Source organism: Meles meles, chromosome X, assembly GCF_922984935.1.
Source record: "Meles meles chromosome X, mMelMel3.1 paternal haplotype, whole genome shotgun sequence".
Lineage (NCBI taxonomy): Eukaryota > Metazoa > Chordata > Mammalia > Carnivora > Mustelidae > Meles > Meles meles.
Window position 1 is genome coordinate 12580788 of NC_060087.1, and position 71802 is coordinate 12652589.

At 44.5% G+C, this 71802-nt stretch overlaps 2 protein-coding genes across 2 annotated transcripts; both read left to right on the forward strand.

The window, feature by feature from the left end:
- The first annotated feature begins 17439 nt into the window (after positions 1-17439).
- Positions 17440-48673, forward strand: GRPR (gastrin releasing peptide receptor). The gene is made up of 3 exons (XM_045995855.1): positions 17440-18201; positions 46171-46522; positions 48077-48673. Exons 1-3 carry the CDS (start codon positions 17789-17791, stop codon positions 48464-48466), a joined length of 1155 nt encoding a protein of 384 aa, XP_045851811.1. The 5' UTR covers positions 17440-17788; the 3' UTR covers positions 48467-48673.
- A 13654-nt stretch (positions 48674-62327) lies between these two features.
- MAGEB17 (MAGE family member B17) lies at positions 62328-63386 on the forward strand. The gene has a single exon (XM_045995971.1). It carries the CDS (start codon positions 62349-62351, stop codon positions 63384-63386), a length of 1038 nt encoding a protein of 345 aa, XP_045851927.1. The 5' UTR covers positions 62328-62348.
- The last annotated feature ends 8416 nt before the right edge of the window (positions 63387-71802 follow it).

Consider the following 71802-nt stretch of genomic DNA (forward strand, 5'->3'; position numbering starts at 1 on the left):
TCCTGTTTCTCCAGAGAGTTCAGACATGAGTATACAGAGCCAGACCAGGGACCTGTGTTCAAAGGACCATTTTTGACTCTTCCCTAAGGTGACACAGAGCAACTTTCCCTTCATTCAGCCAAGGGCGTTTATGCAAATCAGTTTATAGATATAAATTCACCAGACATATCTGAATCACAGTTAAGGCCCAAACTCAGATTGTTTTCACATATTTTGTTCGAAGAATGAGTCCACAGATTAGCATAGAAAAATTGTTGCCCAAAATGGAATTCAGCAAAGGCGTGAGTCCATCATTTCCATTAGGAAACGGAAATTAATGATAAATAGCTGGTTTTAGTGACTCGCTTTGTAATTCTCTTATTTTTTTCTCCCCTAGAGATTATTACTTGACATTTTTAAATGGTTTCTAAAATGCAATTTATAGAAAACTTCTTAGTTTCATGGGGCATAGCTAAGTTGAATTGGAACATGGCAAACCCATTTAATTTTGCTGTGAATGCATTTAGAAACTGAGTCTGTTAAATGCTTGTAAACATTCCCAAAGGTCATTTTTTTTTCTTTGTTGAGATAATCTCTCAACATGGCCCTAAAGATGTAGATGAAATGGGGATTTAAATCTCAGCTTTCGTTTCAGTTGAGAGATCTGAGCCTTCTTTCCCTTTTTCTAGAAAAAACAAAATGGAAAGCGCACATTAGTAAATGCTTTCCTCCTTCAGTACCACTTTGTCATGAGGGATCTGGTTTAGCCCTTCTCAAACATTTTAAACCAAAAAACACTTTTGAGACTCATCTGTCTCAATGGTGTACTTTTATGCTGAACTCTTGAAAATTACTATGTTCTCTATATATTCACCAAAGAGATAAAAGAAAAAAAATTGTTTTTATTTTCTAAATATAAAATCATCTATTAAATATGACTTTACAAACTGTACATGCCTCCCAGGTATTCTGATTTGCCCATGTGGAAAAGTACGTAAGTCCTGTCCCAGACTACCAGTGAAGCAGTTACTGTCTATACCTCACCCATATCTACCTGGGTCTTAACCATTTTAGTGGACAGGTCTGATTTCTAGCTGACAAAATCTCATCTCTTTCCCTGAGAATTGTCTCTGGCCACTGAAGCCCTCTCTGACAATTCACAAGGCAGGCCAAGAAATTAACACCCCCTAACTCCCCTAGTAGTCTGAATTGGTGTGTAAATACCCCAGCTCCCTTGCCCCTCCAGTAAGATCATTCTGAGCTATGTGTTCTACACTGGGTCCCAGACTTCCCAGTGTGTTTGGTATTGTACGCTTTATTTCTTCTTTCCCTTCCCTGACACACCTCCCCACTTATCTGCCGGAACTTCCTTAATTATCTCACAAATAAATTATTTGCCCTAAAATTCATGTCTCCGGGCCTGCTTCTGGGGAAATGAAACCAATCAGATAAGACCAAGAAACACATTACTGCCTGATAACAGCATCAGGTAGAATACTGTGGACACTGGGAATACAAATATATGTAGGATATAGTCCCTATTAGAGTCAGTTTGGGTGAAGATGGGTTGAAGCATGTAAGCACAGTGTCCTCTGATATGTATTAATAGAGATGCTACATAGGATTAATGGGCAGTTTCATCACTTTTCAGCTCTGGACCTCAGTTTCACCATCTTAAAAATGGGGCATTGTGAGGACTAAATGAAACAGTGTATATAAAATGCGTAGGACAGCACCTGGCAATTAAATATTGAATTCCTAAGTCATGCACTGAGGTACTTTGGAGCACTGCAGGAAATTCACTATGAGTGCAGCAGGCTATTCTGTTTATGTGTTTGTCTGTTTGTTTCCAACTTTATTGAGGATTAATTGCCAAATGTAATTGTATATATTTAAAGTGTACAGTGTGATGATTTGATATACATATACATTGTAGAATGATTACAGAGATCAGAGATCATCACCTCACGTAGTTAACTCTTTCCTGTATGTTTGTGTGTGAGTGGTGAGAATATCTATTCTCCACAACTTTCAAGTCTACAGTACCATTTATTAACTATAGTCATCAGGCTGTATATTTGATCCTCCAAACCTACTCGTAACTGGAAGTTTGTACCCTTTGACCAACATCCCTCCATTTCCCCCATCCCAAGGCCCCTGGCAACTACCTTTCTATTCTCTGTTTCTATGAAATTAGCTTCTCTCTCTCTCTTTTTCTTTTGTTCTACATATAAATGGTACCATATAGTATTTGTCTTTCACTACCTGGCTTATTTCACTTAGCAGAATAGCTCCCAGTTTCATTTTGTCCCAACTAGCAGGCTTTCCCTCTGTTTTACGGCCAAGTCATATTTTGTTGTATGTATGTGTATGTGTGTTGGTGTGCATATGTAGTGTGTATATACATTATATATAATCACATTTTCTTTATCCATTTTCCTGTGAAAGGACTTCTAGATTGTTTCCATAGCTTCATTCTTGTGAATAATGCTGCAGTAAACATGGCAGTGCAGATATCTCTTTGAAATACTGACTTCTTTTCCTTTGGATACAAACCCAAGAGTGAGATTAACAGGATATTTTACATTTTTGAGGGAAACTCGGGGCTATACAACATCTTTTGGACACTATGCAAATGACAAGCTTGAGGTTAGATCTGGTGACATTACTTTTGATAACATGATGTCTTTGCAAACCTGGTGTTCAGCAGTTGTTGTGGTAAAAACCAAATACCAAGTGAAAATCAATGCAGAACAGAAAATGGGGGAGGTGGTAGCTGATCTGATTCCAAGGTCTGAGAAATTGTACAGTGCCCAGTAGGTGGACACATCCCGCCGTGGTTATTGAATAACTGTGGTTATTGAAGAATGAAATTTTTTTAAAAATATTTTATTGATTTATTTAACAGAGAGAGACAGAGAGATCACAAGTAGGCAGAGAGGCAGGCAGAGACGGGGGAGGGGGGAGCAGGCTCCCCACTGAGCAGAGAGCCCGATGTGGGGCTCGATACCAGGACCCTGAGATCATGACCTGAGCTGAAGGCAGAGGTTCAACCCACTGAGCCACCCAGATGCCCCAAAGACTGAAATTTTTTGAAAATTATTTATATGCATTTTTTTTTCCAAATGCCTGCTAAATTGTTAGGATATAAATATTCAATAAGTTACTTGGACTTAGTTACTTAACAAATGGGATTGTTAGATATTTCTTTTGGCCTAGAAATCCCATGAAAGAAACTACAGAGACACAGAGTACTGTGAACTGAGGAAGTTTTGGAATCTCCAGTTTATTATATTTTAGCTACTTACATAGCTACTTGAAAATTGAAATTAATTTAAAAATATTTGGCACATGCAACTTTGACTATATGAGTCTACTACTTAAAAATCTCTGTGTCCTTACGTGGTTACTAAGAAAATACGAAATTTCTCAGACCTTTATTGTAGACCTTCCATGTTCCCCACCCACCCACCCAACATGCCTTTCAGGTTTAATCTTCTATCACTATCATCTGGCTAAAGCAACATATTCACCATTCCCGGAGTTATGACTTGCTCTCTCTACCACCTTCTTGGCCCAAGATGCACTCTCTTTTCTCTTTATGGTATCCTACGAATTCTTCAAGAATCTTCAAAACCCAAAATAAATTCTACCTTTTCCCTTGAAGAAATTTGTCTTTCTCCTCTGTCAGATGTCATTTCTCCTGCTTGAAACATCCACAGACTTATCATACAACTTTTGTGAACGTTTATCTCATTTATTCCCCCCTCCTTTCTTTTCCCTCTATTAAATGGGAAGTTCTCATATGGTAAGGACCGTTTCTTACACGGGCCTCTATGCACTGCAGTCTTAACTACCTTGAATGGATTATTCGAATGGGTTGGTGAACGGAAGCAGGGATGCATGGGTAGATGAATGGCTAGATAACAAGCTGATGGATGGGTAAAAATATCAATGCATTGGATGGAGGACAGGTAACTAATGGATGGGTAGATGAAGAGGTACGTGGATGAGTGAGTGGATATGTGAATAAATGTTACAGCAGTTTGAAAACCCATTTTTCCTGATATTTTAGTCCCTCATAGTCATAAATTACTGCAGGGTTACCTCCAATTAACAGTCCTTTTACCATTCCATGCCTTATTAGGACTCTTACATCCCTTCTCATCTTATCATGAATTAGAACAAAATCTCCTACTAACCAATAAGATCTGTTTCTCCCAGTCAGTTTTATACATCAAATCATTCTCCCTATCAAATCATTTGATTTGTCTGTCAAAAAAAATAAGTATATTGATTATGACATCTAATTTTTATTATATATAATGTATTTTGTATTCTATAGTCACATAAAGGCAGTGTACTTATAGCAAAAAATCAAGTATCCCCAAAAAATGTGGGAATTGGCTAATTTTATACAAATACGGCTCAAGAGACTATAATGGAGTGGACTATGAAGATCAAACTCAAAATTTGACAGTGATCCTGAGAAAGAGAACTACTGTTCATTGAGCACTGCTATGTGTCATTTAATTTTCACAACTACTTTCTGAATTAGAGATTATCATTCCTATTTTCTAAACGACAAAATAGAAATATACAGAAGTTGTGAATCTAGCCCAAGGTGGCACATTTCATATACAGGGGAAACAGTACTGAGAGTTGCCCAGTTGTTACCAATTTAACACGGCTCAGACCCACACTTTCTGCTCTCGCCACATCGGGCTGCATACGTGGACGCACAGCAGTGAGAGCTAGGAAGAAAGCTTTCGACAGAGAAAAATTGGCCTAGGTTTGTCCTCCACTCCCCAATCTGCAGATCCTAATAACATCAACTGCTTGAACCCAGGAGCCATAACAATTACAGTTGTCTACTTCACATTTCAGAGAATCAAGGAGTAAAAAGGAGAGGAAACTCAGGAGAGAGGAACATAAAGGCAATGGAAGACAAGAGGGCCCTGGGAAATCTGCAGAATTAACTTTATCAATGGCAGAAGCAAAGACTCTTTCCCTGTCTCTCTTCCCCCCACCAGGCCTGTTGAGCATCGGGATCAGACTCCGTTCCATGGCCCTGGCTCAGAAATTAAAGTGGGTCTTGAAGGCGCTTAACTGCTGGAGGTTCTCCGCTAACCGTACTCCTTGTAGCCGAGCAACACATTTTGTCTGGAAGGAAGACCTGAGAAGTGTTTCTCCATGGCTACCATACTTCTTCCGATGAAATGTCTCCTAGGAGAACACCGTGGACGGGAGATGGAAGAAGAGAAACAGGTAAGCTCGCAGCAGACCTGATTTCTGACTGACCCCCACTCAACCATCTCTTAACCTCTCTGGGTCTCAGTTTCCTCAGCTAAAAAAGGGAGAGGGGGTTCTATTTGAAATCTAAGGAATATTTGATTCTAGATAGCATGAATTCTTATCTAGAAATCCCATGGAACTAACATGGTATTAAGAGCATGGACTGGGGCGCCTTGGTGGCTCAATCTTAAAGCGTCTGCCTTCGGCTCAGATCATGATCCCTGGGTGCTGGGATCCAGTCCCACATTGGGATCCCTGATCCCTGCTCCCTGCTTGGCAGGAAGCCCGATTCTTCTCCCTCTCCCACTCCCCCTGCTTGTGTTCCCTCTCTCGCTGTCTCTCTCTCGTCAGACAAATAAATAAAATCTTGAAAATGAAAAAAAAATTAAGAAATAAAAATCTCTCTGGACTTTGGTTCCATCCTCTTTAAGATGGGACTAATAATGGTAATACCTACCTAATGCGGGTGAAAATCAAAAGAGAAGGAGACATTTATTCACACAGTGAATAGTCAGCAGATGCTAGTAATAACTCCCGTCCCCTCACTGCACATCTCCCCACCTACAAATACTCTTGAAAGGACCCCAAGCTTAGAGTGAGCATTTCAGGGGCAAATGGTCCAGGTTAGGCTGGGCTGCAGCTGTGTCTGCAAACGTTAGCCCTGCTTTTTGAATATCCTCATTTTTGAGAAAGGGTAGAAAGCATTTTTCTTCCCAGAGTACAGTGTGTGTTATTTCTGGGTTGCCTCTTCTCATTCATTCTCTGATCTGATTGTTTGCACCTCAATGATTTTTTAATTGAAGGTCTTTAAAAATTGTTAATTGAATTCTGCTCCTCTGACCATTTGAAGTCACTGAGTCTCAAACACTGAGTCTCTTGTGGGTTTTAGAAGCCCATAAACATCATCATGTGCTACAACCTGCTCAGAGCTATTAACTTTCTATTCTTTTATTTTTTGGATGCTTGACAACCAGGCTTCCTTTGCTATGGCCTTAATGAGGCATCACCCGGAAGGCAGCCTCACAGCAGGGGTGGGGGTGGGAGGTGGGGGTCTGGCCAATCTCTTTTTAAAGGCAAGATTCCCATATTTTCAAAATTGATTCCAATGATGATACAGACTCCAAAGAGAAAGACTGTTGTCAATCATAATCATCAAATGTGGAGCTTCCAAGTGAACGAAGAGGATTATATGTTTGGATGATTGGAATGAGGTCTTTCTCATCACAGTAGAACAGCAGGGCTATTCCTTTTGAAAGGACATCCTCACTGTTGGCAAAAGGATGCAGAAGTGGAATTAGGGCAGGGATGAGGGTATGTGAGGGGGAAATAAAAAACAACACATCAAGGCTTGCTCTGATCCTACAAGGAGCCTCTTTGCCATGGGATCAGAAATGGCAAATGTTCCTGGTTGTTAAGAGTCAACCAAGGGCCGCCTGGCTGCCTCAGTCAGTAGAGCATGTGACTCTTGATCTCAGGGTTGTAAGTCTGAGCCCCATGTTGAGTCTAGAATTTACTTAAAAATAAAATCTTGAAAAAAATAGGCATCTGGATGCATAGCAGTGCCTTCAGAAAAATGGTGCATAATTTGCTTTATGTTTCCATAAAGATGTTTCATTTCATTTACTGAAAGAGGGAGCACAGTTGAGGGCCTTGCACGACTGGGAACCAGTGAGCAGAATCCCTTCTCTCTACTCTACATATTAAATTACTTTGATATTAAAGAAATGTGCCTGAAGTCATGAGACAGGAACTGAGCATCCTGTTTATGTCCCTAGAGGCAAAACAAAACAAAACAAAAAGAAAAGAAAAACAGGAAAACAAAAAATACAGGACGCCATTGCTGAGGAAGAAATAGAAACCGCAGCTGCTGGACTCTGTGTTTTTTCCCATTTGTTTTTCAGCTCCCTAATTTGTTTTTCAGCTCCCTAATTTTTTATCCCTAGTTTCTACTCACTTGTATTTCAGCAGACTTTTTCCTTCTTCCTATCTGTCCATTTCACCTCCCAGGAGAACCTTGAAGTCTCTTCAGTTCTACCCTTTGTCCCCTGAGAGGCATGCTTAAGTACCCAGTTATCAGTACACACTTCCTAGCCCCATGTAAGTTCAGGCAAATTGCTTCCCCTCCTCTTAGCTTGTGTCCTCATCTGTAAAAAGCATCCGAATCACTGTTAGCTCTATTACATATCCTCTGTCCTCACTCCTTCCCATAAATCCAGGATCACTCATTAACTAGCAACTTAAGGAATTTAAGGATTCTTATTAATTATTATTAATTTAGCAAAGTAAGGAAAACTGGCTAAAAGAAACAGAAAGGTGAATGCTGGTATAGTAGCTTTCAAGTTGGGAGGGGAATGGAGTGTTAGCCGTCACTGAAGTATGAGAAGGCACTCTCTAGAATTTTTGCATAAGGGTCTAGAATAATCATTTGAGCTCCTATAATTCATATAGGAAAATAGGGATGTAGGCAAAGCCATATCTAGTTTCTCTGACCCCATGATAGAGAGCCCCTTTATTATATCTACTTGGAAAAGAATTTGGACTAAAAATGGATCGCACTCTTTCAGCTTCTGTAGGACTGTAGAAGCAGAATTTAAAATGCATTAATACAGCTGTGGGGAGGAATGGGAAAGGATGACAGAGAGAGAAGGTAGTAAAAAAAAGCAAATCAGTCCCTTTCCCCACTGCACTGAAGAGGTGTTTTCCTAGGCTGACCATCCGCTGGCCAATCTGAAGTCAGTTCCATCCCAAATCATGGGCGCTCCATGGCACTTCAATCTTGGGTCCCCAGATTGATGTAGACCAAAAGAAAGGCATATCTGAATGGTCAGAATGATGCTGCCAACCTTCTGAAAAGCTCCAATGTGTGCCTCAAGCCAAGGCCTCAAAGACATGTGCAGAGTTACTTGGTTGGCATTATTAATCCTGTCAATCCTAGATTATGTTTTAGACATTGTACAAGCTTTTAACAGTGGAGGATTTAAAACCTAAAGAAAACAGACACATGCATAACACGAGCTGCCCTGTACCCTTCATCTACCGTTATCATCTTGGGGCTGGTCCTGTTTCATTTTTACCCCAAACCAGTTCTCCACTTCCCATATGATTTTGAAGAAAATCCAGGCTATCATACCATTTCATCCCTAAGTATTTGAGTAAGTTTCTTTGAAACAGAAGTTCACAAACTCTGGCCCATGGATCAACTTCCTGTTTTATCAATGAGGTTTACTGGGATGCAGTCATGCCCATTCATTTACCTCTTGTCCTTGCCATTTCCCAGAGACCCTATGGGACATAAAGCCCAAAATATTTACTATTTGCCCTCTAAGAAAAAGTTTGATAAGCTGCCCCATCCCTGCTCTAAAAGATATGGACTTTAAAAAACCATAACTAGAATACTATTATCACACCTCGAAAATTACCAGTAATTTACTATGCAGTAACTTGAAATTGTTTAGGAATTTATACCTTACTAAGTGCCTTCCTATTTGTTACTTCATTTGAATCCGCAACAACTCTCTGAGATAAAGCTGGAAAACTTTAATGCCATCTAAATCCCTTTTCTATATGAAGAAACATGGAAGCATCGAGAATTTAAAAGTGATCTCATCAAAGCCAGGCAGCTAATAAGCAGTTTGAATAAGCCTCTGCCTCTGATACATCGTGGTAGGTCAAGGGGAAGTTTGAATTCTGCAGTATGTGACTGATAAACTCCCGTGTACTTCTCAATTCTATTTCATGAGTATGTGACTTGAAGAACCTGGGGTGGCATATATATTTCAGACATGACTTGGAGTTAATTTAAGGCGAACTTCCTTCAAGCAGTAAAAAATAACCAAGTTTTTATACTGGGTGGTGAGTTTCCATTGAACCAGTCTGCGTTTGAAGAGCTACAGTGGCGTCTGGAGAAAAATCTATGGGTAATCCTGTTTCCTCGCATCTTCCTTAGAGAAGAACATGGTGTATCATTTAACAGGCCAGAGAAAAAGGGTGAAATGTGAGGGGTGGAAATTCACTTTAGTTATGCGAGTACCCAGAGTCTGGGGGTGCATCCCAACTTTTTCTGTCCCATAAAGCTGGCTGGAAACATAATAAAAACCAGCCTTTCTCATGAGAAACCTGATGGCATTTTTATTGGTTTGCCTTTGAGATAATACTCCACCTTCGGGAAGAAAATCCATGGGAGCTTGTAATAGTGGGAAATAGTCACAGAAAGTCCAACTGTATTTCAGAAACAATAAGGAAATTAGTTACCATTTTCATATGACCTGAAACTCTCTATAATCAAAGGTCATCACCCAAGCAGTGTCCAGATTATTTAAAATGAAAGCTTGTTTATATTTACAAATTAGCTTTCTTTAAGAAATTGAAAGTGTTGTCCTCATTAGGCAGTTGGCTCCCTGAGAGTAGGGACCATTGCAGGGCCTAGAACTGGGTCTGGTGGGGTAGGGCGCTTCATGTAAGTGGTGTTGAATGGCTACATGGTATCAACATCATTACTTCAGATCTGAGCACAGTCATACTTCTGGTCACCAAAAGGAACCTTTCCCCCCAAATAATAACTCTACAGTGGAGAATCCTGATAGGTACCACCTTAACTAAGTGATCAAGGTTAACATCACCGCTGATAAGTCATGTAGATATCACATAGCCTGTGGTCGGCTGAATAATGGCCCCCGATGATATCCAATTTCTGATCCCTGGATCCTGTGACTGTGTTATATGGCAAAACTTATGTGACAAAAGGGACTTTGCAGTTGCAGTTGGGATGGGGAAATTATCCTGGATTATCTGGGTGAGCCCAATGTAATCTTAAGAGTCCTTATAGGGGCACTAGGTGGCTCAGTTGGTTAAGTGTCTGCCTTTGGCTCAGATCATGATCCTGGGATCCTGGGATCAACTCCTGCATTGGGCTCCCTGCTCCCTGGGAGTCTGCTTCTCCTCTCCCTCTGTCTGCCGCTCCCCCTGCTTACCTTATAAGAGGGAGGCAGAGAGAGATCTGACTATGGAAGAAGAGAACACAACGTGATGACAGAAGTAGAGACTGGAGTGCTGTACCACTCCACTCCACGGCCAAAGAATGCTGGGAGCCTCTAGAGGCTGGCAGAAACAAGGAACAACTCTCCCTGGAGCCTTCCAAAGGAAGCAGGCCTGCCAACATTGATTTTAGCCCTGTAAGACTCATTTCAGACTTCTGGCCTTCAGAATGATAAGAGGATAAATTTCTGTCACTTTTAGCCACTAAATTCATGGTAATTTGTTACAGCAGCAACAAAGACATACTCTCAGATATAATGTGATGAGAAGAGCACCTACTCTCTGTGGTTTCTCTTTCCTGTCTTATAATGAAAAGACATCAGACAAATCCAAATGGAGGCATGCTCTACACAATACCCGACTAGTGAGTGCTCTTCAAAAGTGTCAAGGTCATGAGAAACAAGAAAGCTGGAGGAAGTGTCACAGAAAAGAGGAAACTAAAGAATCATAAGGACTGAATAGAGTGTGGCATCTTGAACTGGATACTGGAACAGAGAATGACAGTGATAGACTGGTGCAATCTGAGTAAAGTCTGTAGTTCAGATAGCCTTACTGTACCCATGCTAATTTCTTAGTTTTGTAGACATCGACAATAGAGGAAACTGGGGGAAGGGTATATGGGAACTCTTCGTACCGTTATTGCAAATTTCTGTAAACCTAAAGTTATTTCAAAATAAAATGTTTACAAAGGAATCCCTCCCAGTAATGTTTATCTCATCAGATCTGTTATGGGGGTGGGGTGGGGATAATACAGGGATGTGTTTTAGGGATTTGGGGGCTATACTGATTGGATTCTCCTGGAAGAAAGGAAGAAATAGCTGGAAAGAGAGATGACTGAGGGTAGAAGGAAGCTGCCACTGAAGGAAGCTGTCACTCTCCACTGCATTGGGTGCCACTGGGTGGTATTAATACCTCAGGCGATCCTGGAGTTATAGGTAAGGGGAAAATGCCCCTGTATCTAACAGAGGGAGAATTAATGGCACAGAACAGTTCAGTGGCAAATCATGTTCATTGAATTAATTTGATTTGCCCAAGCTCACTGAGAAAAGAGGGGAATAGAATATAAGTTGTCTAATTTCCAGGTATATGGTGGCTAGATTAGAAAGATCAGCTCATTCACAATATTTTAAAAATCCATCTATTTCATCCAGAAAAGAAGTTTTGGTGTTACTGAATAACAAGTGGATTTTAGTCTCTATAACTTTCCTAGATTCAATCGTATTTTTCCCCCCTCATACTCTGCCTTACCACTCAAGGTTCAATTCAGGTTTCTAGCACTTGCCTTTTCTGGTATTTCTTTTCTGTTTTGTTTTGTTTCGTCTTTTTGGTGTTTTTCTTTTCTCACCTTCTTCCTCCATTCTACTTGCCAGGTATTACCTATTGCTGCATAACAAATTACTGTAACACAGTGGAGTAAAAGGAAAAACATTTATTAACTCACAGTTTCATGGGTCAGGAGTTTGGCTGTAGCTTGACTGGGTGGTTCTGGCTCCAAGCATCTCTGGAGGTTGTAGTCAAGATGGCAGCCAGGACTGCAGTCATCTGAAGGCTCGACTGGGGCTGGAGGATCCAATTCCAAGACTCACATAGCCGTAGACAGGAGGCCTCAGTTCATCACCCAGTGCACCTATCCATAGGGCCATTTGACCGTCCTCATGACACAGTGGCTGACTTCCTTCAGAGCAAGTGATTCAGAGAGCGTGCACAGAGGAAGCAGCAACATCCTTTGTCATCTAATTTTGGAAGGGACACACTATCATTGCTGCCTCATTCTGTTTGTTAGAGGCCAGTCCCTAAGTGCAGCTCACACTCATGGGGAAGGAAATTAATCTTCACCTCTTGAGGGAAAAAGTACCAAGAACTGATAGATATATTTTCAAACTACCGTATCAGGTGCCCTCTTAGACGTGACTCTGACTGGAAGTTTGATTTTCTACCTTAGGCTTTCTCTGGGAAACCACATTTCCTCCCACAGTTTCACGTGGCTCAAAGTGAAACTTGGCTTTCTTTCAGAAGACTGCCCCCATTGCTCTTCCAAGTTTCCAAGCCCCATGAAAAGTCACAGAATGCTAAGAAAAGAGAAGGGAACTTGAAACGATCCCAAGCTTTCAGGATCTGGATATAGTCACCCGTCTCTTTTGTTCTTGCTGCCGCACTAAAATGTGACATCTCTGATTCTTCTCAAGCAAGGGTTGCTGCAACTTTCAGCAGCTTCTCCGTGGTGCTGCCACTGAATGACATTGAAGTTATGTTCAGTACCCACTGACTTTCACCACATGACCTTGTCCTTGAACCCTGACTTTACTTGATTCTTGGCAAGTCCTTTTCTATACATTTGTACTCTTTGATATTCAGTGTGCTAGTTCTCAGGAAGTCCTCTTAATTATTTACCTCTTTGACTTCAGTTCTCATTTCTGTTGACTTCCTTACTTTCCCTTGTTCAGCTAGTGAACTCAGTATACCTGAAACCAGATTTAGCATTTTTCTCCACGTAGCTTCTTCCTTGCCCTTGCTCTTTATTCTATGAGTCATGAGCCTATGGAGAAAAATTCACCGCCTTTGGCTTCTTGGTTGCCTATTTTCCCTATATTTGTAATGACCTTCTTACCCCTGTATTGTGTCAAAAAGAGCTCATCTGCTGCTCAGTCTGGGACGGTTCCCAGCCACTATCAGGGATATCAAAAAGCCTCAGTTCCGTAGCTCTTCATTAGCTTCAGATTGGTCCAATTGCTGGCTCCGTTCTGAATTTGAGATTCCAGTTTCCTATCTGCCTGGTTTCTTAACGCTTTCTGCCATATCTGCCTAACATTTAGATCATCACTTCTCAGACTATTACAATGTCCACATGAAAACCTGAGGATCTTGTTAAAATGCAGATTATGATCCAGGAGGGCTGGCGTGGTGCCCGAGATTCTGTATTTCTAACAAGCTCCTGGGTAACACCAATGCTGCTGGCTCCAGGGCCACACTCAGTAGCAAGGGCTCATAGCAACCCTCTCCTAAATGTGCTTCCTCACTCAACTTCTTCCTCCACAAAGGGGAAAACACAAGTGCTGTCCAATTGCCAGGCTTTCTGGATCTCACACCACCAGCATCATTGGTCTCCAGCATAGGACAGTGCTCAAATCCTCTGCAGAGGTCATGAAAAATACTGATTCTTGTGTTTCACCTCTAGAGATTCTGACTCAGTAGGTCTTGGGTAGGGTCTTAGAATCTATATTTTTAAGAAGCACCCCAGGCAGTCTTAATGATTTTTTAAGAACCAGTGTCTTACAGACTAAAGTCCAAACTGAAGTCTTAAATACAGTCTTCCCCAACGGATCCAATCTCCTTTATTTTTCATTAATTAGCCCCCTCCAAACCTTTGTTCTAGGCAGGCTATCTCTTAAAAAGACCCAAAGCATTCCCTCCTCTTTACTCCGGCTCCACCTGTAAATTCTACCCACTCTAGAATTAGTCTGTCTTATCTGTGTATGTTCATTGTCATTCCACCAAGAATGCCAACTACTGGAAGACAAACTGGTACGTGCACAGCTGGTAGGAAGAGACTGTCTCCACTCTCTTTAGCCCTGTCAAGTCCAATCGTCCTCCCAAATTCTACCAAGTCACTGCCTCCACCCCCATATTCAAGTCCCATGGGAAACACACTTTTCTGGAAGAATGGAAAATGTGACTCTCTTGACTGAAATAGAAGTGACACCCTGTCCTGACACATAAGAAAGGATGCTGAGTCACACTTCAGTCCTATCTGGAAACAAGTCCCTGGGGACAGGGACTTTGTCTTATATTTGTTCTGTGTTATTTTCATAAATCAAAAGCATCTCATGTTCACCATTAAATGAAATGCTAAGCAAATATCTGAGTATGTCTGGTGATCTGCCAGAAGGTGACACATAATGGTAGGGATGGAGAGAGTCATTACAGCTAATTAGTTGAAATGACATCAAAATTTTCTAATTAGCTTTTGTAAACATCCTTGTGCCAGGAAAACATGAGGTGTTGTACCTCAGTATATCTTTACTCCTAAAATATGATTAGAACAGCCTCCAGTGCCACGGAACACGTAAGGCTAACACCAGCTGTGAGAAATCAGAATCTACCAGCATCCACTTAACTTACTTGGGAAGAAACACTTCTGGCTCAGTTGGAATTAAGAAATAAGGAAGAAAAAAAAAAAAAAGAAATAAGGACGACTCAGCATCCTGGGATGTCTAAAGACAGAGAAACAACATCCAGGAGTCTTCTTTTTTTTTTTTTTTTTTTTTTAAGATTTTATTTATTTATTTATTTGACACAGAGAGATACAGCTAGAGAGCACACAGAGAGGGCACGGCAGGCAGGGGGAGAGAGAGGAGCGGACTTTCCATGGAGCAGGGATCCTGGTGCGGGGCTTGATTCCAGGAGTGCAGGATCATGACTTAAGCGGAAGGCAGATGCTTAACCGACTGAGCCACCCAGGCGCCCCTCCAGGAGTCCTCTTTCTAAACCAAAACTATGCTCTCTGGACCAAGCCTAACAAGAATACATGATCTATCATGACGTCACCCAAACCTGCCTCTAGCTAGTTCCCCAACCCCTCTCTTCCAGTCCAGGTGACTTTCCTGGACCTAAAGCTGTCCCCTGCCCACTGCCATGCTCTTTCTCCTATGCCTCTGTTCTAGGCACATACTATTTTCTTTGTTCAAGAGGCCCTGCCACACAGTCACTCAACCTTTAAGATCAAATGTCACCTCTGGAGAAAAGGTAGTGGCTTCATTCTGGGAAGGGAATGGGTTCTGAATTGCTGCCACTTTTTTTTTTAAGATGGAGTTTATTTCTGTTAAAACAATACTCAAGGAATTTTTCAGAAGATCAAAAGGCCCAGAGATAGCTGGTTTAATATAATATTATAGCCAGGTGCCAGTTTTGAAATCTTCAGGATTACCCTGGGTGGTCTGACATCTCACTAATTCTCCCAGTCCACAAGTGGCGAATTCCTCTGAGTTTTGGCATAATTCACACGAGGCTATCCCTCCAGTAATGATGACCAAAAACAAATGCTAGAAGCAGTCATTGTCATTGAGAGGAAGAAAGGTAAATGACCAGAGAAGAAAGCCACCATAGCAATTTCAAGAAGCAAAGTTATTAATTCAGTATAAAACAAACAGAAGCATTTGCAAAATCTGCATGAAAACCCTTCTTGCATTATTCTTTGAAACCAGGTCCTGTGACTATGAGCTAGAGTAGCTGGGATCATGATAGATCTTATAAGAACATGTATCTTAATATTCTCTCTCTCAGGCTCTTGCATGGTACCTGAAAACTGGCAGACGTGGGATCGATGTCTTTCACATAAATGGAGAAGCTGCTGACTCACCTGTATGAGTAGGCCCTTCTGCCAATTAATGCAAGGTCGATCGATCCCTCTTCTGACTTTATTGGGCTTTTCCAGAGTAAAACCACAACACTAATCTCTCTCAATCACAACAAGAACAACAGTTTTATAGTAAGAGCAGCTAATATTAATTGAGCACTTCCTATGTGCCAAACGCTGTGAAATCTTCACATGGATATTTTCAGTTAACTTCACAAATTATCCCCTCTTTTCAGATTAGGAGCTTGAAGTTGAAGACACCAAGTCATTTAATTTGCCTACGTCGTTTGCCAGGGCAGTAGGTGAAGAAGGCCAGATCGAAGCCCAGAAGCCATCTAGAGCATGATGAAGGTTTAGTGCTAGCAAGTAATCAACACTACCAGGCTCGTGGTTATTGACTCATTACTGGTGATACTGATCTCCCCTGAGCAGCTCTTCCCACTCCAGGCATGCGCAGTCAGATTCTCTACGGCTGGCGGAGGGGAGCACAGGCCCTTTGGATTTGTGGAAGAGCGTGGCGGCCATCTCAGTGTTGTCACTGGCCCGGCTGTTGGAAATTACCATGACAACAAGCTTGGAGGCTTTTTGGGTGGCCTCTGGCCTGGTGATAAGTGTTCTTTACTCCTTATGGATCCCAAAAAGCCAAACCTTCAATGGCAGAACCTGTCAGTAACTGGCTTCCTGTGATATTCCTGGGAGATCAGGCTTCTCCGAAGTCTTGAAGATAAACCCTGGTCACATCTGTGTGAGTTGTTGGCTAAAGGTCCAAACTCAAAACTCGTTACCTCCTCTGCAGAGCCTTTTCTCGCCCCCAGGCAACTCTGAGGTATATCTTACCAGTCCCCCCATTCCTTGGTATTCTACCTGTAAGCCCTTTTCAGTTCATTTCCCACTCAGGGCTTAAGAGGAAAGTTGCTACAAAACATGGCAGGCAGTCGATAAAAATTTGCAAGTAACTGCATCAAAATGCCAGTTGATGTAATTTTTAGGTCCAGTGAGAAAAATCCCATTTTTCTAGAAAAGACTACTGATCTTTGAGATTTGAGAATGCAGCCAGCTCCCGATTTTATTTCTCCCTGGTAAAGGGAACAATAATGGCCTGGCAAATCTATGGGGAAAAGCGTGTGTGCGTGCGTGTGTGTGTGTGTGTGTGTGTGTGTGTGTGTGTGTTCTGCTTCGGCCCTCCCAGACGTCAGTTACTGAAGGTTTAAGGCACAAACCCCATGCCCATTTTTTTCCCTCAGTGACCGCCCGCCTTCAAAGAGCCCTGGGGAAGGCTGGTGGGACAGCTCCCACATGGGCATTCCGGGTGCGTCCGTGTGCATTTAATTCAGATACAGACCGCATTTTATAGCAACTTGAACATGCCATTCTAACGTACTGGAAGAGATGAGAAATGGGGCTATGAGTTCTATCTGGATTCATGGGTTCAGCATGAGCAAGGTTTGCGGTGCCTTTCAGAGGGTGCCACATCCGAAATGAGAGGCCCAGGACATCTGCGGGATGGAGTCTGCGGGCCGGTTCCCATCCGGGAAGAGCCGGCTGCCGGGCAGTGATGGAAGTGTCCAGCAGGGGGCTGGCATTCTCTGTCTATAAGTAGCCCTGGTTCCCCCCGCAGAGCCCCGGTTCAGCGCCGCTGCTGTTTGCTGGTGAAGTCAGTGACGTGCACAGCATCCTGCCTAGAGGATTGGAGGGCTTCTCAGTGCAGTTTTTTTTCTACCCACTTTAAACCTTCAGGTTCGAAATATCAGGAAGGATAGGACATGCCGTATGAAAAGAGCCGGCCAAAAGTTCCTAGTAAACTGCAGCCAGAGAGACTCAGCCTAGAATGGAGGTAGAAGGAGTTGACACAGAGTGGGTTTAATTCCGGCTGACTTTTGTTGTCGTTTGGTTGTAACTTACTGAATTTAGACATGTATTCCGTTGGCCATGTGAGGACAGAGCAGGACCAGCATCAAAATAGCACCAGACCCTTCTGAATGCCACAGTGCATGTGTCCTCAGAGTATCTGTGTCAAGGAAGATAAAGAGCCCAACCTAGATTTTAGCCTCATCTTCGCCCAACTACAAAATCAGAGTTAAGCAACAGCATCTGAGAGCCCTTTTCAGGTGGGAAAGAACCTAGAGGATGGCTCTGAATGATTGCTTGCTTTTGAACTTGGAAGTGGAGCACTTCTCGTACTGCAACATCTCCAATCACAGTGCAGATCTACCCGTGAACGACGACTGGTTCCACCCAGGGGTCTTCTATGTCATCCCTGCCATCTATGGGGTCATCATTCTGATAGGCCTCATCGGCAACGTCACCCTGATCAAGATCTTCTGTACGGTCAAGGCCATGCGGAATGTGCCCAACCTGTTCATCTCCAGTCTGGCCTTGGGAGACCTGCTCCTCCTGGTAACGTGTGCTCCCGTGGACGCCAGCAGGTACCTGGCCGACAGATGGCTGTTTGGCAGGATTGGCTGCAAACTGATCCCATTCATACAGCTCACCTCGGTGGGGGTGTCTGTCTTCACGCTCACGGCTCTCTCGGCGGACAGGTGAGTTCTGGAGGAAAGTCACCTTCTCTTTGGGGGTAGCAGATGCCTTGGGAAATGAGCCACCCGCTTGGGGCAGGCAGAGCTGTTTGCACAAAGGAAGTTTCACTCAAACTCAGTTTCCCTTCCAGGCACGTTGTTCTGGGGATTACTTCTTGAGTTTGACATGTCAGCTTAAGAAAGAAAAGTGAGGGGGTTGTGGGACAAAAGGGGACAAATGAAAAAAAAAAATCTCTGAGCGTAAGATTGACATGTATTTTCTGGAGACAAATCGGTTTAGCATTGCTTTTTCCTACATTCTCCCTCCCTGCAAAATTAATTGGTGAGGAAAAAAAAAATCACACCTAATAGAGTTTACATCCCAGGCAAACATTTCTTAGAAGTAATTCAAAGGCTTCAGAGAATAGAAAAGTCCCACTGAATTTCTTCCTCAAAATATTCTTTTTTTTTTTTTTTAAGATTTTATTTATTTATTTGACAGAAATCACAAGTAGGGAGAGAGGCAGGCAGAGACAGAGAGAAGAGGAAGCAGGCTCCCTGCCAAGCAGAGAGCCCGATGCGGGGCTCGATCCCAGGACCCCGGGATCATGACCTGAGCGAAAGGCAGAGGCTTTAACCCACTGAGCCACCCAGGCGCCCCTCTTCCTCAAAATATTCTTTCAGAAATAAACAAGAGGAGAAAATAGCAGCATTTCTTTGAAATTTAGTTTCCTCAGACCATTTAACTTTTCTCATAGCTGATTTTGTATTTGGCTCTCTGTAACCAGAAAGCTGATTTTTGTAAGTGTCCCTTCAGTGAAATCAAGCATTATGTGGATTTTTTCCCCCTTGAGAAAGTTCCATTCAAGTTTGATTTTGAATTTTACTATCTTTATTGATGTACTTACACATACAGTGCCTTTGGGGAGAGGGGTCGGTAGGGGAGGGAGTCCAGCATTTCTTTCTGGGCAACACTCTATCTGTGAACTGCATTTCTTGTGTGAACGTGTTGGTTAAAAATTCACATTTATTCATTCTTAAAGATTCATATTCATTCCTCGAACATGTACCACGCGTCTATTTTGTAAAAAACACTTGCTTGAGTGAACCAGTCGGGAAATATCTGCAGGTTGTTTGCACACATTGGTGCCTAGATCTAACATGCTTCTGAGCTCTAGAAACTGGACCCAGTAATGTATAGACTCCAGAAACATCACGGAGCATACGGTCAAATTAAGAAAAACTGGAACAATGAACCAGAGACTCTTAAGCTTTGATTCGAAAATGCTCTGTATGTGATGCTGTTAAAGACGTATGAGGATCTGAGCATGTACCAGGAAAGGCATAGAAGCAGCTCTCGAAAGTTTATGCTCTGAAAGAAAACTCCCACATTTTAACACAGACGGTAGTGGATTTTCATTTTATAGGGGAGCAAACAGTCCCCCGGTGATCTGGCTTTGTCAAGTAACGGACGAATAAAGATAGTGTTATCAGTATTTATAGACACATGTTTATACTTAGCTGCCTGAAGTACACTGTTCATTTTCAAAGCTGGAAAAATGAGAGCCCTGAGGCAAGGTTTGCACATCGTACGGGCCAGAGGGGCTTCCTCCATTCCCATTCTCCACTGCCCCCCCCAAGCTGGCTGTCCCCCGAACTTTGGCCCACCAGGTACTCGTGGCCACAGGCAGCCTCACCGGTTGTCCTGGGCCAGCCAGACTCAAGCAGGCAGAAGGTCCGTGGCTCATTCCACAGATGCTAAGGGCATCTCGGGATAGTGGCAAATTTTCCTGATGGGAGGGTAAGATTCTGGACTCCGGGCTGGTGGGTACAGTGGTATAGAAGGTGTTTACCAGCTTCTTGGGCCAGGGTCGGGGGACAGAGAGGAAGGCGAGGCTTCGGAATGTAAAGAGGCCGCTGCCGGGGACCCCTTCCCGAGTTGCCGAGCAGACCGAGTTCCCGGCGGGCAGAAAGGCTCTTTCCAAAGCCTGGTTGCAGCCTTTGCCAGCTCCCGTGTGTTCTCAGCAAGTTTAGAGTCTGCGTGTCCTTCCCCTACTAGAAGCTTCCCTGTACCTTTCTGTGCTTTGCTGAGGTTTTAAAAAGCTGATGAGTCCCGTGAATCACAGGTAGTGCGTGTAATCAATTTCGACAAGAGTAAGTACTGAGCTAGTTAAATCAGGTAAGCCTGGGACACCTGAGTGGCTCAGTTGGTTAAGCGGCTGCCTTCGGCTCAGGTCATGATCCCAGCGTTCTGGGATCAAGTCCCATATCGGGCTCCTTGCTCGGCAGGGAGCCTGCCTCTCCCTCTGCCTACTTGTGATCTTTTTCTCTCTCTGTCTCTCTCTCTCTGACAAATAAATAAATAAAATCTTAAAAAAAAATCATGTAAACTTGTACTTATCCATTGAATCTCATTTTTACAAGCTATCAGGGTCTTATAATAACCTCATGAGGATGGCAGGGCAATCAGAGACACACATACTCCTTTTTTCTCAACAAGTTACTATCTATATACAGTAACGTGAACAAGTGTATAGCTCAATGGGGTTTTTACTTATGTCTTCGTAACCACATAACCGCCACCCAGATGGAGATACAGTCCACTTCCAGCCCCCCAGGAGTTTCTTCTGCGCCTTGTTCCAGTGAATGCCCACCCCCAGAGAGGAGCAGTCACTCTTCGGAGTTCAGTTAACACAGATTATTTTTGCCCGTTCTTTAACTGCATATAAAGGGCATCATGGTTCTTAGGCTTATCATGTCTGAGAGAGTCACCTGTGTGGGTGCGCACCGCAATGGTTTCTTCTTAACTCTTGTGTGGCATTCCGCTGTAGGAATATGCCTCCGTTTCTGTATCCATCCGAATACTGATGGACATTGGGTTGTTTCCATAATAACCCACTCTCGGTGTTCTTATTCATGACTTTTGGGGAACATACGTGTTTATTTCTCTTGGGCTTGAGCCAGGGAATGGACCTGCTGGATCATAGGGGACACATATTTGTTTAGTAAGCATTGTCAAAGAGTTTTCTAAAGTGCTAGTCTGTGTTTGACGGCGAGGTAGAAGGATGAACCAGCAGACCCTCCAAATGGGATGATCAGCCCCCACCCTCAATCTACAGCCTCGGGGGGTGCCGAGGTGGGAAAGTCAGTGGAGTCAGGCCTCCCTGCCCCTGTAGGTTCGCCTGCAGCGCTGGGACTCATCCCCACCTCCCTGCTGCAGTCCTCCCTCCCCCCAGACCAACTTGAATCTTTGTTACTCTGAAGGGAATAACAGTTTTCTGGAAAAGTCTGTGCTCCTGCCACCGTGTCAGAGGGAGACTTCAAGGCAGTCCCAGAAACCAGAATCTGGGGTTCACACAGTTAGCCAATTGCAGATTTACATTCAACCCCTTCACTTCTGGTCCCTGCCTTCCCTCTCCTTCCATGCTTTCTTCCCCTAGACTCGCACCGATGTCCTCATACCTCAGACTGAATTCCTGGCTTTGGTTCCTTTGCGGATGCTGTGTCGCGCCCACTCTCCAGAACGCTTTCTCCTTCCCTGCATAGAAGACGCTACTCCCCATGTGACCTACGGGCTTGGAATGGGCATCAATGGTCCTGCATTTTAGGCTATTTGCTGCCATTATTCCTCACTGAAAGGAGTCGGATTGAGTCACTTAGCTCTCTGACCTTAAGTTGAATCACCTGTAAAGAGAGTTGAGCTAGCTTATTTCTAAGGTCCCTCCAAATTTTTTCTTATCTATCATCTTGCCCATCATTCAGAATATGGTTCAATCTTCCTCCTTAAAACCCTAAATTGGACCATTCTAGCCCCGAGTTCCTAGCACTCCCCCAAACATAAAGCTTATTATCTGAGACATGAATTACCTTATGACTTCTTTCCTTTTGCTCTTTGGAAGTATTTCACTCATTTGTCTCTTTTTAGCCTTTCATATATTCACTGCATTAACTTTTCAAGTAGGTTATTAATGCTGAGGGCAGGGGCGCCTGGGTGGCTCAGTGGGTTAAGCTTCCGCCTCCAGCTCAGGTCATGATTCCAGGGTCCTGAGATCAAGCGCCACATCAAGCTACCTCTTCAGTGGGGGGCCTGCTTCTCTCTCTCCCTCTGCCTGCTGCTCCCCCTGCTTGTGTGCACCCACTCTTTCTCTGGCAAATAAAATCTTAAAAAAAAAAGGATGCTGAGGGTGGAAATTTTTTTATATATTCTTCTATCTTCCACAGCGCCTCACATGATTCCTTGGCTCCAAATGGGTGATCAGTAAACACTGATTAATTACTTTTAATCATACTTTCTTCTTCTCATTCCATAACCATACTTTCTTCTTCTCATTCTCAAACCATACTTTTCTTCTCATTCTTCTCCTTTTTCAGAATTCATCGGAAAGCATATTCTTTAAAATATCTCATACAGTCACCAGTTTATCTCTTCCTCTCTATAAAGCTCTCCCTGTTTGAGTCAATGTGAGAAAAACCTTTCTGTGAATGCATTCAGGGGATGACGATGTGTGGATGGACGGACAGATGAAAAGACAGGTGGATGGATGAGTGGACGGGTAGAAGGATGGACAATGATCGGATGGATGGATATACTTTTTACATACTGGTCTTTCCTATTAGATGCCCATTTCCGTACTAGGTGCCTCCGTGTTATGTAAATGGAGTTTAAGACCAAAATTGGGCCCTCGACTGGAGAAGGGTTGGGAGAATTTGTGTTTTCTTTTCCAATAAATGTAAAGTTTAAAACTAGATGTAATGTTGACAGCATATAATGCCCAAGTTATATTGTGCCTGCTTCAGATTCTGCTGGAATGGAACTGGCCAAATGAATCTTAAAGGTAGATGGATAGAGGAATTACACTGTAATTGTGATCCTTCCTTGATTTCATGGAAAAGACCATTCATACATCTTCCCCTGCCTTGTGATTGGCAATGTATAAAGAAACAGGAAAGAGTTGCATTTATGTAAACTTCTTGAAGTATAGATTCTTTGAATTAATTGCAAGGAATTTATGAGCTAATGGACTTTCGGCCTTTCCTGCCATCTCAGGCTTCATGGTCCAGCATCTTAGCCCCTAACCAAGTAAAACTAAAAATTCTGTTCTCCAGTCACACCAGTCATGTGTCAACGGCTCAGTAACCACATGTGACTCTACTGGACAGTGCAGATACAGGACATTTCCATCACGGCAGAGAGTTCTGTTGGGCAGAACTAGTTGAACTAGCTGCACGGGCTATTCCTGTCTGTCAAATATCTTCTCTTAGAAGACGCCAAAAAGGAAGAGCGGAGAAACCAGGCAGCCTAATACAATCCCAGTCACAGACTCGGGGGGTTGGGGCATCCCACTGATGAGGGTTTGAGACCTTCTGAAGAATACATGTGTGGTTCGACTTCCAGGTCCGCTTTACGAACTTCTCTCTGATCCCTCCATTTTCTGCCATCTGCCAGTCTGTCTTTCTATCTTCCTATCCCAAGGCTTGTCAAAACAAACACTGTTGTAGCTAAACTCCTTTTAAAAAAATTTTTAGAGAGAGAGAGACAGAGAAAGAACAGGTGAGCAATCAGGGTGGGTTGGGGGGCAGTGAGGAGGGGCAGAGGGAAAAGGAGAGAGAATCTTAAGCAGGCTCCATACCCAGCATGGAGCCCAACAATAGGGGGCTTGATCGCACAAACCTGAGATCATGACCTGAGCAGAAATCCAGGGTTGGACACTTAACCGACTGAACCACTCAGGTGCCCCTCTAGCTAAACTCTTCTCATTGCTTCCTCATGTGCCTTCTGACTGCTCCCCTCTCTGGCTTTATTTCCCTCTCCTGCAGAGCTGCCTTCCATTGCCTCCCTCTATCCAAATCCTATGAATCGTTCAAGGCACAGTTCAGGTCACTTCCCCTTTATGAAGCATTCCCTGATCTTTTGCTTTCACTGATTTTTCCCATTCTCAAGAGGTTTTTGCCTGTACTATGAAATACCAAATCTGCCCCACATTGTATTACTGGGTCCTTTGTGTAGATGTGTTTTCTACGTCCTTAATCATGTGGGAAGCTCCTTGGGGTCTGTGCCTTCTATGACACCCGGGCCTACCGTACATTTAGTAAGAGGATGATACCACAGCTTGGTTGATGTTTGAGCAGTGACAAGTAGAAGTCATCTTAAAATTCAAACCCTTGTTTGACAGAGACCAAAAGATGGAATTTGGCCTTGTCACGGCAGATTCAGAGTACAGTCAGACTGTAATCCTGCTCTCCTCATTTTAAGTCCTAGTGCGTTCAGGGGAACTGGAAGCTTTTCTTTATGCACCATCAAAACACAGAGTCTGATTCCATTTCCCTTCCCTGGAAGTGAGAGCTTCTGATTCCAAACCCTACTGTTCTGAGGGAGGATAACCTGAGTAGCCCCAAAGTGGTGCCCTCCTAAGGGGGTCACCCCAGTGATGCCGGAGGCTCCTGTAATGTTCTAGAAGCCCAGCTTCACTGATTTCAAGGAGATGGGAACTTTTGCACAAGAGAGGACAATTTAATTTCTTGTAAAGCATCTTTTCCAGCAAGTCCCTCTGTTGGAGGGGCTTACATGAGTCACCAGTTCGTCACTTCTCGATAGTATGACTGTTCTGAGGCATACTGCCTCTCTGGAAGGAAACTCATCTTGTGTTTCCTCGGGGTGATGGATCTGCCACGGCTCTGCTGGCACACTCCGGGGTGCCCAGAGGGCAGGTGCAGCGGAAGTGGGGTTTCCCAGCAAGGCTCTTTCAACTGGAGTGCTGTGGACAGAAAGGCAGAAAAGGATTTTGACCTTGTCTCTCACACATTATCTTCGAAAGTGTTAAACTTCCGTGTGATTAAGTATCATTTCTGGCAACTTAAGATGCATGGAGGCAGAGAGGGAAAAAAGCACAAACTTGGTCGTGAAACATACTGAACAGCCTGAAATGGCTTCCTGGTGAGGTTTTTTGAACTGTGCTTGTCAATAACATCCTTTGAAAAATAGACTAAATTAGCATTTTTGCACTTGTAAATCCTCCTGGTGTGTAGGGTTTGCATAAATTCTCTCTTAATTAAAACACATGTTTTGCAGAATAAAAGAAAAAATTTCTCCATTCCTCTTTCTACCTCCCAGTCATGGAACAAGGGATTTTGTCTCTTACAGTCATCTTTGAAATTCTGCTAATTAGTATCTGATATTTGCTGCTTCCTGAAATGATCTGATTTGTCTAGGAACCTCTAAGAGGCTGCTAGTTCATTTTACACGTTAAATATCACTTTCTATAGGGGTGTCTGGATGGCTGACTCAGTTAAGCGCCCAACTCTTGATTTCGGCTCAGGTCATGATCTCAAGGTCGTGAGATTGAGCCCGAAGTTGGGCTCTGTGCGGGCATGGAGTCTGCTTGGGATTCTCTCTCTCTCTCTTCCCCTGCCCCTCTGCCCCCTCTAAATAAATAAATAAATAAATATCACTTTCTAAGGAAGGTCTTTGTTGGCCATTCAGTCTAAAGGAATGACCAACGCTATTCCATCATCCAGTTTCTTTTTTCAGGTTGACTGAGGTGTAATTTATATACAGTAAACTTTTAGGTGTACATTTCTCTGAATTTTGACAAACTTATGTAGTAGGTAACCACCACCACTAGAGTCCAGATGCAGAACATCCATCACCCCAGATGCTATCATGTCCTTGTGTGGTCTGTCCCCTTCCTTCGCCTTCAGCTCCCAAAAACCACTGATCCTTTCCAAAATAGCGTATGAATGACATTATACAGTGTATAGTTGTTTAAGTCTGGCTTCTTTCAGCTTCCATTGTTGTGTGTATCAGGAGCGCATTCCTACTTATTGCTGGGTAGTGTTCCACTGCGTGGGTAGACCAGTTGGTTTCTCTCTCCTTCAGTCAGCAGGCCTTAGGGTTGTTTTTGAGTTTGGGCGATTATGAATAAAGTTGTCATCAATGTTCACATAGGGTTTTGTATGGATGAATGTCTTCATTTTTCTTAGGTAAATATCATCCAGCATTATTTTCTTGAGAATTATTTTGTTCATTTATTTGCTCACTTGTTTATTTTCTGTCTTCTACCACTAGAAATAGAACCCTCCCCAAAATGGGAGGCTATCTCATTCAGTAGTGTATTCTCTGATACTAAAACCATCCCTAACCTGCAGTAGAGGCTTGGTAGGTGTTGAATACATGAGTGGATGGAAACATGAAGGAAGGAGTAAAGAAATGAATGAATTCTGGTAGGTCCTACTGAGAGAACCTGAAAGGCTGGATTATGGTTTGTGAATCATGTTCATCTCCCTTTTTTTTTTTTTTGAAGATTTTATTTATTTGTTTGACAGACAGCAGGAGAGCACAGGCAAGGGGAGCAGCAGTCAGAGGGAGAGGGAGAAGCAGGCTCACCACTGAGCAGGGAGGCTGATGCAGGGCTTGATCCCAGGACTCTGGGATCATGACCTGAGCCAAAGACAGTTGTTTAATCCACTGAGCCACCCAGGCGCCCCTATATTCATCTCCTTTGATGGTTAACAGAATGACAGCAGCAGAACAGTCATTCTAACTCTAGATGAAAAGACCTTATCCAGGTTTTATGGGAACTATTTGGAGGATGCCTTTTTTTTTTTCCCCAAGAGAGCCAACTCGGGGAGGGGGTGGGCAGAGGGAGAAGCAGACTCCCCGCTGAGCAGGGACCCTGATGTGGGGCTCAATCCCAGGACCCTGAGATCATGACCTGAGCCGAAGGCAGACGCTGAATAACTGAGCCACACAGGTGCCCCAGAGGATGCTTTTTAAGAAAAAACGAGTAAAATTATGAATGAAAGTTAGGTAGAAATGTGGCTGTTTTAAAAGATTTAGAAAAATATTAGATTTAGAAATCACGGTGTTGAAAATGTAAATAAATTGATGAACTCTACAAACATCACAAAATCCAGAAAAATAACATAATATCTATTATTCATTGCCTGACACATGACCATATCGCTTGTTTTCTTAAGTATTTTGGCTTCATCCTCATTTGTCTCCTCTTAAAATGGCAATGGTTTGGTGATATCCTTTTCTACAGAGAAATTAGAAAGACAAGTCAGACTTGTAGCATGGTTGATTAAAATGGGCTTATTATTAAGAAGTTAGAAAAGTTTCTTTCAGCTCCATAAGTCATTACTGGTTATGTCATATATGTTTAGTATTATTTGGGATTATTGTATAATGATTAAGATTATTTGAGAAATCCACTATCAAATTTCTTTCCTATGTGGGCTATACACTTTCACAGTATTTTAAAATTCTGTGCCTTGAGTAATCTTAAGGGCTCGTTTATTTAATATCCATTAATCTGTTTGCTATGAATACCATTGCATTATAAGTTTTAAGTTTTCGTCATCAATGTTGGTATTTTGAGAATATGCATAACATGAGTCACTTCACACAAATGTCTTTGCTCTTTGTAACTTGGCTACAGGTTTCTGTCCTATAAACAGAGACACTCTAGTAAATTCGACTTTGCTGATACATTTGGATTTAAATCTACCATGTTATATTATCTGATTGTTATTGGTCTCACTTGTCTCATTATCCTTTCTCCCTTTCTTCTTGCCTTCTTTTAAATTAGTGAAATATTTTAATTATTCTACACCTCCCCACGAATTTAATTATATATTCTCTTCTTAGTATTCTTTCAGGAGCTACCCTAGAGTTTACAAACATGTATCCTTCACCTATTAGAATTTGCCATAAATTAGTACTTTCCCACTTCCAGGGCAATTCAAAGATGGCAATGCAAGGACACTTTAATTTCAATTCCCTCCTGCCTTTTGTGGGAGGTAGGGTAGAGGGAGCTATGGTTATTTCATATTTCAATTCTCTTTGTATTTTAAAACCCACAACTCATTATGTTTATTGTTTTCACATACTTTACATTTACTCACATATTTACCTTTAGATTTAAATTTATTCCTGTATTTACCTTTCCTGCTGTTCTCTATTTCTTCCTGCAAATCAGACTTCACCTGAGATCATTTTACTTCGGCCCAAAGAATGCCCTTCAGTATTTTACCGAGTGTAAATCTGATGGGGATACATCTTCTGGTTTGGTGTGTATGAAAATGCCTTTCTTTGATGTCAGTTGGGGAGGAGATTTTCACTGGGCATAGAATTCTAGGCCAGTAGTTCTGATCCTTCACACTTTGACGCCGCATTTATTGTATGTGGACTTCCACTGTGATGACAGATGGCAGTTTTGTTGGTGCTTCTTTAGAATTATTGACTTGCCGCTCGTTGAATGATTTTTTTTTTAAAGATTTTATTTATTTATTTGACAGAGAGAGATCACAAGTAGACAGAGAGGCAGGCAGAGAGAGAGAGAAGGAAGCAGGCTCGCTGCTGAGCAGAGAGCCCGATGCGGGACTCGATCCCAGGACCCTGAGATCATGACCTGAGCCGAAGGCAGCAGCTTAACCCACTGAGCCACCCAGGCGCCCCTCGTTGAATGATTTTAAGATTTTTTTTTATCTTTGGTTTTCAGCAGCATTACTATGATGCACTTAAGCTGTGGTTTTCTTTGCATTTTTCCTGCTTGAGAGTCATAGCGTTTCTTAAATCTGTGATTTGCAGATTTTAGCCAGTATTGTCAAGTTCTCAACCATTACAACTTCAAATATTGCTTCCGTCACATTCTCTTTTTCCTCTCCTTTTTTATGCTGTCTACATATCAACAGACTACTACAGGTGAACTTGAAGCTTTTCAAATTTTCTTCCTCCTTTGCCTGTTTTTTGCTTTTACTGAGGCAGAAAATGTCATCCTAGGGTCAGGCCTCTGTTTCTAGAAACTGTTTTAAACACAATCTCCTTTACCATGTCCCATAAATTTCCTATGTTTTACTGCGTTTTCCTTTTTTCTTTTCTCATTGTACTTCACTGTGGCCATTTTCACTCCCGAATACTCTCTTTAGCTGTGTCTAGTCTTTCCATTTGGTTCCATCTTGTCATCTAATTTCTTGAACTAGTCCCAATATATTTTAAAATCCCTCTCTGGTTAATCCTAACATGCAGAGAAGCTCTATAAGCCGGTTTCTACTACAAATTTTCTTCTCTTGTTTTTTGGCCATTTTATTTTGCCTCCTGGTATACGAGGCAGTTTTGTCTGACTACCTGATTTTTGTAGATGAAGAACTGTAAATAATTTGAGGCTCTGGATATTATCATCTTCCAGAAAAGATTAGCTTTTGCTTCTTGCAGATAATCAGAGGTGGCAGTATATCTGACCCAATCAGGGACTGAGCAGATTGGAGGCCGGGCTTCGATCTTTGCAAGAATTAGTTTACCCCTCCTACTACGCTGTCCCCCTTTGGGAATCCGAACTGAGAGCTTGGAGCGTTTACCTGGCCTCCTCTCCTTGGCAGGCCTTGAACTCCATTGACTGTCCTCCTTCCTCCTAAAAATGCCAGAAGCTCTGCTCAACTTCCTTTCTCTGCTGCTGTTTGAAACTTGGTAAATGCCTTATAGGGAACATGGTACTAATAGCTTCATCTCTTTTTGCTTCCTTTCTTTCCAGGACTTTGGCCCCTCACATCCTTACTGCCCTGGTATTTCTCTGATGTTTTCAAAGAGATCTTCTAACTTTTCATTTTAGGAGAGTTACTCAGCAACAAGCTGCTTTGCCATTATCAGAAGTGGAAAATCCCATCCCACCTCTCTTAAAGACCTGATCTGCTGCCCTTGAAGCTATTCATATCCCAGTTCCTCTAAAGAAGAGTGCAGAACTCCCCAGTCGGGCCTGTGGGACCAGCATCCACAGCCTCACATTGTCTTAGCAGTTTAGATTCGGAGAAGTGAGCTCTGGCTAACTTCAAAGTGAGTAAGTCGGGACTCTCGGTTGAGGCCCGCCGCAGTGGACACTGCCAAGTGGTGGAGGTACCCCAAAGCCTCTGGGACCTTTCAACTAAGCCAGGATTCTTAGGCCCAATAAGCAAGGGCTAGAGCCAACGCTGAGTTATGCAGTGATTGATAACAGCTAACATTTCATGGCAAGGAAAGAGCCAAAATGTTCCTGAGGTACGTTTCTTTAAACTTCACTTCTTTATTACTTTTTTTTTTTTTTTTTGTATTGTACTCAGACCAATTGGCCAGTGGGAATAGCTAAAGGTACATAGGAAAGAAGCAGGAAGAAAATGTGAAGTGCAACACAGAAAGAAATTTATTTCCAGTGTGAGAAGAACGTATTGTGACAATAGTAATATGTCCATGTGACTCGCTTATTTCTTTATGCTGTCTATATATAAGTAGAATGACTACAGGTCGACTTCAAGCTTTTCAAGGTTTCTTTTTTTCCCCCTTTGGTGATGTTTTTTGTTTGTTTTGTTTTGTTTAATTATCAGACAGTTTCATCATACCAGGGTTGGGCCTCTGAGAAATATGTTAGACACAATTAAAAAACAATACAAAATTATGTAAGAACAAAACTACAGTAGTTTCTCCTTGAGAGCCTATGGGAAATGCTTATTTCTTTCTTTTTTTTTTTTTTTTAAGATTTATTTATTTGACAGATAGAGATCACAAGTAGGCAGAGAGGCAGGCAGAGAGAGAGGAGGAAGCAGGCTCCCAGCCAAGCAGAGAGCCCAATGTGGGGCTCGATCCCAGGACCCTGGGATCATGACCCGAGCCGAAGGCAGAGGCTTTAACCCGCTGAGCCACCCAGGCGCCCCAATGCTTATTTCTTTTTAAATAAATGACAATCAAAACAGATTTTTAAGAATTTCATTATTATTTATTCTTTCTCCCTTCTACTTTATTTTTTTTTAAAGATTTATTTAGGGGTGCCTGGGTGGTTCAGTGGGTTAAGCCTCTGCCTTCGGCTTAGATCATGATCTCAGGGTCCTGGGATCGAGCCCTGCATCGGGCTGTCAGCTCAGCAGGGAGCCTGCTCCCCCCCCCCCCACCTACCTCTCTGCCTACTTGTGATCTGTCAAATAAATAAATAAAATAAAATAAAAAGATTTATTTATTTATTGGAGAAAGAGAGAGAGCACGTGTGTGTGTGCATGTGTGGTCAAGCCAGGAGAAGGGCAGCAGGGGAGAGAGAGAGGCAGACGCCCTGTCGAGTGTGGAGCCGGATGTGGGACTTGATCCCATGACCCTTAGATCATGACCTGAGTTGAAATCAAGAGTCGGATGCTCAACTGACTGAGCCCTGCAGGCACCCCTCCCCTTCTACTTTAAATGATCAGAAACACCACAGAAGAATAGAAAAATCAGACTTTGACATCTTTTCTTTCCTAGGTTTTTCAGCAAAGGTGAAATTGAAGGTTAAAATGATGGTTTGAGGGAAACAAGCACCACAGGATGAAGTATAAAATAAAATATAAATAAATAAATTAATTAAATAAATATTTAAAGTATTCTTTACTGGTGCTTTAAAAAGACCTGAGACTGAAGAGCTATAGTCAAATATAACTAACTAGGGGATCCAGAGTCGTAGGTTCAAGTCTTGGTTCTCAGCTAACCAACTGTGGGACCTCTGTGGGCACTAGTTTCCTCTTCTGTAATATGAAGGGAATGGGACTTAATGACTCGTAAGTTTTAAATTCCATAATTATACAGAAAACAGGTTTGTCATTAAACACGTACCCACATATCTGCACCATGGTAAAAGCACTTGGCAGACTGACCCCGCATCGTCTCCTTTAAGAGCGCCTCACGAAGGGGAATGTAGTATGTTGAGTATCATTCTGTTCTTTCAGGGCTTTACCTGGGCCTAGCTTGCTTCCCCAGATTTTAAGTCCTTCGTGGTCAAGGATTTTTATGTCCATAGTGCCAAGGAGAGCCCGAGGTACTAAATTAGCACTTACCTGTGCCAATAAATTGAGCGTTTAGCACTGGAAGACCAATGGCAAAGGTCAGTGGCCTGTTGTCTTATTATCACAAACTAATAAGCCTAACAGGCAGAGCGCTGTGTAAAATGAAGACAGACTCTCTCCTCCATTAAAGAAGGAAACAGCAATTTGGGTATAAACAGGCAGAGAACATTAGAAATGCTAGCCGTGTTCACGCATTCAGTGCACACAGGCTGGGACCAGTAAATATTTTTTGTCAAGGGGCCCTATAATATTTTCAGCTTTGTGGGCCATAAGATCTCTGTTGCAACCACTCGACACTGCCATTATACCATGAAAGCAGCTCTAGATGTTATGTGAGAAAATGGGCATAGCTGGGTTGCTGTGAAACCTTACCAACTGATCCTGAAGTTTGAATTTCATGTACTTTTCACATGTCACAAAATGTGATTCTTCTTTTGATCATTTCCCAACCATTTAAAATATGAAAACTAGTCTTAGCCTGGGGTACCTGGGTGGCTCAGTCGTTAAGCATATGCCTTCGGCTCAGGTCATGATCCCGAGGTCCTGGGGTCAAGCCCCACGATGGGCTCCCTGCTCAGCTCATTGGGCTCTCCCTCTCCCACTCCCCCTGCTTGTGTTCCCTCTCTCGCTGTGTCTATCTCTGTCAAATAAATAAATAAAATCTTTAAAACAAAAACAGAAACTACTCTTAGCTCGTGGGCCATACGAAAATGGGCAGAGGGACAGTGTTGGCCCATAGATCCTTGGTTTGCTCTCCTGATGTAGAAGTGTGTGCGTGCTTGCTGACGTGGTCATGAAGCAGTGAGTCTTTACTATATGTTTTCTGAGTAGAGCTGACACACAATGTTACATTAGTTTCAGGCATACAGCTTCGTGATTTGACATGTTTCTACATTATGCTATGTTCACCACAAGGACAGCTACCTACCTGTCCCATTACATCACTATTACAATGTCAAAGTAGAACCTAGGGGACTCCACGACCCCTGTCCAGTTAGCCAGGATGGACTATCCTAGGGGATCTGAAAAAAACAATACGAGATGAATCACACAGCTCTGTGGTGCTTTCAAGTATGAGGCTCCGTCAAGTCATGCGTATTTGCTTTCGAATCAAGAACTTGAGAGTGTTCGGGGCACCTGGGAGGCTCAGTGGGTTAAAGCCTCTGCCTTCGGCTCAGGTCATGATCCCAGGGTCCTGGGATCGAGCCCCGCATCGGGCTCTCTGCTCTGCATGGAGCCTGCTTCCTCCTCACTCTCTGCCTGCCTCTCTGTCTAGTTGTGATTTCTCTCCGTCAAATAAATAAAAAAATATTAAAAACAAAACAAAACAAAAAGCAAAACTTGAGAGTGTTTAAGTCTTTAAGATACGTGTCTTCTCCAGCATGCCCGGGGTCCACTGTGATACTAACAGTTGTCTAAATGAAGAAAAGTAGAGAGGTTTTTTAAGTAGAGAGTTTTAACTCCAGGCTTACCCAGATCCCAGCTCGCTTGGTTGGTGGGCATAGCGGGGGGGTGGGGTGGGCAGCACCAGAGGGTTCCTGTTGCTCCTGGCAGATGTGAAGATGTGACCAGATGCTGCACTTCTCCCAACCTCCTCCAGATGCTTTCACCATCATGCACAGTGATGCCTCCTCTAAATTCTTCTCTTGCAAGCAAGGCCCTTTAAAACTATGTAAAAAGGGAATTGTTCTCAGGGAGAATCATTTCCTCAGTACATCCAGGGATGTGTCTGGGCTTGAAATGGTTAGAGAAATAGGAAGTGTTTGGGTCATGGCAGATGTCTTGGGAGAAGGCTGTTAGCACTTTTATACTAAAATTTTTAACTGATAAAAGTCATTCAGATGCACTGTCTAGACCATTTTCTTTGATGATAGCTTTGCTGACTCAAAGCAAACTTTTTCAGTTGGTTCTTAATTAACATGCCCCCGAAGCTGCCTGGTGACAAACTTCTAAATTTTCTTCCCTCCCTCCTTCCCTCCCCTCCTCCTTCCTTCCTTCCTAAGTGTATTGTAAAATATACATAACATAAAACTGACTACTTTGATCATTTTTAAGTGCTCAGTTCTGTGGCATTCCGTGGTACATTCACATGGTTGTACAACCATCACCACCATGCACCCCCAGGACTTTTTTCATCTTCCCAATCTGAAATTCCCTGTTAAATAATCACTGTCTGTCCTTTCTTTCATTGTATTTTTTTTCTTTGTTCTTTCTTTTATTGTTAATTTTTAGAGGTCACATTTAGTGTAGCACTATTCATAGTGAGGACAAGTTCAAGAGCACTAAATTTGAAATGATGTCTGAGTTGGGAGTCCTGGCTCTTCTCATTGTCAACTGTGTGACTTTGGGTAAATCACTCTACAGGTCTCGGTTTTCGGATCTTAAAATGGAGACAAGGATATTTACTTTTACTATATCACAGGACTCTTATAATTTTGATAATGATGAAATGAGGTAATGTATTGACTTCTTTACGAAGTGTTAGAATTCCTAGTCAAAAAAGTGAGTGTACCATTAGCATGATTGTTATTTCTGTTCATAAAGGAGCTGAGAGGATGTTGTTGAAATCTTAACCAGGTGTTCCGGGGATAGTCATTTCTTTTCATGGAATGCGATAGCCTTTTATTTAAATCGTGCTTCCTAGTTTCCAAAGTGCTTTTGAAACACCTCATTTAGCTCCTTGTTATAGCAAGTAAGGTTGGCATCATTAGTTAGGAAATGCAGATCTGAAAGTCTCATGGTTTAAGATCTGGACCCAGGACCTCGGTTGAAACCTGCGCTCTGCCACCTGCTGGCTGTGTGAGCTGGGGCGACCTATTTCATCTCCTCGTGCAGCAGATTGTTCATCTGTAAGAAGACCATGACCACAGTAGTACCTACTTCCTTGCATCATTATAAGGGATTCAGAAAGTTAATTCCTGAAAAGTGTTAAGAGCTATATCAGGCACATAGTCTAATACAAGTTTTTGTTAAATAAATAGTATAAAATAAAATGAAGGAAACTGAGACAGCATGCTTATGCAAAAATAGCGAATTATGGAAGTGGGTGTAGAAGCCAGGGCTCCTAGTCTCCGTCCGGTCCCTCCGTCTCACTCTCTTGGGCCCCTTCATCACCCAGTGGTACCTCGCTAACATCGTCAGGATCAACCTTCTGGGCCAGAGGACCCAAAAAGCTATAAAGTTAGATCAACATTTCACCCTGTATGAAGCCTCTCATAAAAGGTTATTTAAATATAGTGCCATGAAATTTTTATACTTAGATACAATGACTCATATCCCATGATGCTATTTTTGAGCTTTAATAATAATTCCTAGTTTGAAAAAAAAAACAATGTATTTTATTGAGATAATTTAGAAATTCTCTTTTTATCCCCAATAATTTGAAATCTATTAAAAACCCAACATTCTCCCCGATATTTCATTTTCTGTGTATGCATTCGGTAAGCTGATGGGACCGGGAGAAGAATTTGCGTCGTGGTTGCTGTTGGTGGCCCACCCATATTCCTCCTGGAAGTCCCTTACAGACCTGGACTTACTGTTCTTCTCGGACCAAGAGCGATGCCTGGCCATGGGGGGTTTGAAGCAGGTGGGAGTGCTCCAGAATGAACAATGGAGAGCCATTCTCAACCAAAGAGGGATGGGAGTCTGTGAGAAACACCTCAGCCTCCTCATGCCTTGGTGGCACAGTTCTGGAATGTGCTTGCCAGTCTCTCAGGGTGTCCCCAGCAGGCCTGTGCTCCAGCTGCCCAGAATGGCACCATTCATTGGCTTCTAGTCCCTCCCTGTGCTTCCTGGGATCCCCCCTCAAACAAACTACTTCCCCCTAAATCCTTGTCCTGGGGCCTTCTAGGCCGTGAATGACCATTTTTGAAGACAGTTTATCACCCCGAGTCTATTTTACCTTCCGCCCTAGAGCACGGGTGGTTTTTCTCTGTGAGTTCTCCGTGTTCTCTAGCTTCTCTGTTACTCAGTTGAGCTAATGCAGGCCATGTCTAACTACAACTCGCAAGTGGGATTTATAAACGTTCTTCAAACTTTTGGGCTTATAAATTGCTGAAACAGTCTAACAAGTTATAAATACATGTTCTTCCCTCCATAATATTTTTTAAGGAATGGCCTACGAACAGCTTGTGCCAAGATGTGTGTACGGCGACTGAAATTGCACTAGGTGACTGCTCTCCTTTGTCATCTGAAACATACCCCCGGCAACTGTAATGTTTCTTCCTGCTTATACCCCTTCTGACAAATTCCCTTATAGGATTAGCACGGAGCTTTGGAATTAGGTCATCCTGCTGAAACTCATTTGGGCCCTAAGTGTCAATATTTGCCCAACTCCTTCTGCCACGGCACCATGAGATGTCCAACAATTATTTGCAGCTCTCTTTCTGTTTTAGACCTCAGCCTCTGCATCCCTCGTAGCCCAAAAATAGTACCTGCCCTTCTGAACTTTCTCCGTGTCAGCCCCCCTTTCTCTAGCCCCGTGCCAGCCTCTGGATTTCAGAGTTTCCCTGATGCCATTTTCAGCTTGGCTCCCAAGTCTCATTTGGATGGCCTCTGACTTTATGAAAGAGCTCAGACCTCACTCTAGGCTCAGGCTACGGCGAACTTGAGGGTGAGCAAGCCCATGGCAATGAGAGACGCCGGAGAGTCAGTGTCACAGACTCAAGGAAGAAAGGAATTTTGTCTCTGCCTCGAACCACCATGTTTTCACCATGGATGGAGCAGGTGGGGAAATGGACATTCTAATAATTTTTTGGCTCTTCTCCTTTAATTTCAATACCAGCCAAAGGGCAGAATTTGCCACTTCAAAATGTGCCCTTTTGGCGGTAGGTTTATTTTAGGCTGATTATTTTTTAAGAAACAGCAGACACAGGACAGGCTCTGAAAATCTTAATCCCAGTCACCCTTTTGTAAGAGACGCTGACATTTATCAGGGAGCTCTCCGCCGTGAGGACTGCAAAGTGGGGTTCATGCCCTTCGGCAGAGGTGCAACCTGCTTTAACAGGTAAGGGGGGAAGGTATCAAAACTTCTATTTATACTGATTTTTATTTAATAACAAAGATGAATTAAACATTAGAAATATGTACTCTTGAAACTGAGGCTCACTGTCTCCCTGAGTCCACATCAGAGGATCCCTTATCACGTGCAGCTCAGGCAGCAGGAGCACAAGGCCCAGCATATAGAAGGGTCGACCGTGGCCCCTTCTTCTCGCCCGCACTTTCGGGTTTTGGAGAGGCTTCCCAGATTGCTGAGTTTGGGCATGATCTACTTTTAATTAAACTAACATCCCCCAATGGATAAGCAGCTTTCAAATATTCCCGCAAAACAAAACAGAGCAAAACAAAACCCCACAGATTGTCAAAGATACTAAAATTGCAAGCCCAAGACAACAATATGAATATAACAAAGAAGATAGTTCCCTCCTTCCTGGTACAGGTACTAATCAGACATGACATTCAATCACGTTAGAATTACAATAAAGTTTTTCTGATGACAAACAGGTTGACAGTTAATAAAACAGAATAAATTATATAACACATTTTTTTTTTCTATGTAAGTAGGTTTCACACCCAGCATGGAGCCCAGCATGGGGCTTGAACTCACAACCCTGAGATCAAGACCTGAGCTGAGCCACCCAGGTGCCCCTAACACATTATTCTGAATTTGTTATTTTACTGTTAGTTTATCTCTTTTTCTAGTTTATCTTTTTAAAATTCTGTATTTTAGCATGTTTTCTCCCTTGTTTATGAACTTCTGCATAACAGCCACCCAAATTCAATAATTAACATTTCCTAGACTTTGTTCTTGGCTATCCAATGTGTGTGTACATGTGTGTGTGCATGCGTGTGCACACACATTTGTTTTGTTTTATTTTGTTGAACTCTGGAAAGTAAGGTGCAAATATCCTGAGTATTTCGGTGTGCATTCCCTAAGAACACGGACAGCCTTCTGCAGAACCCCAATACCATTATCACACCTAACAAAATTAACAATGAATTCCTTAATACGATCTATGTATTAAAGAATATTACATAAGTAATATTATACATACATACGTCACATTACATAAGTAATATGTAACCACATTTCCCCCACTTTCAAAAAAAATAAGTTATTACTTTTTTTTTAAAAATCCAGGATCAAATTAAGGCATACGCATTGCATTTGTTTGTTATATTTCTTTTTTTCCAGTCCTATTGAGAGACAAGTGGCACATGACACTGTATAAGTTGAAGATGCATAATTCGCCGTATGTACATATTGTGGAAAGAATTACTTGTTATATCTCTTTTATCTCCTTTAAGGGGTCAGCAGTAGCTCCCCTATATTCTTCTAAAAAATGATGTTGACTGTTTTGATGAATCTAAGTGAGTTATCTTGTAGAAGGTGCTAGAATTGGATTCAGGTTAAAAATTTGGGGCAAGATGACTGCATAGGCAACGTCGTGTTCCTCCCACTGCATTTTATGAGGAGGCACATGATCTCAGATGGTCCCATTGTTGGTGATGCTAAAATTAATCAAGGCCATATTATGAATTTCATGGGCCCTTGGCACTTTTACCTTCACGGGACCCTTTCTTCATAAAAAAATTAATAACTATATTTTATAATTATCTCAGCATAAAGATAAATATAATCCAAGATGGATCATATTCATCTTTTTTTCTTTTCCTTCCAAAAGAAATTGAAACACTTTCCTAAACCCCTAAAAGTATCGTGGGCCATGGGCCTTGTGCCTACTCTAACTAGTAGAGAAGTTCACCCAGGGTTTGACCACCTGGCGAAAGGAGTGACTTCTGGATCTCTCCAACATAAAGGTACATTTTCCTCTTTGCAATTAGATAGCAGTCTATGGGGAGACTCTTTGAGTCTATGTGAATATCCTGTTCCCCTAAAACCTCTCCTTCAGTGGTTTTTATCATTTTTGCCAGAATCAGTTATTACATTGAGGACTACAGTTATTATCTCCTGCGGAGGGATGAGAATACTGAAGTGCAGAGTCTATGATTTGTCCAAGACCATAAATCTACTTGGTGGTATCACCATTAGGAACCAGATCTCTGCTCCCAAGTCCACATTAGAGGCCAGAGAAAACCAGAGTGTATCAAGAAGGAGTGAAAAAAGAGCATTGGAGCTATTTGGCCTGGAGAGAACAGAAAAGGATAACTACAATATGTTATACACTTAAAGATAATGGTTGGCTGTGCACCAAGGACCAGCAAGCTCTGCACTGGCAGAGTAATAGCTCAAAGGGAGATAAGATGCCATTGCTCCGGATTATGGTCATTTTACAAGTCAGCTAATAATCGCCTCACATTTCTTCAGAAAACTTCCTGACGTTATTCTCAGGACAAAATAAAGCTGATGTTTAATAGCCTCATCAAATCTGATTAGGTGTTAGGATTCTAATTTAAATGCTGACAATGTGCCAGTGACCTCGACCATTTGATTCCTTTCCTTTTCTCTTCACCTCCGTCTGCTCCAAATAGTGTACCTCAGGAGATTTTAAAATATTGTTGTTCAACAATTCCTACAGACTTCAGTAGCTAATTATGGACAAATGAGGGCTGAAATGCTGCATTCTTACAAATAAACACACTGCCCATATTTGAATAAAAGACATACGCTTCTGTGGGCAAAGTTTTCTAACCCTGGGTATGGGAGTCCACTCCTCCTACTTGCCAGAAATCTCTTTGAGACGTTAATCTTATAACACAGAAAGTTTCTGACCTTTCTGATGTTTGCGTAAGAAAAATGAAGCACAGATGTTTTTAGGAGCGGAAGCAACTGTCTCGAGCCCCATGGTATCAGAGGAGTGAATCTGTCGGTCTGTAGAAGAATGATTCTTACTCAATATGTAAAAGTGAATCTACTCTTCTTTTTGAGAAGTTGGGAATAAGAGACACACCTGCAAGTCACAGATTAATTAATTAGCAAGTACGCACTGAGCCTCTACTTTGAATTAAATGGTACGTAGAACAAGGAACCTGGAGCATGTTTAGTGACACAGGAAGAAGAGGAACAGGTGTTTAAGTTTCTAAGCTTAGGACATTTATTAGGAAGTCAGGTAGAAAAGACATACCCATGGAAAACTAGCAAAGAATTTAAGATGGTGCCTAGTAAACATAAAATGAAAAAAACAGCAATAATCCTGTCATAAAATTAAGTTAGGAGAAAGAACAGGAATTATGGAGGCCTAGATTGGGCAGCAAAAGCTTCATCAAGATGGTACTTATCAGCTGGAATCTGGAAGGATAGGATTCCGATGAATGAAGATTCTGGGATTGGGCAGAAAGAAAGGAGGAAGGCAGGAGAGTGACGGACAATTTAGGAACAGACCATAGACTAGTCTATCTCTTGGGTACAATTAAGGTTGAGACCTCATTCTTTCAGAGGGCGGCAAGTGGGAGATAATGCATGCAAAATGATGCTGGAAATAAATCTGATGATAACTTTAAATGTCCATCATGTCTAACTGTTCTAGATGAGGCTCTTACATTGACAAAGAACAGAAACCACTCAAACTAACTCAAGTGAAAAGGAAATGGGAGAATTTAATACTGTAACAGGAGACCTCTTGTCCATTCATAAGCAGTTCATGGGCCAGGAACCAGGGGTCCTCCATTTGACTTAGAGCCACATCATCTCAGCTTCTTTTTTCTTTTCTTTTTTTGGGGGGAGGGGGAGGAGCAGAGGGAGAGGGAGGGAGAAAGTCTCAAACGGACTCCACGCTGAGTGCAGAGCCCAACACAGGACTCGATCTCACAATCCTGAGATCATGACCTGAGCCGAAACCAAAAGTCAGATGCTCAACTGACTGTGCCACCCAGGTGCCCCTTGGGAAAGAAAGAATCTTAAGCAGACTCCACACTCAGCGAGGAGCCTTATTTGGGGCTCAACCTCACAACCCTGAGATCCTGTCCTGAGTTGAAATCAAGAGTTGGACGCTTAACCGACTGAGCCACCCAGGCATTCCATCAGCTTCTTTCATGTGTGCCTCGTTCTTTCTCTTTCTCTCAATCTACCTACTCTGCTTATTTATCTTGCACATGGTTAAAATATGCCCACTCCCTTTTTTTTTAAAGATTCTTATTTATTTATTCGACAGAGATCACAGGTAGGCAGAGAGGCAGGCAGAGAGAGAAAGAGGAGGAAGCAGGCTCCCCTCTGAGCAGAGAGCCAGATGCGGGGCTCGATCCCAGGACCCCGAGATCATGACCTGAGCCGAAGGCAGAAGCTTAACCCACTGAGCCACCCAGGCGCCCGCCCACTCCCTTTCTTGACATCAAAATCTTTTATTTCCAGCATCTGTTATTGACTAACTACATCCTCTCTCTCTCTCTCTCTCTCTCTCTCTCTCTTTTTCAGTTTAAATGCTTATGAGAAACAGAGGCTCTTTAATAGCTGGTCAGGCAGTTCACTGGCTGGTTTAGATGAAGTATTCACCCCACTCCAACCAGCCATCACTCCTAATCAAGAACCACCACCCCCGCCCCCACCCCCACCCCAGTGGTGTCTCCCTGCATTGGGCGCTCTGGGGAGAGCTATCTAAACCAGAAGAAGAAACAGACTGACATGTCCCATGCTCTGTAGAAACATAAGACTTCCAGGGAACATTTGGTGTGTTCCATACCCATTTGGGAAACTTCTGGTTTGTTTCTCTGCTTCTAAGAAGGATTTACCCGGAGCTTTCTTCCGAAAGAGCTATGATATCCTGAAAGGAGTTGGTTCTCAACTGAATGCTGACTCCACCACTTCTGAAAGTGAGCCTCAGTTTGTCATCTGGACAATGGGGATCATGGCACCTGTTGTCTGGAACATAAATGAGATAATGTGGATGCTATTCTCTGCTTGGCATAAAGCAAGAGCTTAGTAAATGGGATTTATTTAATTACTTTTGATATTTTATGAATATGCCATAACAGAAAATTGTTTGCTGTGCATTTTACTTATTTTTTAATTGCATAAGTGATACATAAATGTATCTGGATATTTAAAAGCAATTCCTAGACACTATATTACTTCACCATAAATATATTCATGGTAATATTTTAGGGTGTGCTTTTAACAAATGATGTCTTTTTTTTTAAAGGTTTTATTTATTTATTTGACAGACAGAGATCACAAGTAGGCAGAGATGCAGGCAAAGGGGAGGGGGGAGCAGGCTCCCTGCTGAGCAGAGAGCCCGATGTGGGGCTCGATCCCAGGACCCTGAGACCATGACCTGAGCCAAAGGCAGAGGCTTAACCCACTGAGCCACCCAGGCATCCCAACAGATAATGTCTTTTTAAAAAAAAAGAAGCACAATACCATTATCACACCCAGTACATTAAAAATAACTTTTTGATATTACCAGTAGTAAATCTATATTTGATTTTCCTCAATAATCTCAAAGATATCTTTCTATATGGTGGTTTGGTTTGAATCAAAATCCAACAGGAGCCTACACATTGTACTTAGTATGTATTACATATCCCAGTAGGTCTATAAATATCCTCCTTCCTTTTTAAAAATTCTTTTTCTCCTTTTTTATGCCTTATATTTGTTGGGGGAAAAAATGGAGTCATCTCTGTGGAATTTTCCAGTTTGGGATTTGACTGTATCTTCATCATTTAGCAGATTCTTTTATCCCCACATTTTCTGAAAACTGGTACACAGATATAGAGGCTTATTTAGATTCAAATTATTTTTTGGCAAAACTAGAAAAGTAATGTTTTTATACTATCTTTTTTTAAAAAGGATTTTTATTTATTTATTTTTCTGATAGAGCGAGCGAGCACAAGCAGGGGGAGCAGCAGGTAGAGGGAGAGGGAGAAGCAGGCTCCCCACTGAGCAAGGAGCCAGAGGTGGGGCCCATCCCAGGACCCCGGGATCATGACCCGAGTCAAAGGCAGACACTTAACAACTGAGCCACCCAGGCGTCCCTATACTATCTTTTATATTTTAAAAGTTGTGAATTTGAAATAGCAGCTCAACAGTTCCCATGACATTTGCACTTGGGAGTACGAGATCCCCAAGAGAAAAGGAGGTAAGCCATCCACTCTGGTTTCTGCCTCATGCAGAAGTGAGTCACTCATGCAGGAGTCAATCACCTTTACTTGGAGACTTAATAGTATTTATGACTGCTTTCTGCCAGAATATGCAGATAGAAGTCATAATTACTACTTTATCTATAAGTGACTTATCAGAGATAGCTTTAGTCATATACATCTTTGGCTGAAGATGTTGACATACCTTCAATTAAAGATACATTTCTTGACTACATTCTAAACTAGGAACAAAAATGTTTGAGATGACTAGTGAGTAGAGAAAGTGCCAAAAGAAAATAAAACTTTCTCCGAAATTTTTATGTTTTTCTGTAATTGTTTTAAATGAACTAGTACAGGGGCACCTGGGTGGCTCAGTTGGTTAAGCAACTGCCTTTGGCTCCGGTCATGATCCTGGAGTCCCAGAATCGAGTCCTGCATCAGGCTCCCCACTCAGCAGGGAGTCTGCTTCTCCCTCTGACCCTCCCCTATCTCAGACTCTCTCTCTCATTCTCTTTCAAAATAATAAATAAAATCTTTTAAAAAATAAACTAATATAGTCTGTGAATGGAAAAAGCAAACTGAGGTACACTGAAGCAGGACTATGGTATTGTTTTGGAGTGCTGGGGGTACTTATGAAATAAGAGCCCTCTCTTCTCTACCTGAGCTGGGAACAGAGAGCTAGATAAAGAAATCGAGAACAATAAAAATAATTGCTTCTATGCCTGATAAATCTATTTGGAGACTGTGACTTAGGTCCACAGCAATAATGAATTGCAAACACCTGATCTCCTATATTACATGTGCCACTCCCCTAGTCAGGGACAATTAGACAACCATAGGCCTCTCTGAGCCCAGTGTACAGGCCAGGTTATTTTTCTCAAACTAACCTCTTAATAACTCACTCCCCGTTCCCTGGAGGGAGGCAGAGAGTGAGTGCGGAATCAGGGTGCAGCAAAGAGTGGTAACCCAATGGAAGTTTAATCAACATAGAAGCAAGTAGAAACAAGTGTTCCGCCATCACTAAAGTCCATCACATAAAAGAGTATCAGTTGTAGAACCAGTTTTAACACAGCATTTTCATCAATGAACACCCTCACATTTACTGGGTCGCAACTCACAACTTCCTCACGGTCATGGCTCACGTTCGAACAAATATTTGTGGAGTGTGCGCAGATCACAGTACTGGCAGATGCCAAGATGGAAGACACTCTGCCCACCAGAGGCTCATTCTCTAGTGGGTTCTCAGACAAGGGCACACAAGACTGGTGTTATGTGCTAGGTGTTGGTGCTAGGTGTTGTTCGGGGAGTTGTGGCAGACATTGAGATGCTCTGCTCAGACTTCCCTTGAAGAAAAGATTCACTATCCCGCTGCAGGGACTGTGGTGAGCTGACAGCCTCCAGCTTCCACTTTCAAGCTATGGTCATGGTCTTCTTGGACAGTTCCTGCCCAGTGACTAAACAAGATAGTAACTAAGGTCACATTCTTGGGGTGGCCCCAGCCCATGACTAAGCAAAGTGGTGATCTAAAGGCCTGGCCATTTCCATCCAAGGCAGGACGCCTCCGCTGGGCAATCTCTGTTACCAAGCTCCCCATTAGGCTGGTATAGGGTGACCAGCTGTCCTGGTTTGCTGGGACTGAGAGATTTCCCAAGATGTAGGACTTTCAGTGCTAAAATTGGGAAATTTCCCGGCAAATTAGGATGGTTGGTCACTTTCCCTGGTGGTCTGCATCAGAGTCTGAAAGCTCTCTACCATCCAATATTACTTCCTTCCCTTTGCCTTTCACAGGTATTACTCCCCAATAAATTTTTGTCCCCCTGGTTCCATATCAGTGTCTGCTTCCCTGAGCACTCAGTTTAAAATAGGGGCACATATAGCACAGAACCCAGGAGGGACCTAAATACTCCAAGAGAAGATGAGACTGAAAGGAGAGGAGGGGAAGATTAATTTGACAATTACAGGGATGCTCCTGGTATAACTCTTTCAGTGGGCTGTTTGTTCTGCACCCTTTGAAAAAGCGAAGAGGGATATGTAAATACTCAGTGACTTCAGGTTTCCTAAACTGCATTTGAATACTCAAAATGAAGGCTTTGCTGAAAACCAAACACAAACAAACAAAAACCCCCCAACCTTCTTGCCCCTGTGTCCTTCTTTATGGTTTGTTTTTTTTTTTTTTTTAAGATTTTATTTATTTATTTGACAGAGAGAGATCACAAGTAGGCAGAGAGGCAGGCAGAGAGTGAGAGGGAAGCAGGCTCCCTGCCAAGCAGAGAGCCCGATGCGGGACTCGATCCCAGGACCCTGAGATCATGACCTGAGCCGAAGGCAGCGGCTTAAACCACTGAGCCACCCAGGCGCCCCCCTTCTTTATGTTTTTTAAAGATTTTTATTTACTTATTTTAGAGAGAAAGAAAGAGTGCAAGCAGGGGGAGAGCATAAGGAGAGGGAGAGGGAATCTCAAGTGGACTCCGTGCTGAGTGTGGAAACGGACTCAGGGTTTGATCCCATGACTCTGAGATCATGACCTGAGCCAAAACCAAGGGTCAGATGCTTAACCCATTGAGCCATCCAGGTGCCAGGTGCCTGCTGTGTCCTTCATTAAACATGCTTGTTACTAATTTCTATGATTTAAGAAGAGAAATGAAAGGAGCGGGGCATCTGGGTGGCTCAGTCGGTTAAGCATCTGCCTTTGGCTCAGGTCATGATCCTGGGGTCCGGGGATCAAGCCCCGCATTGGGCTCCTTGCTAAGCAGGGAAACTGCTTCCCCCCTGCTTGTGCGCACACTCTCTCTTACAAATAAATAAATAAAACCTTAAAAAAAAGAAAAGGAGCTTCAGCTTTCCTGAGAAGCATTCTTAAACTCAGGAGGGATTGTGGGAAGAAACGGGAACACATCCTTCAGAGCCAGGACTAGGATAAGGAGAGCAAGGTACTTGGGTATAACATTAAAGGAGGCTCTCACTGTCATGGTTGTATGAATACAGAGTCAGCACTTGCATGAACCTGAGAGCGAGCACACCCTTAAATACTGCACCCAGCTGCCTGGCTTGCCTCACCCTAGTCCCAGCCCCGGTATCCATAATAATATTAGGCAACTGATACATGACATTGGCTCTTTTCTGCCCCAGGTACAAAGCCATCGTCCGACCAATGGATATCCAGGCCTCTCACGCTCTGATGAAGATCTGCCTCAAAGCCGCATTGATTTGGATTATCTCCATGCTTCTGGCCATCCCGGAGGCTGTGTTTTCTGATCTACATCCCTTCCATGAGGAAAGCACCAACCAGACCTTCATTAGCTGTGCCCCATACCCACACTCTAATGAGCTGCACCCCAAAATTCACTCCATGGCTTCCTTCCTGGTCTTCTACATCATCCCATTGTCGATTATCTCTGTCTACTACTACTTCATTGCTAGAAATCTGATCCAGAGTGCTTACAATCTGCCTGTGGAAGGGAATATACAGGTCAAGAAGCAGGTGAGTGTTTAGGATAGATTCACTTCCTCTTTAGGGCTTTGGTCCCCTTTGCACTCCACTGACAACCACATTATTTAGGTGGTCACATCACCTGACTCTGTAATAGAGGAGGTGGGTGATGGTAAATGGAAATTCCTAGTCACAGAAGCCCAGGAATTCAGGTGTTCTTTATAATCTTGTTTTCTTACTAAAGACCTAAGCTAGCGAGGTGTTGAGAATCTGGAAGAGTTGAAGTGTGGGTTTCTTTTTGAGAAATAACTGAATAAATACTGTTAACGAAATAAAATATTGAGACTCCTAGGGATGTGACTTCTTTAAACTCCAGTCAAGTTCTTGGGACAGGAAGACGGTTACCACATGGGGACAAAGCAGAGGGAACAGGAAAATGAGGCTGGTTGAAGAAACAGAAGTAGTTTGATTAAGATAGGCTCGCATCGATTTGGGTTCAAATCCAAACTTCATGACTAACTTGCTTCCACACTCTGGGCCTCAGTTCTCTTAGCCATGATATAGGGTGATAAGGCCTGTATTGTGAGGCTGTGTGACCTGGAGCGCAGAATGCAGAATGCCCTCCATACGTGTTAGACTCCCTCCCCATTCCGCGTAACACTGCATAATGTCAAACTTGAGGTATGAATAGCAGAAACCAGGGGCTCCAGCTTTCTCCTCTTTGTCAGTTCTTGCTTTCTCGTCAGAATGTAGATCATGTGGTATTTATGAGAGAAAAAGCAGAAAGACTCCCCATCCATTTAAATGTACAGCTGATTCAGTTGGTGGCTTTACCCTTTAAAGTACCCCTCTTGTTTTCCCCCTCCATTATGAGGAGAGAGTGGCAGTTCTCAGTGAAACTGTCTCTACATTTGAAAGACCTCTCAATAGCTAACATCCACTGTACCTCAAATGCTTAAACGAGGAAGATGTTTCCCCTTGTAGTAATTAGCAGTGGGTACTGGGAACAAAAATGTCTAAGAAACTTCCCGTATTGTATAGGCCAGAAATAACTTGAGATTTAAAAAAAACAATAATAGGAAAAAAAAATTAATAATAATAGGAAGTTACTTTGGCTTGGCCAATGAGAAGGAACAAAGCTGGCTGCTTTTTTGAGCATCAGAGGAACTAAGAAATGATTAACTGTGGAGCCAAGAAAGACTGATGAACTGAACTTCCTCCTGAGGAAAAGAGGTCACTTACTAAAATTTCATTGTGCAATCCATTCAAGCATGTAATCAACTTTGTATAAAGATCTGTTCTCAGCAACACGTTCTAACTATATTCTACTTCACGGGTTTCTGCTTCCTGGCTTTTCCATCTCTGTGTTTCTGACCTTCCCCCCTTTTCTCCATCTGTTTCTGTTGCTTTTCTCTCGTTTTACCGGATTCTCTCCTGTCCTCTTTCTCCCATTGAACTCTTTTTCTGTGGCTTTGTGAGCTCATCTATCCCCCCACTTCTTTTTCCCTGTTTTTTTTTTTTTTCTCTGTCTGCATCTTTGTCTCTCTGCATTCATCCCACACTGTCCCTTGGTCCCTCTGTCTCCGTGTGTGACTCTCTCCTTAGATTGAATCCCGGAAGCGCCTCGCCAAGACAGTGCTGGTGTTCGTGGGCCTCTTCGCCTTCTGCTGGCTCCCCAACCACATCATCTACCTGTACCGCTCCTACCACTACTCTGAGGTGGACACCTCCATGCTCCACTTCATCACCAGCATCTGCGCCCGCCTCCTGGCCTTCACCAACTCCTGCGTGAACCCTTTCGCCCTCTACCTGCTGAGCAAGAGTTTCAGGAAACAATTCAACACCCAGCTCCTCTGCTGTCGGCCTGGCCTGCTGACCCGCTCTCACAGCACTGGCAGAAGTACCACGTGCATGACCTCCTTCAAGAGCACCAACCCCTCTGTGGCCACCTTCAGCCTCATCAACGGAAACATCTGTCATGAAGGGTACGTCTAGGCTGATCCTTGACCCTGGCACCCGGGGTCCCCGCTTTTGCTTTATGGCTAGTAAAGAACCCCTCACATCTGTTGTTGTCTCTATACCCTCCAAAGACCCTTCGGAAGGCTATGAATTTGTAGGCAAGTTGCAGAGAAGCCCAAATGGATTGCTGTGGTGTTTGAAAGGCCCCTCAAGGCTTATATTTTCCATTTCAACTTCTGAATGTTCTTCTGATGTTGAGCCAACTGTCCCTTTTTAGAAAAGGGAATAAGAAATTATCTTTTTTTAAAAAAGATTTTATTTATTTATTTGACAGAGATCACAAGTAGGCAGAGAGGCAGGCAGAGAGTGAGAGGGAAGCAGGCTCCCTGCCAAGCAGAGAGCCCGATGCGGGGCTCGATCCCAGGACCCTGAGATCATGACCTGAGCCGAAGGCAGAGGCTTTAACCCACTGAGCCATCCAGGTGCCCCTCAACACATCATTTTAAGGCAAAAACACAACCAAACACATAGACACATATACCAAGATCCACACGAGGCTATGGATTGATATCTCAGACTCTGAATTCTAACTCAGAGCCATGGTATAGTTAGTTCTACCATGAAAGAGAAGCCCTTGTGGGGAAGCAACTGGTCATGCTTTCAATTCATCATTTACAAGTACATGAAGTATAATATTTACTTCTGGTATACAGGTTTTCAGCCAAATGTTTTTACTTAGATTTGGCTGTCCTTGTCTGCTACACTGAAGCAGTAATTTCTTATGGAAGAAAAAGGGGGGGGGGATCACATTTCAGTGGAAACAGAAACATGTTTACATTTAACATATGCTTACCTAAAATCTGTGGGAGGAAATGAATAAAATTTATGTAATATATATTTCTGTTTGAATACGTCTAAGTAATTTACAGAGGCCTTAGCTTTCAAAAAGAATTGTAAAACACTACAGACACATTAAGTTTCTAGTTTAGAGGAGCATTTATGAAAAGGTCATGTGCAGAAAAATACTGGACTGAAACCTATTGTTTTTCTGAGCAAAGAGATTTGATGATCTTACTTTGGAAACCCTGAACCAAGTTTTTCTTGACTCCAGGAAAGGGCTGGTTCTGACAGAGGGCAAACATGTTAACCCACATTCTGCAAAATGTGCCCTAAGTTGTATCCCTCACATCCAAATTCTGCAGTGTGCCCCAAGGTGTATCCTTCACATCCAAAGATGATTTTAGTTCTGGTTTTCTCTGTCCAAGTGAGAAGGAACTATCAGTTGGAGTGAGACCTCTTCACTTCTGTACGCACCTGCTTTCCTGGTACTCCATAACAACATTGGACAGTTTGAAAAGAACCAAGATTCTTAGCTGGGCATCCCAACTCTGTCTCTAGCTATGAGTTTACCTATCACTTTCCCTCGTCTCGACTCATTTTTCCATTTCTAGCAGGAGAGGTCAGTACTAAGGCCCCTCTGTTGCTAACATCCTTGGGTCTTATCGTTGTTTCTAGTTCTGTCTCTAAAGCCTTTATCCAGCCCACCCCACTCACAGCTGCCCCACTTCTGTTCCCTTTGCAACAACTCCTCTTGGGAAATCCTTCAACCCGCATGCTACAGTCCTGTTCCCGTTAGTGGAACGGAAGGAGACCGACTATTCTGTCCCTTCCAGGAGCTCGCTGGAACCATTTGTGTGAAAAATCTCCCATTAGCTTATTACATTTTGGAATTAAAGCTGAAAGACACATAAGAAAACATATTGGTCGATCTCCTCATTGCACAAAGGGTAGTTTTCCTGCTCACCTCCAACCTCCGTGCCCCATCACCGTAAACGAGCGCTCCACGATTTTCCCCTTGGATTTCTTCAAAACTCTTGCATATGAAGCCACTTCGTACCTGGTTAGGGGCTGCAGTGTCTAGTATTCTGGGTGCGTAGTGTGACTTGTTCAAGCATCTCTGATCAACCTGCTTTCAAAGACATTTTGGGAGTAGGACTTGTCTTAATGTCTCCTTCAGGGAACACCGTGGCATAGATTAAGTCGGTCTCCTCCCTAGCTTCTGCGCAGACACCAAGGAGACTGAAGTCTAGGTTAAGTTCTGTGTCCCGAGGCCAATCTTACCACCTCTCTGGGACTCCAGAATGAAAGGGTTGGAGAAGGCCTCTGCCTGCCAGTGAGCCAGGACTGGTAAAACTTCTGTGAATCAACTGACAGATAGACCCAAACCTTTTTATTGGGATGGACTGAGCCGGGCCCTTCTCTAGGGACAGCAACTTCTTATTCCACCTCAAGAACCTGAAATTATGGTGAGAGACACCCCGGCCCCTAAGTGATATCACCTCCCTGTTAGGGCAGAGCGTGCCAGGGGCTGGAGCTAAGACATTTCACGCCTGGCTTCCGAAGATAATCAGGGTTAGCGCTTATGTCTTTGGCGAGGAAAAAAAAAAATCAATTTTTGCTGTGGAAAACCATCTGTGTTTATTCAATTGACAGACACTACCTTTCAATCTATCTTAAATTGAGCCTCCCTGAGGCAGGCAGCTCAACAGTGATAGATTAAGCAATAAACAAGGCAGCCTTCCCACCAACGGCTGCTGCCGGCAGGGAAGGCGCCGCGGCTGTTAGGAGCGATATTCCATGGCGAGATGATGCTCCCCGCTTGGCGCAGGTGAGGCCCCTCCCTGCTGGCGATCTGATGAGTCCCCATGAATGTGGATGGATAAACCCTCTTCTTCTGGCTGCCCTCACTCCCCCCACTGCACCTGGCTTTCTGCCTCATTAACGAGCCCTGGATTTCCCTCTTTGCCACACAAACGATTTGGTTTCATTTTGAAGGATGGAGAACCCTTAAGTAAAGAATCGGTTTAGAGGCTGCTTCAGATGACCCAAACTCAGCTTGTTATGAAAACGCACACTGAACAGAAATAAATGAACTTGGCCATGGGACACAGGCACACTGAAGTTATAGTTTTCATTTACACCCAAAGTAGAGGTGGTTAGTGGTTTCAGAGTCTATTCCTGTACCAGATGTCTTCTAGGAATAGAGAGTAGCTTTGTTTGGGGACTACATGTTGAATGACTTCCGTGGTGGTGTTTTGGCGGGGGTGGGGGGGTTGGTGGTGGCAAACTTTCTTGCCATTTCTGCCCTTCACATCCAGGTCCCAGAGGAGCTGTTGTTAGACAGCGGCTCTGAACTAACCCTGGGTTGCTGGGAGGAGTGGAGCACAATTTGCACGTTGTCTCAAGTTCAGCTGAATTCTCATAAAATGGATTAACAGCTGAAAACAAAGAAATTAGTCACTCTCCTGGGGCCAGGTTTTGTGTCCACTGTTCAAAGAAACCAAGCCCTAACAAGCTCTAGTTTATTCTGCCTGTGACTGTCATTCCTTTTGGCCCCCACCCTGACAGAGCCCCCAGCCCCCACCCCCCCAACACAAACACAATAACTTTAATATCAAACCACCTCTCACCATAACTTTGTTCTTCAAAGACACCCTTTTGTTGGGTAGGGGCCGAGCGCGAATGCCAGCAGAATATGCCCAGCACAGTCAACAAATCGCGCACGGGAACAGACTTTTCTGAAACCACATGAGAAGCGCACTCAGTGGAATTTATCTGATTTTTTAGAAGTTTAAGAGCCCCTGGTTAAAATATTGCATGTCCACGATTATTTACCCAAGCCTTCTGGGCTCACCAAAAAGTTGCTTAACGTCCTTCACTATGGAAATCTGTAAATGGCATTTACTAGTGACTATCTAGAGTAGATGAAAAGACCCAGGCACGATAAGGCTTCAGATGTTGAACCATATTCCGCCTACGAAAGGGTGATTTCACATGGCCCGCCGTCATCTGATTTCACCTGTGTTCACGGCCATTCTGTGATACCGAAGACCAGTGCTGATGACACTGAAGCGGAAGTCTAAGAGAGGAAGGGCGGGAGCCTGGGGAGGAAAAACACAAGCCACAGCACACACCGTAGCTGTGCGGAACCTCATGGAGCTCTGTGGCTCGAGAAGTGCTGGAAAGGAGGGGGCTCGACTTCACCAGGCACCAGTGTTGTGCCGAATGCGGTGCCGAGCCCATTCCCATTCTCGCGCACGAGCACCCTGGAGAGTGTTCAGACGACGAAGCTGAGGCTCAGGGAGATCCCGTCACCCTCCCAATGCCACATGGCACAGTGGAATGGCAGAGTATTAACGTGGCCCTGGATCTCTCTTAAGGCCCTGTCCATTCCACTGCTCAGCACCACTTCCCAAATCCAGCCCATGCGAGAAATTAAGCTCACAGTGACTCACAGCCCCATTCCCTACTCTAGCTTTGTCCAGAGGCACGAGCTACCCGGGAGGCTGATTCAGGGATACACACAAAGGCATGGAAGGTGCTTCTGAGCACCGAAGTGAACCCCTTCCCCATGCCCACCCTCCCCTGCCAAACAGTAAGGTATGACAGCAGATGGTCTTCTGGAAGCCTGGAGACCCAGGCTACAAGCATGGCCTTTAACAGAAAGATATCTCCTGGACTAAGTTATGAGCTCAGGTATGTACTTAGCCATCTGAGTGCCTAGCCCTAGATGCCCTGTTAAAAACACAGATACCATTGTCTTTCTGCCGGTTCTGAGCTCACATTCTAGAAGAAAAGATTATTTCCTTTTTTCCTCCAAATTTAAAATTCATTCCCAGAGCCATATAATGACATGGCAGGACTCACATAATTTTATGGTCTTTTAAAAGGATCATTTTAATGGACAGTAAAACTTCACACATTCAACACCTCATTAATTCCCAGATGAGCTTGAAAATTTTGGTATACCTCGGGATTTCAGTGTTCAAGTTACATTACATAATTTAGGACTGTTGTGAATCCGTATTTTTTCAACACTTTGCTTAAGTTTTAGCCAGTGCTATTGATATATCGATATTGATAATGTATAACATTATGAAAGTAGAAGTGATTAAAAAAAAAATTGCCCCTCACCCCATAACCTGGGGTTAACAGATTCAAACACAACCTTTCTTGCATCCAAGTCAGCAGAATTTTGGGTAATAAAATTTGTTGAAAAGGTCTGAATTGTAAAAATACATGGCACAAACTTCTTTATGTCATTTTCTGTTTTGTTTTAAATATTAGGCTCATATTTTGTAAATTATAATTGTACTTGTTACTATTAACTGTAAATATTTATTGCATCAAAAATGTGCTCTGTGTTAAATAAGTCAGAACAAGTTCCAGGTGTGGTACTTTGTATAAATAATGTCATGGCTTGGTTTTGCCTCGACTCCTTAGACTAATGAATTATTTATAAGAAATTCACAATATTAATATGAATGATTCAGGTTCTTTTAAATGTGCAAACTTAACTGTGTGACCATGTGAAATTCTCTGAAGTGTGCTCAATGATTGCGCTCTAGTTTTCCTGAGACATGTTTCCAGTGCTTCTATCGCATTGCATGTGATCTGTGTGACATTAAGTCAAATCAGTGTAGCTCAATATTTAAGTCATAGAAGATAAGAAATGTGTTTTATTTCTTAATATAATAAAGCATAATTTATTAAATGGACAGATGCACGTATTCAGTGTTCAATAAAAATAAAGCTGTTGCATGGATATAGTCGGTGGCCATCTGCTCCCAGTTCTCTTCTGTTCCAGAACCGTCTACATTAGAATCACCCAGGCTGCTTGTTGCAAAATGCAGATTCTCCAATTAATTCCCAAACGATGGACCATCTGGGGGTTTGGCCTAAAAATCTGCATTTTAAAACACCCTCCCCAGGTGATTCCTGAAAATGCAAGGGTTTTGTTTCACTGAACTTTCAAGCTAGATATTTAACTTTTGAATAAGTAAGCTTTTCTCACGATTCAAAATCGACAGCATAAGAAAGCGTATTCAGGGAAAAGTCCCAGGGCTACTCAGGGTTCCCAGCCGCCATCAGCACTCCCCCTCCATGGGTGACCACTGTGGCTATGCCCTTAGATGTGTATGCTACTGGCCACCTCTTGTGCACGTGCCAGTAAATTCGATACATGTTTTCCTGTAGCCCAGCACCATTTTACAGAAATGGTAGCATATTATATGCATTGTTTTGCCCCTTGTTTGCTGCACTACACACCGTATCTATCTTGGAGAGCTTTCCACGTCGTTTACAGCATTCTTCCTCATTCTTTCTTATTTCTGCGTAGCGTCTCCTACTTTATTTATTCAGTCTCCCTTTGATGAACACTTAGGTTGTTTCCAGTATTTCGCTATGATGAACCGGGTTGCAAAGAATAACACATAATCGCACACATGAGCAAACGTTGCTGTAGGAAAACATCTTAAATGTGGTGTTGCAGAAATAAAGACCATACACTTTTATAATTTGACAGTTACTCCAAATCGCTCTTTTTCGGCCTTAAATACTGAAGTTTGAGAACCTCTGCTTTCTGGGATAACCCTAGCCATCAGAGAGCAGGAAAGCACGAAAGAGATAATACAGTTGGTTGCAGATGGGGGCTGTTGAAGCTCCCTGCACTCCAGGTGAGGAGAGCACGCCTGTCAGATACTGTGAACAAGTTCCTCGAGGGGCACCCTGACAGCCATGCCAAGGAGGCCACAGAGTGCAGGGGTGTCTATGATCACAACCACAGGGTCATCTTGGGACAAGGTTCTCTGGATGGATCCCCCACCGTTAACTTGTGAGTGCTGTCTGAACGTGTCAATGTTTTAAATAGCTAAAAGAGGTGACTCGTGATTGTGCCTAAAGGAGACCCTGCATCTCTCATTTTCCTGGGTTACACGGGAAGATGAGCAGACGAGTATCTCTGAGACACCCGGGGTATAAAAATCCAGTTGACATTTAAGGTTGGTCCATGTTAATAGCTGAGAGCTCTATCCAAAGCCCAGGTGAATTTTCTTATCAGAAACTCTAACTTCTTTGTAAGCACACTGCCTGCCATGTCAGAAAAGCAGCTTCATTGATGCATAGATTGTAATACTGAGAACTTAATATTCTCTTTAGAGTCTTGGATTATTGAAATTGGAAGATACCCCAGAGAATTCCCAGACACAACCCCACATCTCACCAACGAGGAAGTTAAAGACAGCATCATGATTTGGGTTTCCACATGGTCATCAGACTTCAGAGAAATGGAAACGACTGGGTTAGAGATGGCATGGATGAGGAGAGGTTCATCACACCCTTCTGCTAGAGGGAAGGGAAATCTATGCACGGCTCTCTAGTAACACATCAGGCAGAGAACCTTCCTTCCTGTTCACTGGGTTCAACATTGAAAAACTTTGGCTTCTAATACAAGAGATATTAGATAACATCTTATTAAGAAAGTGACACGGAAGTGGGCATTTTGTCCCCTGAATATGGACTGAACTATGTTCAATATTATAAAAAGCAGAGAAGCCAAGCATTTTCTCTAGGTTACTTGACATTTATGATATTTATGTTTCCCGGTGTCCCTTCCCACCTTCTTTGACAGCCCAGTGCTCCTCCATGTCCCTCAGAGGGACTGGACTAGCTTTGACTCCCCAGTGTGCTGTCTGCTAGAACAGTCTATGTTCGTGGGTCCACTCTTGAGGAGCTCTCCAGGATATTGCTACTTAAAGTATTGTCTACGGACCGGCAGTATTGACATCACCTGTTAAAAAATGCAGGCTTGGGGCACCTGGGGGGCTCAGTGGGTTACAGCCTCTGCCTTCCCCTCAGGTCATGATCCCGGGATCTTGGGATCGAGCCCCACATCGGGAGATGTGCAAAGGGGCATCAAGCAGGGAGCCTGCTTCTCTTCCTCTCTCTCTGTCTGCTTCTCTGACTACTTGTGATCTCTGTCAAATAAGTAAATAAATAAATAATCTTAAAATAAAATGCAGGCAATTGGGACACCTGGGTGGCTCAGTGTGATTAAGCGTCAGACTCTTGATTGCGGCTCAGCTCGTGAAATCAGACGTGTAGGATCAAGCCCTGCCATCAGGCTCCGCGCTCGGTACAGTCTGCTGGAGATTCTCTCGCGCGCTCTCTCTCTCCATCTGCCCCTCCCCCCACAAGTGTTGGCTCGCTCTCTCTCTCTTTCTCAAATAAATAAACAAAATCTTTTAAACAAATGCAGGCTCTTGGATCCTGCCTCAGCCTTCTGCATTAGAATTTTGACAGATTCCCCAAGTGAATCCTATGCATATTCAGACAAGTGCCACTGTTCGTTGACCTCACTAGTAGACCACAAGAAAGGAAAAATAATCAGTTGTGTGAAGAGTCCTTGAACTTTTTTTTTTAAGTTTATTTATTTATTTGACACACACAGGGAGAGAGAGAGAGAGGGAACACAAGCAGGAGGAGTGGGAGAGGGAGAAGCAGGCTGAGCAGGGAGCCCAACGCAGGGCTCGATCCCAGGACTGGGCGGAAGGCAGACGCTTAATGACTTAGCCACCCAGGCACCTGTGTGATGAGTTCTATGATGACTCCAGGCCTGTAAGACCTAGATAACCTCCCAGGCCCTGGAGAGCAGGGAGGGGACGCTGGGGGATTTGGCCACTCTGAATGGACGGAGTTTGGTCCAGATGAGTAAAGTGGCAAAGAGGCCACATGAGGAAAGAGATTCCAGAAGGTTGGAGGGAATGTGTGGACACCACCAGATGGTATAACGGAAGTATCAAGAAGAGGTTGTTAAAAGCTCCAATGGACCTGCCCTCTCAGAAGCAGAATGGAGACTGCAGGCAAATCTTGCTTGCTGTCCCTTTAAAGCAGAAGGGTGTGGTTCTGTTTGGACAAAAGAAAAAGGGAAATCTCTCGCAAGTGGAGGGTGAAAACCAGTTAGGTCCTACCTGAATGTTGTGAGGGAAGCAAAGGGGCATCAACCCCCTAGTGGTCTCTAGCTCTCATGGTGTCTTAAAGTTTCTGGCTTGTTGCACAGTTTAAGAGAATACAGAAAAGAGGTCACTCCAAATTGTGCAGGTGCCTAATAATCAAAGCCAGTCCCACTTACATGCGAACTGGTCATTTATATTCAAAACTAAAATCGCTCTCTCTCAACATCCTTCCCCTCTTTTTGTGTCCCCTTTGCCTTGTAATGGCTGTCAAAATTCTCCCATTCATCTAAACTCAAAACCTACTAAAGATTCTCTCTCTCCATATCCCTTTGGCCCTCCCCTCCTCTAGCTCTCCTGCTCTCTAAGGAAAAAAAAAAAGGAAGAAAAATCCTGATGCTGGGAGGGGAGAACCAGGCAGTCCTCGTCAAAGCTCCCCAAGTGATTGCAATGAGCAGACAACGTTAAAGACCACGTCAACTGAGATGTCCTCTTACATCTCGACTGGCCTGAAGAGCTCAGCTCAGTCTGGGAAGCCTGCCTGCTCACCTGTGCTCAAACGGCACTTCCTGCATGGGTCCTAGCTTTTACCCTAAGCTGCTTTGAATCATATTTACTTGTGTGAATGCTTGTCTCTCCCCCTAGATCAGGGATTGACAAACATTTTCTGTAAAGGGCCAGGTAGCAAATATTTTAGGCCTTGTGAGATCTACAGTCTCTGTCAAGACTGCTCAACCCTCTCTTTGTAGCATCAAATCAGCCATAGATAACATGTACATGAATGAACGTGGCTGTGTTTTAACAAATCTGTATTTGCAAAAGCTGACGGTGGGCTAGATTTGGCTTGAAAGCTATGGCTGCTGACCTCCCAGCACAAGACTAAAATAGCGCTTTAGGGCCAAGAATCGTTCAGTTTCTCTCACTCTCTCCCGCTCTCCCTCCCTCCCTCTCCAGCCCTAGTGTCTATCACAGTGATAGACACCCACAAAACTCCCTTTGTGGGGGTCTATGTGGTCAGTCCCTCACAACCAAGCCCAAGCCTGCGTAAGGCAAAATGAGGCAGGAGGAGACAAAGTTTGTCGATTCTGCCTTTTAGGCAAATATTAACATTTACCTTACTTATCGTTCCCAGCAGAACTGTCAAACAGTCTCCGTTCACAGTGCACAGAGGCACTCATCAACAGTGAAAATGCGGACGCGCCTGGGTGGTTCAGTGGGTTAAAGCCTCTGCCTTCGGCTCAGATCATGATATCAGGGTCCTGGGATCGAGCCCCACATCAGGCTCTCTGCTCGGCGGGAAGCCTGCTTCTGCCTCTCCCTCTGCTGCTCCCCCTGCTTGTGCTCTCTCTCCCTCTCTTTGGCCCTCTCTCTCAAATGAATAAATAAAATCTTTACAGTAAATAATAAATGTATTTCAGGCAACGAGAAGAAAAGGCTGTGTACAAACTGTTGCATTGGCGCGCACTACCAGAGCAGTAAAGAATTCTAAAATAAATGAAGAGTGTGAATAAAGAAAAAAGAGAGAATATCTGGCAATCACGTGATCATGTACGTATGCACTGTCCCAGCACATCTAAAGAACAGGGGCTCAAAAATCCCGAGGCTCTGCCCCTTCCCTGTAGAAAGTTAAGAGAGCCAAAGTCACAACCGAAGTTCTCTGGTTGGTGAGAGCACATCACCTGCCCGAGGCCTCTTGTCTTAAGCTATAGCTTCTTCAGGTCTCATAACTCTGGGGCAAGGAACTATTTTCTGCAAAATTTACAGCTGGGAAACTGCTCAGGAGTTTGAAAGGATGTGGCATTTCCCAGGAAGCCTTTAATCAAGGAGACAGGCGCTGAAATGAGGATCCCTATGTAGGCGGACTTGGGGAGACTAACATTCCAGAATATAAGACAACGCATAGAGACTGGCGTGTGGCAGCTTAGAGACCTATAGGGTCCCAGGCAGGTGTGTGCAGTTAAGTCTCCTGCTACCTCACAGCACTGTCAGGAACACCAGACCTTTGGTCTAAGGAGGGCAACCTCAGGTCAGCAGAGGCGGGAGTGTGAGCCTCGGATAGGCTTCAAGGGGAGGACCCAGCTAGAAGAGGGGGATCCCGTGGACTTCTGCCCTGGCTGTCCGCCATGGGAAGTCCGGATCTGGCTAACCCCAACTTCTAACTCTGTAGTCCCAGGAGAAAAGGGTGTTTTTTTGTTTGTTTGTTTTTGTTTTGTTTTTTTATTTATTTGACAGACAGAGATCACAAGTAGGCAGAGAGGCAGGCAGAGAGAGAGGAGGAAGCAGGCTCCCCGCTGAGCAGAGAGTCTGATGCGGGGCTCCATCCCTTGGGATCCCTTGGGATCATGACCCAAGCCGAAGGCAGAGGTTTTAACCCACTGAGCCACCCAGGTGCCCCCCAGGAGATAAGGGTCTTGATCTAAGGGGGACAGCCCCACGTTTCCTGAGAGTGAAGTCCCAGGATTAGCCAGGTGTCAAGGCGCTGAAATTTAGGGAGCAATGAGGGAATTATCCCCACTCTAACGGAGGAGACACCACAGAGCCTACCCCCACCCCCAACCCACAACCTGCGAGGCCCAGGTTGAGGCAGAGTTGTCAAGCCGAAGAAGCCTCTCATTTCCTTCTGCAGGGCCTCAGAAAGAGGAAGACCTTAATCTAGTGGGACTGGGCCCCAATCCTACAGAGGGAGGAAACCCAAGAACTAACAAGAGCCAGCGTGAGGACCTAGTGATATGAGAGAATTCCCGCCAGCGGAGAGGGTCACACATTCACCGCGCCCTGTTCTTTGTAGTAGGAAGCTGAGCACTCACTCAGCCCAGGAGCTCCTCGTTCCTGTCCAGAGGCCTTGGTAGAAAGGCAGTGGTAACAGGTATGACAAGGGAGAGTTCTAGCCCTTATTGGAATTCAGGTGAGGACCCTGAATACTAAAGAGAGGACCTCTACCCAAAACAGGTGGGGGGTGCCCAGAGTCCCACGCCTGCTGCCAGGTCTGGGAGTCTGTAGCAATGGTAGTCAGTTGTGGTGCACTCCGACCTTCTCTTCTAGGGACTCGGGGACTGTGTGAGATTGGTGGACTCAAGTGGGTAGAGGAAGGAGTCCCCAGCTCGGATTGATATCACCCAGTTGCCATAGTACCGCCCCTGCTGATAGCCCTCAGAGACCCCTAGGGGGCTTGGCCGGATGTGGCTTACTCTGACTTCCGCTTTGAAAGTTCTGGAAGGTGAGGAAGTTAGCCTGACACACGCGACCTCGAGTTGGCGAGAGGGAGATTTCAGGTCTGCTCAGGTATCAAGGTAAGGGCATTGAATGTGGACTGAAGGAACCACTCTGCCCAGCACCAATGAAGCCCCACGAAGTCCCGCGCTAGCCTTAGCACGGGGAGCCTCGGCAAAATTATCTGGCTTTTCTGTGGGGTGCACCACGGAGGGGAGGGCCTAGGCCAAAGTGGGGGTGGCAACAGTTCTGCTACAGGGAGAATCATGGGCCCTAACTGAAGTCCTGGTAGGACCTTAAGTGCTAATGAGGGGACCTTTCCCTCATAAGAGGGGAGGGGCCGTCCGCCACTAGAGTGCGGACTAAGCAGTGTGACCGTGCTTCCGGTCTAGCGGCGGAGGGTGGTGAGGACTTGAGTGTGAGGCTGAGAGACCCAGACCTAGGAGGAGTCCCAGGTTTTGCTACATCAGCGGGGTCCCAAACAGTCCTGCCCCTGCTGTCAGCCCTCGGAGGCCCCATACAGCCTTGGATATACCGAGGCTTGCCCTGACTTCTACATTTGGGAACTCAGAAGGGGAGGACCCTGTTCTGAAGGGCATGAACTCTAGTAAGTGGATGGTGGACTTCCAGGACTGGTCAGGTATGAAGGTGGAGATCCTGAATACGTACTGACACAACCACCCAGTGCCCTTGCCCCCCCAGCTCTGAAAGGTCCCAGCAGAGCCGGGAGTGGGGGCTGACCTGCTTGAAATGTCCCAGGGAGAGGAAGGCCTCGTCTACGTGGCCCCAGTTCAGCAGGAGGACACCAACACCCTAGTAGGATTCCAGATTGAGGACCCTGAGTGCTAATGAGAGGACCTCCCCCCAAAAAAGGGGGCAGACCACAAAGCAACCCATGCTTTCAGCTCCAGGAGGCTCAAGGCAGGTGTATCCAGATGTGGCGTGACCCAACTTCCTCTCCAGTGACTCAGAGAAGAGAAGACCTTGATCTGTGCCTGGTTGACTCAGTTCAGTAGAATGGGGATTCAGAAGTCGAACCCTGAGCCAAGGTCAGAATTCTGGGTGAGGACTGAGCTAGTGACGCAATGGAGAGCTGTGGGATCCCAAAGAGTCTCCATCCTCTTCTCATCCTTTGTAGGACCCAAGCAGCATTGGCGGGATGTAATTCACCCTGAACTTCCAACTCTGAGGTCCCATTTAAGCAAAGACCTTGGGTGAAACGCATAGGCTCAGGTCCACTGAAGGGGGAGCCCCAGGACTGGTCAGGTGTCCAGGTGAGGATACTGAGGGAGGGAATGGGGACTAGTCAAGCCCCCAGTGGAGAGGGATGCACCAAGCCTCACCCCTGGGAGGCCCAGGGCAGAGCTGACGGATTCAGGTGCCTCCTGACTTCAGGTTGCAGGGCTTCAATAAATGAGAGCCTTGGTTTAAGGACTGGTTGCCCCAGTTTAGCAGAGAGAGGAGTCCCAGGCCCTGTTGGGAAGGAAGGTAAAAATCCACTGTGAGCAACGGGAGAAACCACTCCAGAACAGAGAGGCCGCAGAAAGTCTTCCCGTGGCGCCAACCGGGAAAGCCATGCGCAGAGCTGTTAGGGCGAGGTGACGCGTGCGGGGCAGTGGAGCTGGATCAGAGAGGAACAGAGAAGCGACGGTCTTCGTCCCAGCCGGCGCTGGCCGACTGCAGCCTGAGACAGGCTCTGACTTCCTCCACCAGGTCCTCAGGAGACCGACTGACAGACAGAACAGAAGCCCCGTGGGGTCCTACGGCAGCACCCTGAAGGACACCTCCAGTGGGGCAAATTTAAAGCCACAAAGACATCTCCCTGCTGAAGGGACTCTCACCCTTTTATCCTCCTCCTCCAGGTGCCCACACCAGGTGCCTTCCTGTCACACTCCTGCCTGCTGTTCCTAACCGCAGTCATGCCTCGAGGTCAGAAGAGCAGGCTCCGTGCCCGTGAGAAACGCCGGCAGGCCCGAGGTGAGAGCCAGGGTCTCGGGGGAGCTCAGGCCACTGCAGCAGTGGAAGAAGAGTCGCGCTCACCCCCCCTGCCTGTTTGCGAGGGTGCGCCCCTGAGCTCCCCCGCAACAGGCCCTCCCCAAAAGTCTCAGAGGGCCCGATCCACCGGCAGTCCTGATGCAAACATTTCAGGCTCAAGTTCCAACGAAAGTGCCAAGAGCCCAGGGGAGGAAAGTCCAGGCTCCCCCCAGTTCCTGCCTTCCCCTGGGAGCTCTCACAGAGATGCTCTGGCCGAGAAGGCAGGCACGCTGGTGCATTTTCTGCTGTACAAGTATAAAGTGAAGGAACCCATTACAGAGGCAGAAATGCTGAAGGTTATCAACAAACAGTACGAGGAGGAATTCCCTGAGATCCTCAGGAAAACCGCTGAGCGCCTGGAGCTGGTCTTTGGCCTTGAGCTGAAGGAAGTTGACCCCGGCAGTCACTCTTACGCCTTTGTTAGCAAAGTGGGCCTTCCCACTGAAGGGCGTCTGAGTGACGGCGCGGGCTTTCCCAAGAATGGGCTCCTGATGCCTCTCTTGGGTGTGATCTTCATGAATGGCAACTGCGCCAAGGAGGAGGAGTTGTGGGAATTCCTGAATGTGTTGGGGATCTATGCTGGGAGGAGACACCTCATCTTTGGGGAGCCCAGGAAGCTCATCACCGAAGATCTGGTGCAGGAAAAGTACCTGGAGTACCGCCAGGTGCCCGACAGCGATCCTCCTCGCTATGAGTTCCTGTGGGGTTCAAGAGCCCACGCGGAAACCAGCAAGATGAAAGTCCTGGAGTTTTTGGCCAAAATCAGTGATACTGTCCCCAGTGCCTTCCACAGCCGGTATGAAGAAGCGTTGAGAGATGAGGAAGAACGAGCCCAGGCCAGCCTGGCAGCCAAGGCTGCCACAGATGCCCCAGCCAGCGCCTGCTCCAAGGCCACATCCAGCAGCCCCCTTCAGCCTCAGTGAAGTCAAAGACAAGGCCTTCACCTTGCCCTTGGCAAGGGCTGCCAACCTCCTAATGTAGTGGGGAGTCAGGTGGAGCCAGAGGGGAGCAGAATATATATATTTTTTTGTGTTCTTGTTATTCATAAATAACGTACAGGTTTACCTCTTTTTTTCTCTTTCCAATGTGTTCTTTTTAAAAAGGTTTATTTAAATTCAGAATCTAAGTTTATGAAATACATGGCTCACATGTTTATTGCTGGTTATCAAATTGGAGAGTAATGCTTCTGTATTTTGTAAAACAAATGGAAAATCCTTGCATCTCTTACTGTGATCCAGTACAAGAAAAACATAGCACCGGAAAAGGGATTTTCATTAAAATGTAAGAGAACCGCACAGTGAGAATGTGGAGATAACAAGATCGTGGGGAAAAAAAAAAAGTAAAAAGTGGTTAATTCTTGGTTTTTCTTATTTCTTTTGCTCTTTCTTTTGGTAGAATTAAAAGAAATCGACTTTTCAAGAATGTGGGAGAAAATAAATTGTCATGAATTAGAACTCTTGTTCCCCCTCTCTTCTGTTCACCAGACACGAATGGAGCATCTGCTCTTTGGAACGCTTCACGCTAGTTCTTGGTTGTGTACACAAAGAGACCCAGCCCCTGCCAGTCACATTTTAGAGTCCAAGAGAAGCTATCAGATAAGGAACAGGGTGAGAACACTCTTAATCCTGAAGGACAGTAAACGGAAGGCAGAAGGAGGGCGGTGATTCTACATAAAAGTAGTCCAGGGTCAATCTCCTGAAACACGGCAATCTGGGAGCCCAGGAAGCTGCCAGTCCCTCTCTGGGAGGGAATTTTAGGTCTGTCTGCACCAAGAGTTAGCTGAAGCTGCTGAAATGCTGAGCAGGGACCAGGGCCCCAGATGGTGGGTCTCAACGATGGAAAGACTATGTCTGCAATGGAAAACTGCTCTAAACGGTTCCTTAGGGATGCAGTAAACCAGAGAGAAGTCCCCAGCCACTTGGGGCAGGGGTAGAAGGACTCCTGGGCTCTGTTCCCGGGCAGGTGAACACAATCTCTCCCTAGGTGTTTTGTGCCCTCAGTGTCCAGAGAGTTTCTGAGAACAGAGTGGAAGTCTGCAACCATTTCGTCCTGGCCTGGAGCGGGGCGGGGGATTGGCCGCTCCATTAAAAAGAAACCTAAATTGGGCATTCTTAGGTCATATGGCAAACTCTAACTGATGTCCAGATTTTTGGTGGTGGTGAAATGAGTAAAAACAGAGATGGGCTCCATGCAAAGGCAGCTGAGAGGGAAGGAAGTCACTGCCCTTTGCACACCTGTAGCAGCTTCATGGCATACTCAACTAGGAAGTCTACACACCCACATCAAATGACATCATCTTATGGGGAAATATTACTTCGTTTTATTTAATAAGCAGCATTTTGGCTGATTTGGGTTTTTTCTTTTCCCCCTAGAGCATTGCATATTCTCTGACCTCCTCCTCAATTAAAAAAAAAAAAAAAATCCCAGTGTGGTATGTAGTACCATCTGGGTCAAAATAATCATGGTATTAATTGCTATTCGAAAATATCTCAATAGTTGTCAGGCTGTGTGCTGGATTTGCAACATATATTCCATATATCCATCAGTCTTGGACAACAGGGCTTATCAAACATGGTCCACAGATAAAGAACCTGAGGTTCTGGGGCGCCTGCGTGGCTCAGTGGGTTAAAGCCTCTGCCTTCGGCTCAGGTCATGATCTCAGGGTCCTGGGATTGAGCCCCGCATCGGGCTCTCTGCTCAGCGGGGAGCCTGTTTCCCCTCCTCTCTCTCTGCCTACTTGTGATCTCTCTCTGTCAAATAAATAAATAAAATCTTTAAAAAAAAAACCACAAAAACCTGAGGTTCAGAGACTTGCCAACGTGAATGAGCTCATGGCGCCGGCAAGTTGCAGAGCTGGCACTGGACCCGTGGTCCGAAGGCATCTAGAGCCCACGATACCTCTCAGCCAGAGGCAGAGACCCTGTCCTAATTCCCATTTCCTTTCACGACTCCAAGACTGATAAAAAGAGGGCTCTGTGGACAAACTACTGGTTTGGAATACATAGCTAGCACAGTAAAATACCAAGATAAACAAGTGGTGTGAATAAAGAAAACGAAAATAGTTGGGAACCAGACGACCAACCCCATATGCAGTGTCAGACCCCCTCGAAAGACAGGAGCTCACCAAACCATGCAGCTCCATCCCTGCCTGAGAGAAAGTCAACATGTTAGAACCAAAGTTACATACGAGGCTAAGTCCAGGTGGTGAAGAGAAGGAAGAAATCGGCTGGCTTTTTCTCTGACAGCCCAACCTCTGTCCCAGGCACGCTGCCTTGAGCTATAGCCTCCCCGTCTCCCATCACCCCTGCCACACCGATTCTAGCTGCAGGGTTTGCGGCAGGAAAGGGGTTCAAGTGTTTGCAGGGATGCAGCATTTCCTAGGAAGCCTGTAATCGAGGAACAGGAGCCAAGATGCAGAACCCTATTTTGGAGGACGGGGAGATCGACACCCAGAATATAGATGGGCTCACGGAGACTAACCTGCATCCGCCCTCAGACCTATAGTGCCCCAGGCAGGGCTGACCATCCACCCCTCCTTCAGGGTTGTCTGGAACATGAGAGCCTTGGTCAAAGGAGGGTGACCTCAGTTCAGTAGAGGGAGAATTGCGAGCCACGGATACTCATCAAGGGGAGGACCTAAAATGAGGAATGAGGGAAGGACTCAACCAGAACAATGGGATCCCATGGAGTCCTGCCCCAGCTGTCCGCTCTTGAGGTTCTGGAACAGTTGTGGCTGGATTTGGCTCACCCTGTCTTCCAATTCGGTAGTTCCAGGAAGGTGAGAATCTTGCTCTGAGGGAGGGGGCCAGGCCAGCTGAGGGTGGCATCCCCAAAATGGGTCTGACACCCGGGCTCGGTGTCAAGGTGAGGACACTGAAGGGGTGAGGGAGACTCCAACCCGAGAACCCAGGAGGCCCCACAAATCTCCCCTGCTCCTGCCCCAGCTGGTAACCCTGGGAGGCCTAGGGAAGAGTTGTTAGGTTGGGGCGCCCCCTCATTTCTTCCTGCGTGGGAGCAGGAAGAGAAGGGCTTTGGTCTAGTGGGGGTGGCCCCAGTTCTGCAGCGACGGAGACCCCAGAACTGACAGGAACTCAGTGATGTGGGAGGGACTCAGTGATATGAGGGGACTCCCGCCGGCAGAGAGGTTCCCACAGGCCCTGCAAGTTCTTACCCTTGGATTACAAAGGGTAGAGCACTTAGCCCAGGAGCCCTTCATTTTTGCCTGGAGAGTCACAGAGATGGGAGGGCCTTGGGGTGACAGGTGGTTCTAGTGTCACAGAGGGAGGATTTGGGGCCCTAACTGGTGTCCAGATGAGGACCCTGAGTACTAATGAAACTCTCCTCAAACTAGGGGACTTCTCCGAATCCCAACCCTGCTCTTGGCCTTGGGAGGCCTGAAGCCGGGACAAGCAGCTAGGTTACACCCCATGTTCTAGGCACGCAGGGAGGTGAGGACTCGAGTGTGAGGCCGACAGACGCAGATCAGTAGGTGGAGAAGTCCCAGGCTATGAGGCGTGTCAGTGGGGTCCCCTTAGAGGTGCCACACAGCCTCGGTCGGATGCAGCTCACCCTGACTTTCTCCTCGGGGAATCTAGAAAGTGAGGGCATTGGTCTGAGAGGCACGGACTCAGAAAAGAAGATGAAGTTCCAGGTGGGGGACCCTGAATGCGGACTGAAGACCTCACTCTGCCTATAACCAAGGGAGCGGCCCGGTGCCCCCCGCCCCCCACCCCTGCGCCCTCTCCCAGCACTAGGAGAGTGGAGAGAGCTTCGGGCTGACTTCTGCCCATAGCTCCTCTCAGACCAAGAGAGCAGCCTGGGCCCTCACGGGAATCCAAGTGAGGAACCCATGTGTGGTTGTGACCTATGATCACAAGTGCTACCCAGGGGGCCTCTCTCCAAAAGGGGAGGCCATCCAGAGCCCCACCCCTGTTGGCAGTATTGGGAGCCCCGTGCAGGGGTAGGCACATGTGGTGTGCCTCAGGCTCTCCCTCTAGGGAGGCAGGGAGGTGAGGGCTTTGTTTAGAGGCTGGTGGACTCACGTCAGTAGCGCGCAGGCCAGAGAAGGCCATCACTGAGCTGTCAGCCCCGGGTCCCTTCTCCTCCTCTTAGGGATTCCAGGAAGGAGAGGGCCAGGTTTCAGGCGTGAACTTTAGAACGGCAGAAGGGAGGGGCCCCGCGCCCCCCCAACAGTTGATTAGGACGGTGTTGACTGTAAACGGAAAGGCCTCCACCTCGGCAGAGAGGATCCCCACTACCAGCCCCTGCTGTCAGCCCAGACAGCGCCAGGCAAGGCGGGCAGGCTGCAGCCTGAGACACATTCTAACTTCCTCGGGGCTCCTCAGGGGACAGGCTGACCAAGAGAACGAGAGCCCTGTGGGGTGTAAAAGCAGCGCCCTGGCAGAGGGGCTCGCAGCCTCTCATCCTTCTCTTCCAGGAGCCCCACCACGGGCCCGTCTGCCACATTCCCTGCTGCTGTCCTCAGCCACAGCCATCAGATCTCGAGGTCAGAAGAGCCCTGCCAGGCCTGAGGTGAGTCCCAGAGTCTTGGGCTGTACAGGCCACTAGAGCAGTGGAAGAAGAGTCTCTGTCCTCCTTCTCTCCTCCTTTAGGAACATATTTCCCAGAGCAAGGGTGATGTCAGGTCACAGAGCATTCTCCGAGACTCGGTTCCAAACACCACCATTGCTTTCCGTCGGTGTCTTATGCACAGAATCTTAAGAAGGTGCTAAAAACAATGCTGGGGAAAGCACAAGTTCCTGCCAGGAATAATCATTTCCATTATTAAAAATAATGTGAATATTGTTATATCATTGTTCACTAAAGTGGGGTCCCCTTAAGTCAGTGATGGGGAGCCAAGGAAAGCAGACACACTATGAAATGGCTTTTCTATTCCAAATCAATCCAATATGCACCCCCAAAAGTGGCAAAGCTAAGTGGGTTTGGTCGACATACCCACAAATACTCAAGAAGAGGCAAAATGAAAACTGAGAAGCAAGAGCGGGAGGAGAACAGGAGAGGCAGAGGAGGCCTCACACTGAGCTCCGAGAAGAACTCATACAAGGGCAAAGCTACGAGCGAACGCTTTGAAGGACGGCAGATGTGTGATGAGACGGGGAGGGGTAAGAAGAACCTCTAGGGCAGAAGGGGTCTCTCTGCACACCTCCCCATTGAACACTGCCATTCAATTCTCTGCATTTACTGGGGAGCCAATGGGCTCCAACAGGGTAGCTCCCTGCACAGACAGCAGGTAGGTGAACAAGACAGCTCCCCCTCTTTTGTGGGCCAACAGGCTGGGATAAAAGATCTTCGTATCCTTTGACATCTAGATTCTCCAAGGAATTAGAACCCTCCACCACGACACTAGCAGGGAAAAAAAAAAAAACAAGAGCTTGATAAAAATCAGGAGTGTCTTTCTTTTCTGGGTTAAAGTTAATTTTGTTTCTTTTACCGTGAGTCAGAAATTTCAGGACAACAACGCACTGAGATTATCCAGAGAACTTCCGCTATCACTCTTCCTTTTCCCCCCCATTAACTCTGAAATCTATATTGCATACAAAAAGTCCTATAAAATATGCATGTAGAGTCTATAGAATAATTACATGGACACTATATGCCCACATGTAGATTAAGAAACAACATTGTCAGCACCTCAGTGACCCTCAGTGGTCCTTCCCTAGTGATCTACCCCTTCCTACCTGCTATGGACTGAATGATTGTGCCCCTCACCCCAGTATGTTGAAGCCCCAAGGGTGTGGTATTTGGAAGTGGGGCCTTTGGGGAGGCCCCATGATGGGATTAGTGTCCTTAAAGAGGAGAGCTAGCCCTCCACCTACCCCTAAGAAGACAGCCTTCAACAAACCAGGAAGAGGACCTCCACCAAGCCCAGAATCTGCTAGCACCTTGATCTTGGACCTCTCAGCCTCCAGAACTATGAGAAATAAATGCTTGCTGTTAAAGTAGCCCACTCTATGGTAATTTGTTCTAGCAGCCCAAGCTAAAACACTATCCCAGAGGTAACCACTCTTCTGAATTTTGTGTTGCTTTCTTTACTTTTCCCCCCACTTTGAATATATCTTTAAACAATCTAATCCTTTGTCCAATTTTACTTGCTTTTGAACTTTATATAAATGGAACTGGGGCGCCTGGGTGGCTCAGTTGGTTAAGCCTCTGCCTTCGGCTCAGGTCAAGATCTCAGGGTCCTGGGATCGAGCCCTGTGTTGGGCTCTCTGCTCTGCGGGGAGCCTGCTTCCTCCTCTCTCTCTGCCTGCCTCTGTGCCTACTTGTGATCTCTCTCTCTGTCAAATAAATAAATAAAATCTTGAAAGGAAGGACGGAAGGAAAGAAGGAAGGAAAAAAATGGAACGACACTGTAGGTAATCATCTGTGACTTGCTTTTTTTGTTTTTCCATTATATATGCGATATTCACCCATGTTGAAGCACGCGGTTCTAGTCTTCTCATTCTCATTGCTGTGAAAATTTGTGTTGTGCCAGTCTCACTCAGCCTTTATCAGTAAGCACTGTTATGGCTGGACTGGCCCTTGTGGTTCTTACTATGATCATAAGGTGCTCCTCAGCAATGACCAATAACCGTCAGGGAATTTTGAAAAATAAAGGTTTATTGTTTACAGGACCTGAAAACGACCCAGCAGACCTGGGGCTACACAATGAGGTTGCAGGTAAAACAGAGAACCAGCTAACTTGGGATTCTGCTTTTATTGGGGTCAAGAATGGGGGCCTAGGGTTTCTGCAAGTTCACTTTTTTTTATTGGTACATTTAAAACATAAAAGCAGGAATTCAAAGCATAGGAAGAGAAAGAAAAATAGTGGCCCAAATGTTCAGTGCGCCTGGGTGGCTCAGTGGGTTGGGCCGCTGCCTTCGGCTCGGGTCATGATCTCAGGGTCCTGGGATCGAGTCCCGCATCGGGCTCTCTGCTCAGCAGCGAGCCTGCTTCCCTCTCTCTCTCTCTGCCTGCCTCTCTGTCTACTTGTGATCTCTCTCTGTCAAATAAATAAATAAAATCTTAAAAAAAAAAAATCTCTAAAATAAAGAAGTCTAGGGTATAGGGAGTGGCATGGCTCTTTATCTAGTCTACTGTGACTGGCAACCAATTTATTTGAAATAGTCCTCTTTGAAGTAGATCCTGAGCAATCAGAACTTAAATCATGCATTTGCATTACAAAAAGAAAAGCCAGCTGTCAGGGCTTACAATACTCATTCCAATGTATAAATATGCTCAGTGTATTTATCTAGTTTACTTTGGCTAATGTATGAGTTGTTTCATGCTACTAGGAAAACTTTTGTAGTTACTCCTGGTTCACTTATACAAAAGGTTTTCTAAGTTTCACATCTAGTACTGGAATTACTGGGTCATAGGACGTGCACATGTTCAAGGTTACTAGGTAAGTGATGCCCAACTCTTTCCAAAGTGGGGATTCTAATTTTCACCATAATGGAGGAAACAGTGTCGATCTGTACCTTTCACCAACATTTGGTACTTTTCCACTTTTAAATTTCTGTCCATGTGATGTGTAGTGGTATCTCACTGGGGTTTTAGTTTGCATTTCCCGGTTCACTATTGAGGTTGACGGCCTCTCCACGTATTTACTGATCACTTGGATACTGTCTTCTGAGACATCTATTTAAATTCTGTACTTATTTTTCTGTTAGGTTGTTTCCTTATTGACTCTTATATGAGTTCTTTATATAATCCTCACATAGTTAACATGTTTTGTAAGTATCTTACACTACCTATTTTTTCATAATTTTATGCTGAATTTTAAAGACATCTTTAATTTCAAGAATTTCTTTCTAATTTATCAGTGCCTCCCTTAAAATTTCATAGTTTTCATGTCTTGCATAAGAAATCCTGCCCTACTTGAAGAGGATAAAATATTCAGGGCACCTAGGTGGCTCAGTTGGTTAAACATCCAGCTCTTGATTTGGGCTCAGGTCTTGATCTTATCGTTGTGAGATGGAGCCCTGAATTGGGCTCCGCACTGGGTGTGGCGCCTGCTTGAAGTTTTCACTCTCCCTCTTTCCTACCACCCTCAAAAAAAAAAAGGGAAAAAAAAGATGATAAAACTATTCTTTCACATTGTCTCCTAGAACTTCTGTTATTTTGCCTTTCCTATTATTTCTTTAATTCAACTGGCATGAAGCTTGGGGTAAGTTGTGAGAAATGTGTGACATTTCTTCTTTACCCATCTTCAGTGCCAGTAACTGAAAAATGCTTCCTCGCCCCAGTGATGTTCCGTGCCGCCAGTCTTGTACTAAAAGTCCACCGATGAGCATACTTCAAAGTTCTATGTTGTTCCATGGGTTTATTAGTCTATCC

Coding starts and splice junctions, on each gene's coding strand:
- GRPR (XM_045995855.1), top strand. CDS start 17,789: ATGGCTCTGAATGATTGCTTGCTTTTGAACTTGGAAGTGGAGCACTTC. Junction 18,202..46,170: donor ACGGCTCTCTCGGCGGACAG/GTGAGTTCTGGA, acceptor TTTCTGCCCCAG/GTACAAAGCCATCGTCCGAC. Junction 46,523..48,076: donor ATATACAGGTCAAGAAGCAG/GTGAGTGTTTAG, acceptor CTCTCTCCTTAG/ATTGAATCCCGGAAGCGCCT.
- MAGEB17 (XM_045995971.1), top strand. CDS start 62,349: ATGCCTCGAGGTCAGAAGAGCAGGCTCCGTGCCCGTGAGAAACGCCGG.